Genomic DNA, 66,536 nt, shown 5'->3' with positions numbered 1-66,536 from the left:
GAACAGATCTTGAGGGATTAGGTGACCAGAGTAGTCATTTGCAGATATTTGGGGTTGGGTCCAGTCCATCTGAACAGCAGACAATACATTCCAGTATTGGTGGGGCTGCCCAATGGGAACAAGGGATATAAGCTGCTTCTGAGGGCAGGGCATAAGGTGATGCACTTGGTTTCAAACTGTAGATGTGTTTTCTGGTAGATAAGGCAGTGTTACTTCTAAGTGTGTCCCCCTGAGGATGGCACAGTACCAGCCTGGAGCCCAGACTTCCTTTTCAATGCCAGCCCTCAGTGGGTGCCTATTCTGCAAGGGGGGAAAAGCAAAAGCAGGTGGATCTAAAAGAATGATTAAGCATCTCTGTTTTCCATGAGCCACTAGAAAAATCAGTCTGGCTTCTCAGATAAACATTCATTTTATAAATCAGAGAAAACACTCTCACCTGCATTGCTTCTATCTTCTGACTATCACAGTAATACTATATTTCTTATGCCTTTATGCAAGCCTCTGGCTCACCTTGTTACAGCATCTTTTACTGTGTATTAAGCAGTTTTACAAGCAAGATATATACAAGCAAAAAGTATAGATCCATTATTTACCCTTAATGCAATTAAGAAATAGCTATGACTAGTGTCGTCTACATTCAGCATTAATATACTCACCCCCTCTGAAACATCTGCTGAGTCTTCAGTGACCACAAAGTCACCAGTCAGGCAGACAATTGGACTATTGCTCCTTGGTCTATTGGGCTATTGCTCCTTGGAATAGTTTGTTACCAAGTTGACATCTTCACACTCTGTGGTTTCCTTTCAGGATTGTATACCTTTTCATGTTATTGTTTCTCATCTTGAAATCTTGAGATGCATCCTGTTACTGTCTGTAATTACAGCTTTCCCTTGTTTCTTGGGTCTAATCTTGCTTTTGGCTTACACCATAATTCTCTTCACAGGAGTTATGCGGCTGTGCTATCAAAATTAGACTTTGATCACAGGCATTTGAACCCCAAGGAGAGGTTATATAACTGAGGTTATGCTAGTAAAGTTAATAAGGAGAGTGCAAAAACTTGAAGACATGATTAAGGCAAAGTCCTCATGGTTTCACTGGGATTTTGTGGTAATGTTTAGGCTGTTTCTCATAAACAGTCTATAAGACAGACAGGCATTTGCTATCTGAAGAGGAACTAAGGCACTCAGACCAGAGTTCTGCTGAGAACATGACAGAGGAGATACTTAAACCATTACAAGAGTGAAATTAGTTCACTTCAAGAAGAGAATAAATTGGATAAGCCCTTCACCATCCTTTCAAAGTGCATAATTCTGGATCTCCAGAGAATGTGAAACTACCATGTGGTGTCAGAGCAGGGGATTATCCATGAAATACTGAAAGCAAGTACTTTTTTGTGGTTGTTGCAGAGCAACCCTTCAACCCTGGCAGTTTCCTAATCCATGCTGTTTCCAACATCATCTGCTCCATCGTCTTTGGGGACCGGTTTGACTATGAGGACAAGAAATTTCTAGATTTAGTTGATTGGATAGAGGAAAACAACAGGCTCCAGATCTCTATACAAACACAGGTGTGTGGGGTTTTATTCAACACATTTGTTAGTTATTATAATATTTTATTAAGGAGTAATTATTTGTGTTATTAGTTTTTATTTGCAGTGGGCTTTCCTAAATTTGAAAAAAAAAAAAAATTTGGAAGCAAAAAAGGCAATCAAACAAATTCCTGATGTTTTTTCCTTATCTTATAGAATTGCCATTGTATGTCCAAAGGCTATCATTGTAAAAGTTGCTCAAATCCTTGAATGTAGGGAAACCATAAAGTAAATGGCCATAAAATCCTAAGTAAGAAAGACCTACTGTTCGAAAATATTTTAACTCCCCAATTTTCATAGTTACAATCAGGAGAACATTTTATTTTATCCACATTAATCAGAACATGCTTTTTTATCCCTTTATTTTTACAGCTTTACAATTTCTTCCCAACTGTCATGGATTATGTACCTGGACCACATCAAAAACTGATACAAAATTTTGAAAAAGTTGAAAAATTTACAACAGATATTGTAATGGAACACCAGAAAACCCTGGATCCCACATGTCCTCGAGATTTTATTGATTCTTTTCTTAATAAAATGGAACAGGTACTGTAAGAGTAGAGACTTACTGGATTATATGGAAATCACTGCTTGAATCACTTCTTTTTACTTGCAATGGGGCATTAGGTTTTTGCAAATAGAGAGGGAAACTTGCTCTTCTTGACACATTGACTTTATTTTATCCTCTCAATTTTCTTTTCACGGATTTTTAAACAGAATTAACAGCATGAGCCAAAGTGATGAAAGCTGAAGACCAATCTGGTTAATATAATTCAATGCTCCTTCCATATTAAAAAAGATTCACAATATTATCCAGTAAACCTACCATAAATGCTGGTGTTCTGCAGAGTGTCATATTTTTTAAAGAATATTAGATGTGTTCATAAACCTACATTATGGGTACAGAATTTTTCTTTTTAAGCATACTTCTTTGCTTTGTCATTCAAAACCGTCTGCAAAATCTTCCTGCAGGAGAAAGGGAATCATGATTCAAAATTCACCGTTGAGACCTTGAGCAGGACCACACTCGACTTGTTCCTTGCAGGAACAGGGACCACAAGCACCACATTGAGATTTGCAGTTCTGATTCTGCATAAATACCCAGAGATAGTAGGTAATGGAAATAAATAGTTTAAAACTTTTTAATAGGTTGTGGGATCAGGAAATATGTTTTTGCAGTGTGGAAATGTGTATAAGTCTTAGTTGTCTTCACGGGAAGCAGATGTTACTAGTAAGAATATTCATATCTTCCTGGTGTGCTAAAAGCAAATCTTGTTCTAAATTAGGAAAGAGTTTTAGGCAAACAGGTGGGGGACTTGTTCATTCAACATTTACTGATTTCTTAACAGAGAAAATGCAGAAGGAGATTGATTCTGTGATTGGTCGAGACCGAAGCCCCTGCATGTCGGATCGGAGCCAGATGCCCTTTACAGATGCTGTGATCCATGAAATCCAGAGATACATTGATTTCCTTCCTATTAATGTTCCACATTCTGTAATCAAAGACACCAAGTTCAGAGACTATTTTATCCCCAAGGTTTGTTCCACTGTGTCTGAGAAAGGTCATAATCTCTTGAAAACAATGATGAGTGTTGTTCTTTATATTTTATTTATTTTCAAAAGCATTGAAATGTGATACTGAATTGAATTTTTAAGGGGATTCTGGAAGTTACTGAGTCCAACCCCTTGTGTTAGAAAAAAAAAAAAGAATAAAATGCTTTTTCATCCTCTGTATGAAGAGGGAGATATTTCTATTTTTTTTTTCACATCAATGTAAATTGCAATTTATTTGGAAGCAGTATTAAGTACTCTAAATTCACTACTAAACTTCACTAAAATTCACTAAAAAAATATTTGCCATACCAATGGCATATATTGTCACCCATTAAATGTTAATTTAAAACTTGTTAAACTTTGACTATCCTTCTGTTTAGCTCTGGGAACTTCTTAACTCCCTGCTTTAATGTATCTCCATTGTACCTTTCTTTTTTGTTAATTCAGGACACTCTGATATTCCCTATGCTGAGTTCTGTCCTACATGATAGCAAGGAATTTCCAAATCCAGAAAAATTTGACCCAGGACATTTCTTGAATGCAAATGGTACTTTTAAAAAGAGTGACCACTTCATGCCATTTTCTGCAGGTAAGACCTCTTGCTATTTCAGATCCTAGACCATCCTCTCCTGAAATCTCTCTGAAGATTTCATGGCTCCATCACCACTGTCTGTACAGTGACATCAGGTGACATCTGCTAGAGTCACTTCTGGGCAGCTCTAACTCCTGCTCTATAGTTCTAGTTGACCTCCTTTTTTGGCAAACACAAACCCTCCTCCAATGCCTTCTACAAGATGTGCATGAAGTGAGACTCAGCCATGCAACTTCTCTCAAACCATGAAACAGCAGAACATGAGCAACCAGAGGTTTCAAACTGCCTTCACACACTGAGGGCTCTCATTGTCCTACACCTTTAGTTCCTAGCTTAATCCATGCTTCCCCAAAATATTGCAGTGCTGCCTGTGCATTCTGAGATGCCTGAACTTTCATGGAATTATGGTTGAAATCAGTTACCAACAAAATACTCCACTGTCACCTCTTTTTTTTTGCTTGCAGGAAAACGTATCTGTGCAGGAGAAGGTCTGGCCCGGATGGAGATATTCATATTTTTAACATCCATCCTGCAGAACTTTACTTTGAAGCCAACTATAGATCACAAAGACATTGACATTACCCCAATAATCACCAGTATGGCAAATATTCCCCGATCCTATGATATCTCTTTTGTTCCACGTTAGCCAAGTAAAGAGAGTTTCCAGCTCCCAAACTCATGAGTGCTCTGGTTAAATGACAATCATCCCCTAATCTGTTGAGAATGAAACACTCAGACCATTTGGTACTTCATGGAGAGAAGAATGCTTACAATCACCATAGCCAGCTCTTAACAGAGTAGGCAATCACACAGGGAAGGACGCAGCTCCCTGTGCAAAATTACAGATTCTTCTCTGCATCTACCTCACCCAGCTCAGGTTCCTGTCATGTCAGGCTGGCTTCATTATTTCTCTGAGAGCCCTGCTGCTGTTGTCCCTATCACCTGACAGCTTCCAGCAAGAACAGCTGCTTGTACAAATTCTGCTTGAAGCACCTCTCTTTGTACTTTCACTTTGTTTTTAATCTATTTGTAAAGATAAACATAAAACATGAGGGTTTTTTTTTTGTGTTAGATAATGATTATCTATTTATTCCAGCCCTGTGGTAGGAATAGAGTTTATCAATGACTGGGCAGACAGGTCATCCTCTGTGTGATTATGATGAGGGTATGTGAAATTGCAATTTATACTGCAAAATAAAAAAGTAGTACACTGAATTGCTGTTTTTCTGATATCTCAGAACACCTATAGTGAAAATACAGTGTACACAAAGCTTATAATCTAAAATCTCTTACAAGTACACATCAGACTGCTTCATTTCACTCACTTACATGAACTGTAGTACGGCTTGAAGAACGAGCTGGCTAATGACCTACAAATATGGGATAAAGCTGCACTGACCCCACGGGATCTCTACAGAGATCCCTCAGGCAGGGAGGGTAACAGTTACTCAGAGACACAACTGGAAACATAGCTGTCAGCCTAACCGGGCTGACACTGTCACAGTTCTCCAGCCAGCCAGGAAGTTACTCTCAAAAAGAAAGTCAGTTGTGGGACAAGCCACTTCTCCCATTTTTGCTTCCTGGAGGTGGAATACCCTTGTTTGTGAAGGAACTTACTATTTCTTCCCTGAAAACACTAAGCACTTGGTGACAGTGCATGGCTAGAAGGATTTCCATCTTCCGAATCACTGGTGGTTTCTATCCTCGTAGTTTTAAAATGGTACTGTATTTTGTGCACACAGAAAAGCAACTGTTTCAGCAGGAACGGGACATGGTCCGTACCGTGCCTTTCCCGCGGGATCTGTTTTCCCTGCTGACACAGCGCCTCCCTGTGTCTCCCTGCAGTCTTGCCAGGTAACACTGTGAGCACAGAAATGCTTCTATTTCAAATCCAGGATTTTCAAAGTGATGGTAAAGGCTCTCAAAAGTCATCTACTTCACTATTTTTAAAGAGCACGAGGGAAAAGTGTCCATTCTGACTAATTAGTGGCTGTACACAGCCTGACAGCATCACGATCTTTAACACACTGGTACCTGACTAGACATTCTTTAAAACACTTGAAGTTTGAACTACTTCTTTCCTGCATATCAGTACTTGTACTGTCTTCAACTGCAACTCATTCAAAAGCCAGCTTGAATTAGTTAAGGTGAATAGGAACAGAAAAAAAATATCCCTGGAGCAGGAGGAATACCTGTTCAGAACAAAGGGCTCTGCCAAATTGGCAATCTGGGACATTGTTAGCCTCGTAGAGAAGCAGATTTTTGTACTAGGCATGCCACTTCAAAAACTAGTAGGATCAAAATGCACTGGTAAGTTAACTGAGCATGTGATAAACTAATATGTCTTGAAACTTTACCAGAGCTCCAGACAGTCAAAGAATGTAATTGCAGGACTACTTGATGCAGAGTTTAAAACATGTTCTCTTCTATCATCCCAGTAGCTTGAACAAGTTTGTCTTTATTAACAGACCCCTTTGAAAAAATACAACAGCCTGTGCAATCTTTCCAACAGAATCTGAGATTCCAGAGAAATAAATGCATTAAGTTTATTGCAAATTTGTTATTAGTCTCTCTATTTCAAACAGATAAAAGGGGATACCAAAATGAAGTGCTTCCAATATGCCATCCATTAAGTCCAAAGTTCCAGGTATCTTCCCAAAACAGAGCTCAATGAAGGAAAATTGAAGTTTAGGTCCCACTGCTACTAAGGGAGAATGTCTTTACAGATTAGGGAAGACTTTCCCTAGAGTGAGTATTCCACGTTGAAAACAGGACTAACACACATATAGCCAATATCGACATGATTTAAAGACAAGCTTCTACTTTGCACTGCAGAACTGAGGGAACAGTACCCCTTGAGAAGAGGAAAATATTATTCAGCCTTAAGCCTGAATACAGCCTACTGTATTCAATAGCTGGAAAAAGTTCCCAGTCTCCATGATAGCTGTAACCAAATCCTTGGCAACATACAGGATTGCTGTTGTGCAAAACCAGAGATCAGTCTGATTCACTGCCCAGCTCCAGCTTATAGACTGTTGTACTTTCATCGTTTCTCCAGTTTTTTGTACTTGGCTTCTGCAGAAGGAAAAATAGTATTTTAGTAGTGCGTAGATAAAAGCTTTGAATCCTGTAAGCTAATTTACTGTACCATTCAGGAACTTTTTTTCCTAATGCATTTAGGAAAATATAATTGTACAGTAATTTTTTAAGAACCTGGTGCGCAAGTCAAACAATAATATTAATTTAAGCCAAGAGGCTTACATTGGGTGCCTGGTGGAACATTATGTATCTCTCAATTTGCAAGGTTAAACATCAGTCTTTAAAATATAAGTCAGTGCACACCATAAAAAAATAAATCAAGCCTCACTAATAAGCAATAGTTTAACAACACCTAGTCCACCATAATATAACCCATCACACAAATCTTTTCTTAATGCTTATCACTTCAGACACAACGTTTGTGTTCAAAAGCACCACAGGCAACTCTGTAGCTCAGATTTGTTAAACAAAACAGTTTACCCTCTTTCTTTCTTTTTAAATCCCCTTGCAAGGCACTATGCTGCTAGTTCTTAACAGTGGAGGATGATAGTTACCAAGTTTTTTGGAATATGCATCCAATTTATAAGCTGCCTGCTCCAGAGCTGCAACCTGTTCCTCAATTAGGTTTATCTGTTCCAGATATGGCTGAAGATCAGCATCTTAAAAAAGCATAAAAATGTTACCATCAGTTCTCAGTAATACATTTCCAAAAACAATTCACACTTGAAACACATGGATTTCTTATTACATTCTTCAGCTAGGACAGTTCAAAAGTCCCCTCTCCTGTCCCAAAATTAAGTGGTGACTCTGACAGCCATGTTCCAGGAAAATAGAAAATGTTTAGAAGTACTTTGTAGTCTCTAACACAAGTAACAAGAGAACATGAATTAAAATTGTTATTCCTATCAGATCCAGAATCTGGGGTACACCAGGACACAAATTCAGATGTATTTTCTCTTACAGTAGTCTACAGAATCTAAAGTCATTAAGAAATATACAAGGCTAGCATTGCATAGCAGCACATCTATATCAGTCAGTTTTCTTTCTTTCAGCACTAATGCAGTGTGAACCTTCTGACTCTAGGATGCTTTACTTCCCAAACAAGTGCACCATTCACTACATCCTACCTTTTTTGGTGTACTTACATTTTTGGTTTAAATCCTTCAGATTTCTACTGATGTTTATAGCAATATCTTTCATTTCTAAGTACTTCAAGCTAGTCAGCTTATTCATGTTTTCCAAGAGTTTGTAGTCTTCACTGGTGGCTTAAAAAATAAAGATTATTTTAATTTAAGGTGATGTGGTTTGAATTGTGTGCAGACTCTTCAAGAGGACAAGAGATTTCAAACCAATAGCCCAACAAAGCACAATAGTTTAGATGGCAATACAGATTATATTAATATACACTCTACATAAAGATGCCATTTTGTGAACTGCAAAAATCAACTGAGCTGATGAATTCACTTCTAAACTTTTTTTGAGAAAAATTTACTAAGTCCTCATATTTCTACTCTTATTTCATGTCAGATAATGTCAGACTCTTAATAACGTCAGATAGACACTTATGTTTACAAAGCTGATAGAACAAATCCAGACGCAAATCAGTAGTGCTAGGAAGTGCTTTCAAACTTAGACCATATGCAATGCATTAACTTGGTGAGCAGTTTACTCCAGTTAATTTTGAACAGCAGTTTATTCTAAATCATAAATGTTGGAAAACATGTATGAATCTTGCTCTCAGGAAAAAAAAATAACTCTGCTCTCTGTAGTGCATCCCTCCGACTCTGTCTTAACCCAGATGCTTTTGGTAGATTAATTTTCCATGTACAAACTTCTTCAAGACAAAAAAAGAATTACTTTAAGCTGCTGATATCACACTGAATTGTTTGGAAAAATATTTGTGCTGTTCTGGGACTTTATGAAAATAATATAACTAATCTCAGTGTTGTTAGCAGCCCAGCAATGTGCCAGATTTGGACTGCCAGTCCTACCAGATGTGATCTAAACAGTCACAGTTTAGACAAGCCATGCAACAGACTTCTTTGAAACAAAGTGAAAAGAAAGAAGAACTTGTAGGTCAGTATTGCAATGCCTTACCTGTCAGTTCACCTGTCAAGTAAGTGGCCATTTTGCTGAACATGTCTTTGCAGAGTTCATTGATGTCTGCCTCTGCTGGCTCCTTAGCTTCCTCTGCTGTTTCAATAGCAGGATCCTCTACTCAGGGTAAAGACATTACAGAGTTAAGACAAACTATAGCAAGTCCAGAAACACAACAGAAAAATTTAATGGTCCCACTTTTTACCCCCTTCAAGCTGCCTACAGCTACTTTCCATGTAAGTTGCCTTCTTTACACTATGGGGTAACAAACCACGGTAGCTTCTTTGAAATATCACCAGCATTATTTCCAAATAATACTTTAGAGAACATTCAAGAGACAAGGCCTCGGCCTGACAGCACTGACAAGTATTAGCTCCCTCTTGTGCTTATCCAACAAAGCAATTTGGGGAGAACTTCTGAGTGGCTGTGCACGCTGCTGTTTATTTCTTGTCACTGACTCGGAACAGAAGCATAGCTGCCTCAGTGGGCAGCCACAACACATGGGCTACTATCTGCGGAGAGCGGCAATGGCCGCTTTTCTCCCCAAACCCCTTTCTACCACAACGTGTCCTGGTTCTGCTCCTCCCCGGAGCAGTCGGGCAGCTCTTCCCGACCCGACAGGCCGCTCTTTCTCCCGTCGGCAGCGTTTGCCGGCTCGCACACGAAGGGTGCCCGAGGCCCGCGGCTCCCTCCGACCCCAGCGGCGGCGCGGGCAGGACCCGGCCGGGCCTCGGGCCAGCCGCGGCTGCAGGAGCACGGCCCGGCCCGGCCGGCACACGCCAGGCCGCGGGCTCGCCGGCAGCTCCTGCCCGCGCCGCGGCCCCCCGCACCGCGGCCCCGGCCCGTGCCCCGGCCCTCCGGCCGCTTACGCTTGGCGGGCTGCGCGCCGGCCTCGGGCGGCCCCTCCGCCGCGGCCGCCATGGCACGGAGCCGCTCCCGCAGCGCGGAGCCGCCTCAGCCGCGGGCCCGCCCCGCGCCCGGCGCAGGGAGGAGCCCCCGAGCCTCCGCCCCTGAGGGGCGGGTGAGCGGAGCGCGAGCGCCGCGGGGACGCCGCCGCAGGAGAGACAAAGGGCGAGGCGTAAAACGTGTACGAGGTTACTTCAACCAGCTGTTAAAGGCATGAAGCAGCATCGAGAGCGCCTGGTTGGTGCTCGACGCGACTGCGCCGTCAGTGCGACCATTTCCCCTTCCCTCCGCAGCTGCAAAAGCACCGGAGGAGTCTCACACCGCACGGTTCAGGGGCTGCTGCCGCCCGACCCCCACGGGCACGCTCTTCACTCCTGTGCTTGAGGATCTTTTCCTTCGGCTTTGCTGATCCACTTACATCTGCAGGTCTTAGTGGCATTTAAAAGCATCTCTTCTGTTGCTGATGAAGTACCGGCACGATCGTGTGTCCTGTGGAGACTGTGGTACATGTTGCTGTAGTCACAACATTGTCTATGTAAATTTTTTTCAGTCCACAGTGCAAGTAACACTATATAGAGATAGCGCAGCTAAGAACTGAGTCTATTGTTAAAAACTTGTGCCAGTAGTAAGTATACAAATTTTTATTTAGAAAAAAATAAAGAAAAAGAGCATTCCCTCTCCTCCTTTTAAGTAGTAAATGTATTTCTTGCTGTTCACAGTGCAGAGGGGAAGTTTTTTGGTTTCTTTTTTCTGCAGTACAACAGTATATATTTCTCTTCTTTGGTGAGATGTCTTAACACCACTGCTGTTTAGTTTTTAATGAAGCTAAAGTTGTTTCTGGAAGTAGCTTCCACTGAGAAACTACTAGAAGTACAACTTCTTTCCTGGTCATGAGTGCTTGGTCTCTGTACTGACTTCAAACTCAAATACATCTCTAACACATTGTGAACGGTCTCTGTCTCTCCTCAGATGTGACAGGCACTAACAAGGGGCAACATACCAATACACAAATGCCACCATCACCTTCCACCTTTTGTGATGGAGAAGCTCATATGTTCAATGGAATTTTTGTATATAAGCTGGCCACAGAATAATGGTTTACAATATAAAGTTTGATATGTATCAAGGAATTAAGAGAATTATATTGTCATAGGAAAAATCACTTACACAATGTACATTAATGTATTTCTTCTTAAAACCCACAATCCTGTGGAGGTCATGCTCCAGAAACAGGGGAACAGGTTTCCCATCTGAAGGCCAGCAAAGTCAGCTGAAACATTTTGGCAATCTCCAGTAGGCCCTAACAAACTTTGCAGTTTTAACACCTGAGAAGTTGCAGGGCAATGCAACACAGGAGTCTATGTGAACTTCCTCATAAACCGGAGTTTTGCATAGGCAATGATAAGGAAGATAACAGTCATGCAGAAGAGAGCCACTATGTTTTCCCACATTGCCCAGCTGGTAGGGGCAATTCCTTGGCTGCACAGGTATGCTTCACCAGAACACCTGCAGGAAAGCACAGGGCACAAGTCCATATTACTGTGTGGCACACATCTTCAGGTTATTACTTTTATTCCTGTTCCACAAAGATCCTTCTACCCTCAATTGTGTGAAACAGGTGATAAAAACAGAGAAGCCATCACCAAATAAAACTCAAGGGACAAATCTAGATCTCTAGTTCTCATAATTATTCAGTAGCAACCTAATTGGTCTTTATGTAAAGATATATATATGGAATATATATAAGGAATGTAAGAAAACTGCAGAACCACCTTAAACTGTGGTAAGCATGGAAGCATTAGTTTCCCCTCAATAATCACTGGAAAAGCTGTGGAAATAGTGATCTAGCACTGCTCCCTGAAAAACACTCAGTTTGCATCTCTCTAGTATGTGTCACAAAATAATTGCACTGCTACAGCTCAAGGTACTGACAGCCAACAGTATTTCAAATGGGGCAAAATGGAGCACTGCAAGAGAGGTTCCTTGGCTCTCTCTGTACGTGCAGGGAGATTAATATTTACAAACAAGTTCTATGCTGGAGGCATGTTTTTGATCACAGGTCTACTGCTCTCCAGCAACTCTATAGCTGTCCACACACTGCATTTCCATTAAGTGACCCCGGATTTGTTTAGGAAAACTGATCAGTTTGGGCTAGGTTACCAAATGCAAAACTTAATTTAGCTCATCTGTCTCATCTACTAACAAGCAAAGTTTCATCCCTACTTCACTCTTGGGTAATTGTGGAGTTTTACAGCATAATCCTAAAATACATTACTTAGGGACAAGTTGTTGAGACTGACTTGTAAGTGGTTATTCTGTGAATAGTATAAAAATTTGATACAGTCAGACTTCCCTTTAAGCAAGTCATCATGATTCAGGCCCAGAACCACCATGAGTTACTTACATTTCTTCTGAAATATTGGGAGGACAACTGCCTGTATCTCCCACAAACACTGTAGAATTTGGATTCTTCTCACCACAGAAGTAGAGATCTCTGTACTCATTCACCTGAAGAGCCTAGGGGAAGAGACTTTTGCTGAGTTCATGGTTTGGGTTGTTAAAACTGAAATACTTCAAAGTATTGATTATTGATTATTTCCATTCTTGGAAACATATGTTCATGCTGCTTTTTATTTTCAAGCTCTTAATCACTGCCTTCCTTAGGAATTGCTCCAAGTTCTACAAGCAGGGTGGTTTGGTGTCCCAGGCCTTGGCTTCAAAGTTACTTAGCCACCAGTTTCTGTCTTGCCAGCTACAAGCTCCTGTTCATCCATCCACCTTCACCTGGGTCAATCTACTGATCCAGAAAACCATGAGGCTGCATGCAGACACCCCAGCAATGCCACAAGTGGTGAAGGCATGGCACAATCAGCCAAAGCAAGAGGTGAAAGATTCCCTAGCACTAGCATCCTGCACTCACTGCTATCTCAGAGGACACTTCCACATTGAGTAACATGGATAAAACACCTCAGTATACCCAAACAATGAGGTCTTACACATCTCCCACCCTGCACAAGCTCCAGCATTCATTTCAGTCATTGTTGCTTGAAGCTGGACACTATTCCTTCCAAAGAGGCTTGGCCAGGATGCAAACAGGAGATGAAAACATAACTCCCACCTGTGACCTGCTCTATCTCTTTACTGTGTTTCAAGCAACTGCACCCTTAGATTTCTAGTACTTCTTTAATATTCAGAAAAGTCAAATTTCACTTCAGAGGAAGCCATGCTGAAGACTGAGACACTCATGCACTATAGTAATCCTTTAACCAGCTGGAAAGCCATTGGGCCCAGACTGGCCACACATACACCCATGGTGTCTGCAGAGGCTGTACAATATTTGATTTTATTCTAAACCACAGAGATCAACTACTCACGCTAGGAATTAGTGCCTGATTGGACAGCTTGCTCTGCTGCTGTCCAAGCACCACTGATTCTGTAGCATAAAGTGTTTGTTCTGCCTCTGAGACTTCCAGCTCTCACACAGAGCTCTAACTTTTGCTTCCTTTTTGAGGCTGGCTGGTTTGTTCTTTTGTTTTTTTTTTTTACCATGTTCACGCAATGAACAAACCAAACCTGACTTTTAAGAGAACTTCATACTTCATATTCAAAACCTCTCCAGGAAGCAGAAGTGTGGCCACATTACTCAGAGGACACCAATGGTACTTTCTACTCACAGTGAGGCCATATCGGGGGATGCTGAAGTACTTGAGCCAGTTCAGCCAGCCCATTACTGAAGGGAGGTTCACTAAGAGGCCAGAAAAGATCTGAAAGAGAACAGAAGAAATTGATGAGTCACAAACTCCATTTACTGCAAATAATACCATTCCTGAACAGATGCTGCAGTTCCCAGCAGAGGTGCACTGGGATTGATGGATCTACTACTGCTGTCAAGCCTGTACCCACAGAAACGAGTTGGGAGCCTTGCAGCACTCCCACACTGCTGGCCCAATAGCACACCCAAGTACTTCAGCTGAACTGCTTGCAAAGAGGTCTGAAAGGTTTTTTTCCTACATCTGCATGTGAGCTAAAAAGCATGATCACAACTTCTTACTCAGCAGGACTGTCCATGGTAGAGCCAGCCAAAGCTAAAGGTTGACCAGGAGATGAGAAAGCGGAGAATCAAAATGGAGAAAAATGGGGAGCTTCAAGAGCTGTTATTATTTCAGTCTTCCCCTCTGTCCTACATACTTCATCCATGTTTTCTCTTTCTCTGGAATAAGATTTGCTTTCACTTCTTAGCACAAGTGGTCTTCACAACTAACATGGCAATTCAGCCTCTGCTTCATCACAAGTGATCTTGTGCTTACACCACTGACTTTGAAGACATGCATGTGTCACTCCTTATACACTGTGACTAAACTCAATGCACATCAGCTGCCCTTCACTACACATGCACACTTCTCACCCACAGTGAGCAGCTGAAGCACTATCACTTGGCTTATTGCAACGGCAGGTTAAATTGCAAATTCAAGAATAAGGGATGTACTGTGGCTCAGAGTATGTATACAGACAGGAATCCTCTAACAAGAAATATGTACATTGGGAGGTTTCACAGTCAAGAAGTTTCATTACCAGCATCACGTCTTTGAAAAAGAATTCATAGCTCTCATCTATGAGTAGTCAAAATTCTTTTCTCTCTCTTGTTCTCTTCCTTAAAAAATCCTTGGGGAAGAGTATTGAAGTAATTTCTTGAACCCCAGGGCAATATTGAATTACAAAAAGGAAAGGGTTTCTGCCTTCTAATCCCACTTGGGCAGCAAATATTAATGCAAAGAATCAAAAGATAGAGTTTATTTAATTTTTTCCTTTAAATAATAATTTAGATTTCCAGTATCAAAAATGCAAGATTCCTTTAAAATGAATCTTTGTAAGGACAATTTAATAAAAAAAAACAACACTTGTTTAGGGCACACTGTTTGCAAAGCTCTGGTGGCATCACAACTACTGAACTGCACCCAGCCCTTAGACTACAAGCTGGCAGAAGTATATCTTTGACTACAATGACAGTAAAACCACAAGCATGGGGCTGATGTGCCACTGGACTATGGATATTTTAGCCTGCCTAGGGCTAACTCAATCCAGTCCTCTCAGCTGGTCTCAGCTCTTCCCTCCCCTCCACCACACACCCCCTAATATACTTACAAGCATCAGGACAAAACAAATGGTGATGAGCAGATTGGCCACAGCCACCACATCCATCCCAGCACTGATAGCCAGGGACATGGCTGTGGCAGTGTAGGACACCAGTATCAGGGTCAGCATGAAGAAGAAGAACCGCCCTGCAACAGCTTGGTATCCTGCCAAAAACCAGAAAGGTGAGAGTCCAGTAAACCACATTATGAATTCCAGAGAGGTACCCTTGGATTCCTATACAAGACAGGCAAATCAGGAAGAAAGACCAAGTTTGGAGCTGGCAGGAACTATGCATGCTTCAAAGGCCCAAAGAGCATTACCAAAAGATGTTGTCAGGCAGATCCCTGTGTTAGATGGCTGGTGTCTCTGTCCCTGCCCCAGAGTCCTCCAAAGCTATGATGCCAAGCACTTAAATCAGCTGGAAGTTCAAGCAGCTGTATGTTATAGATTCAGGAATCTGGCTAAGGCAGAAATCTAATGTGTTGGAAGACGACAGGTTCAATGAAAGCATCAATTCTTTACCAATCATCCAGTAACTGATGCATGAGAATATGATGGCTGGAGTAGTTCTCATGGGCAGTAGATCTCCTATCATCAAGGCCAGGAAGTAGGCAGACACACGGTAATATCCACTGGTGTACTGATGGCTGTGAGGACAGGAAGGAGGGGAGGTGTACAGGTTTAGAGGTTCTGTAGGAAGCAGGCTCAGAGTGCACGTTTGGTTTATCCTGATTTGTTTTCTGCTCTTTCTACCACCGACTCCTTTCCATGCAAATTGCTTATATCCTCTGTGCTATCATTGACACTCTATGAAGGAAGGGCTGATCTGTCTCTCAGACCCTGCAATCAAACTGACAGCCCTCCAAGGAAAGTGAATGAAAGACTGTGTGATTGCTAAGTAAAATATCATTAAAAAATCTCCTAAGTCTCTTTTCAAAGAAAAAGATCCTTTATACAAGAGCACAGGGAAGCATTAGACTTCTATAAACTGGAGGAACACTTCATCCACTACTAACTCATACAGCTGCTTCCAGGGAAGAATGGGAACAATGGGAAAACACCTTTGGGATATCAACTCACCTCCAGTTCACAGTGCAATTAAATGTCATTATGATAGTTTTGCTGCTTAATGGAGCTCATGAAAAGATGCTTTAACATATGAGGTGCCTAAATCCCCATTGACACAGATGGTAAACTACACTGGCAAGCAGAGCAGACTAGTAAGAAATAGAAGTGTGGGGGAATTTCACTCCTGGGCAGCTGTTAGAGACAATATCAAGCTGCTCTGAGCAGTCTGTGGGTGGCCATGTACATTCCAGGCATAAATCTCCAGTTTCCTTTTTACTGCATAGGATCTGTCTCTTGCCCTTCTATTGCATGAGCTGAAGGCACCTCCAAACTACACTTTCAACATATATGCATGAATACATGTGTGTATACTGTATCTACATGCATTTATGTACATATACACACATACAAAACCATATATATATATGTATATATATATAAATATAATTATAAAGATATTATACATAAATAATAAATAAAAATAATAAATACAATAAGTATATTTAATTATATATTAATTACTCATAACAACAATGCAATAATCAAGTACGTCCCTCTAAACAGAGAGATGCACTGGATTATTAATGAGCCTTGTAAGCCAGACAGCAGCCCCCTTCATCTGAGCACCCCTTGCAAAGTTTATCCAGGAACTCTCCCTTCATTTTTGCACAGTCTTGACACTTTAAGACCATTGCAAGACTGTGTGTCAGTCCTTGTGAGAAAGAAGGTAGGAAGGATTCACGGCCTGCAGGATTCACACACAGATCTCAAAACCAGCTGTTACCAAAAGTGTATAAAGCAGTAAACTGCCACACAGCAAGCAAGCAAAACCATTTCCTCCTTCCCCCAGCTCTTATTCATTTTAGCTCCCTGCTCTGCAGACTAACTTAGCATTACTACTACAATCTGACATTGCTAGGGAGCGATCAAGTCTTTGGTGGTAATAATTTTGTTCAGCGTGTAAGATACTGCCCCATCCCATTTCAGAGTATGAGACAGTCCAAGTGCCTTACTACTTACACAAATAGTTTCTTGTCTCTGATGAATAGCTCAATGGCAGAGACACTGGAAAAACACTGGTTTGTAGTGACAAAAAACAAGGATCCAACCCTAGAAGGCAAATAAGAACAGTGGAAAAGTGAGGGAACAACCAGATCAAACACTGGCAGCCTCAGACATTATCATACCATCAAGTCAGTGTTTTTCTCTGTCCATAGAATGGAGATACTTAATTGTGTTACTGTAAATCTTAGATGTATCTTTATCTTCCCTTTTACATCCCATTTGTACTTATATACAAGCCTGACAGAACTGTGACCCCTTTAGGACCCCTGGCAATTTCATGCTGCAGTACACTGAGAATCCAACCCTCTTTGTATTTCAGGTGGATCCCAACTTCCCTGTGCCTCAAACCTGACTGCTACAGGTAGAAAAATGAGCAAAGCTGTGGCTTTTCATCTTACCGATTCTGAATGCCACTTCGGTCCAGTTTTACACCGAAAAAGATAGCACCCACAACCAAGGCTAGAATTACAGTCACTGCAATCTGGAAGTGGAAAGAAAGGAAAAAGGAAATTGTTCAGGTAAACAAAAAAATTAAGAACTAACATTGTTAAGTCATATGCAGGGTTTAAGATCCACACCTGCCTAAAGCCTTGCTCTTGTGAGGCAATGTATACCTATGACAGACACAATCCTCATGAGAGTTTTTCAGATTTTATCATCTTCACTTTTCTACTTCATTCTTTGGCTAGGAGAGTTTAGTAGAAACATGCTTATAGAATAATTAAGTTTAAATTTTAAAGTGAGGCACAAAATTTATATCATCCTAGAAGATCCCTATATGACCCAAAGAACATTTTTCCCCCACTCCAATCTTCAGTGCAGTAGTCCTTATGTTAAACTAAATTGGAGATCTTTTCCAAAGGCCACAAAGGTAGCTAAGGATCTCACTCCACTTACGTGGCAGTGGCATAGGACTTTTCTGTTTCCCCAACTGCCTTTGAAAACATGATTCTGTCCTACAAACTGCAGATTATGGGACTGAGAGCAGCAAGAGTCTGAGACTTAGTAACTGTTACCTACTTGTGCAATGGAGGCCTGTGGGTTCCTGATGAGATTTTTCAGGGAGCGCTTGGACACCCAGTACAGCTGAGTGAGGAATCCATTTGCATAGGTAATCTCATGCTCCTTCTTGGATACTCTCTGCTTGCTTCCCCGTCCAAGCTCCACTTTCCCCAGTGCTTCCTTTGTGCTCTGATATAGGCTGGAGCTGAGATATTTCTGGTGCAGCACATCTACCACATTGCTACCCACATTGTCTTCAGCCACTCCATTTTCACTGCTCACTTCTGAGTGAAAAAAACAAGATATGTGTGATTCCCTATAAACCTGACCTTCAGATATGGCCCATCAATAAGGTCAGCAATTCTAAAGGCTGAAGAAAAAGGCAGAAATGCTCAGAGAATTTGAGTTGTTCAAGCCTTAGCTCTGAATTTAAGGGGCTAGCTTGACTGAGAGCTTTTTACTACATTTTTAATCAAACCTAGATAATCTGTCCATTTTTTCTGGAACAAAATGGTCATATTCTTGTAACACAGTATCAGAAATTCTTTGTTTCATTGAATTTGGGAAAAATTAATGTTTGCTTTGATTCACATCACCAAAAACTGTGTTACAAAATCTGTTCCCTTATACTCTTTCAGTCAATGATGTGCTGCTACATGATCCCCAAGCAAGTATTTCCAAATATTTCACTCACTATACTGGTAGAGGATTTGTTCTCTGACAATTCCAATCTCCTTCACTCTACAGTCCAACAGTCTAAATCCAACAGTCCTTGGTTTATCTACCTTGTTTTCTCTGCAGCAGCCTCTTACACGACTGAAAACTTCTTAGCTGCCTCTTGAGACCAAGCAGTTCTAGTTTTTCCAGCCTTTCCTTCACAGGTTATTTTTTTTTTAATTTTTGGTGTTTGTCATTGCTCTACTATATTACTGAAGTGAAAAAATCCATTTTAAAAGTTTCTGATCTCTTTAAAGAAGCCCAAAACAAAGTGTATCTATTAGTAGGAAAAATAAAAAGATAATGAAATGCCTTTAGACTCAAGGAAACCCAGAGATTAAAAGTTGTCATCACACATACAATTTCCCTTCTATACTAGCTAGCAGTGGATTTCTCCTTCACAATTTACCTTTTCCTGTGCCCACAGGTCTGTGATCTTCCTTGCTTGCTGCCACAGCAGTTGAATCACCATTTATGACATCAAGGAAGAAGTCAGCTGGATTATTGAAGGGTTCACACTCATATCCTTAAAAAAAAACAGAACAGAACAAACCAAAACCACATGCAACGTGTTTGCATTGCACAGGACACACCTCCGAAGGTCAGCTCTAATACTGTATTACTTTTCCATAACCCTGATACCAGAAAACTTTCCTGCTTTTCTGAAGTGTTACTTTACAGCAGTAGACAGACAGGATTTAGGAGATGGTATCTCAAGAGCTTCAAAGCTGCTTATTCACTGATTTCAGGTGAGGAGGAATGTCAAACTTGCTTCCACCACAGCTCAGTATGGGCAACTCTTGCCTTCTTCCCAGTGCTGTTCAACCACACTCCACTCTAAAAGACACAAAGCTCCTCAGCAGAGGTTCCTGGATGTCTGCTCTACAGCCTCAGATATTTCTTCTACAGGCACAACTCTTGTTGCTGTTTTCCTGGTCACAAGAATTAGGAAGGGCAGCTCAAGAGCACTTCTTATAATAAAGTTCTAAGTATGGAACAAGGAGGAAATTAAAAACAAACAAACCCAAAGATGCTTCTACAGCTTCCCTGAGAGAAAGGAAGTTGGCTACTAAGAGGAGAAGCAGAAGTACTGACATTGGTTAAGGCACATCCCTTAAAGCCAAGGAAGCTTACAATCTAATGTGTCCACAGTTGCATCAGAAGACTGGAAGTTCACTCCACATCCTCAGTCAAGACACCCTCACCCTGCTTACCTGGAGAGAGGGCAGTGACCTCAACAGTACAACTATTAACCCATCGTAAGACACACCATAATTTTGTTGTCTTGGCTGCCCACCTGCATTCAGTCTAGAGGACATTTTTGGATCAATCTGTACAGATTGCTGCCAATCTGCAGGCTGTGGTTCAAAAACCACTGGATCTGCCACAGAGGCCTGGAACAACTACAAGCATTGTCTTGTCCTCTGGACATTACGCTTACACATGTTCAAGCAATTCTTGGCTTTTGTCCTCATGCAAGGTAAAACAAAATCAAGAGAGCCATGCTCTCTTGTCTGAAAATTTTTGGGCTTCTCATTTTGTCTTTTCCTTGTTCTAACATAACACTGTATGTGTACAATCTCTAACATCCTAGTGATAGAAAAGCATGGGGCTGTTATCCCAGGCTAGGGCAAGAATCTATACACAGGTTTAACTCATGAGCCAGTTGCTTTTGCTCTTGGCATGGAAGACTTACCAATAGAACTGAAGTACTCCAGGGCATGCTTTGCAGGACCATGGTACAGCACCTTTCCCGAAGCCAGTAATGTCAGACTGTCAAACAGCTTGAATATGGAATAACGGGGCTGATGGATGGAAAATATGATGGTCCGCCCTCTTCTTGAGAGCCTGAAATAAAGACAAAACATCTCCTAAGTACACCACACTTTGAATTTCAGGAAGGCAAACCCAAGTATCAAAATCCAAGACAAATACTTGGCAACTTCTCAGAGTCTTGACCCTGAAAAACCTTCTCTGCCTTCTCAGTCACTGTGTCAAGATGTTTGGTGCAAGACCTTCAAGACAGTACCCATCATTACAGGAGACCATCACTGCAGTCCATGTAGCCAAAGTGCAATGTTGTTTGTAGCTAGTAAAGCCTGAGGCCACAGCTGTGTATAAACCCTCCTTACATGTTTTTTATACCAGATGTCAACCAGACTAACTGCACACAATGGCAGTACCAGGTGTTACTTATCAGGCTGTGGAAGTCTGGCCAGCTGAGATTTCTCTTAGCTCTTCTGCTGAAGATTTACTCTGAAGAAAATTCCAAACAAGTTTTCCTTGAGGTTTGTCAGATGCTCTTTCAAGTGCTTTAGCACTGATGCCCACCAAGGACTCTTGATGATCAAAGACCTATATCCACAAACACCAGAGCAAAGCAACCCCCACAAGCAAAACCAGACAACATGCCACAAAACAGGAGTAGGATTAGAAAGTCATTCCCATTAAATAAGCCTCTTCTGTTCTCCTGGCATGTAACTTTGTTCTAATTGTCAGAAGACAGTTCATCTCCAAAACACAGGACACTGAGGGTAAATCTGCAGGCAAAGTTTTATCTAAGTTTAAGATTGTTGTCGAGTAATAGACTCAGAGGGAAGGCCAAGAAATTATGATTACAAGGCCTGACCTCCCAGTCCACCCTTCGTTGTGGCAAAGGGAAGCTGTCCAAGCTACATCTGCTTTTTGGGCTCCAATCCAATGCTTGCTGTGGAAAGATTCCCATAAACTTAAAAAGGCTTTGGAAGAGACTCAAACAAATAATTACCACTACATCTCAGTATATTTGTCTAGTTGGTTTTTTTGTGGGTTTTTTTTTTTTGTTTCGGTTTGGTGTTTTTTTTGTTTTTGATTTTTTTAAAGGGGCACTATAACTACTCAGTCATAAGAACATACTTTTGTTTACTAATGAGTTGACAACCAAATTGCAACACAGCCCTGAAGAACTGACTCTTACTTCTTCAGAAGGATGAGGACTGCATTGGCTGTGCTGGCATCAAGACCAGTTGTTGGTTCATCTAGAAAAAGGACTGGTGGCTCTGTGATGAGCTCCATCCCAATGTTGGTTCTCTTCCGCTCCCCTCCAGACACTCCCCGGATCAATTCAGTTCCCACCTGCAAGCAGAAAAAAATAGATATTTGCAACAAGACCCAGTCAGTACATGCTCTGGAGTTGTGGGCTTTCCACACTCAGCAGCTGTTCTAATTTTCAGAGTCCCTTTAATGAACTCTGGGGCCAGCAGCAGGTGAATTTGACAGTGAGGGACTGTGTCACAATGTGCTGAGCCTGATTTTCAGAGGTATCAGGTGCCTTATAACTTCAGGGAACAAGGGTGACACTGACAAGGAAGAGACAGAGTGAGGCCACAGCATTCACAGGAGGCACTGGTGTGTGGGGATGCCTTTTTTTGGTAGCTTGCCTGTTAATACAAGCTCTGCACAGAACTTTTCCATCAAAGAACAATTTTCCATCTCTCAGAGCTTTTAGAAATGAGAAAACAATTTTCTTGTCTTGTTCCACAAAGCCAGGAAGTGACTGAACAACTTTCTCAGATGCAATGACTAAGTGACTCTTCCCCTTCTGAATTTATACAACATGCTGGACATGGTCCAAAATCTTCCCCTTTTAGTAGCAAATACAAATATCTCTCTTCAAGCTCCCTCCTGAGCCAGAGACTGATTTCTTGCATGCAGTGGTTTAGTCAGGTTCCTGTTTAGATTCCTGTAACTGCACTACATACCATACTACAGTATACTGCCCAGAGACAAGTTCTTCCAGAGGTAGAGTGTTTTCTGAGAAAGGTGTTCTCACTGCTCACCTTAGCATCAGCCACTTTGCTTAATCCCAGCTCATTGATTATCTGGGTGACTCGCTCTTCCTTCTCTCTAATGCTGATGGAGCTGGGGAGTCGCAGCGCAGCAGAGAATTGCAGGTTCTCCCTCACTGTCATTGTGCCCATAACAACATCATCCTGAAAGTACAAATGGACAGTTGGAAAGACTCCTCAGCTGCTGAGTGGGCACCAGAGTCCCTTAGTGGCAATTACTGGATAAGCTGTTTGCAGACCACAGTGGAACCCAGGCTGAAAGACAACTCCTCAAATTTTACATGAGTTCAGCTGCCAACAAGGAGCTTTCCCCAGCTCCTCACTGGCAGCAGTTTCTTAGAGAAGCAAGAATACAGCACCAAGATGCTCCTGCCATGTGTCACCTATGTACAACTGTTGGACCTAAGACTTTATTCTAAGGCTTACAAAAGCTTCAACAGTCATGTGCACTTTGAGGGAGAATCAAATCTATCCAGCAGACTGACCTGGGCAGCCTACAGTAACCTGCAACAGCCACGAGCCAAATAAGAGAAGGTCATCAGGTCCATTCAGAACTCCATGCACCTTCCATCACCCCCACTTTGATATTTGTACCAATTCTGTATCCTACTATACGATGAGAAAAGGGCTGCAACACTGGGTAGTTGCTGAGAAACATGCCTGTTACATCAGTCATCTTTGGAAGACATACCCTAAACTGGAGAGCAGCAGATTATTGCCTGCTTTGGGGCTCTGCCCACATCAGATGTACATCTGTGCATCACAGGCACACATGATATACCAGTCAACCATGTTTGGCACAGGAGTTAACAGAGGAAGACAAGAATGTGCTGCTTTGCTTCCAAAGATAGTTTAGGCATTTCATCCCTTCCCTTCCCTTCCCTTCCCTTCCCTTCCCTTCCCTTCCCTTCCCTTCCCTTCCCTTCCCTTCCCTTCCCTTCCCTTCCCTTCCCTTCCCTTCCCTTCCCTTCCCTTCCCTTCCCTTCCCTTCCCTTCCCTTCCCTTCCCTTCCCTTCCCTTCCCTTCCCTTCCCTTCCCTTCCCTTCCCTTCCCCTTCCCCTTCCCCTTCCCCTTCCCCTTCCCTCAACCTCTCAGTCTCTGACCCCAGCCTCCCATTCTCCACTCCCAGATCCACCAATATAACTGCTGGATCACTACACTGGAAACTAAACTGTGAATTTAAGCTTAATACCAAACATAACCAAGAGTAGCATGACACCTTCACTGTCACAGCATGAATGGAGAGATCACCAGCAGTTTCATAGGGATAACATATGATTTAGCATGTCTATATGCTTATCTGCATTACAAATGTAATTGTGTATTTAGGACTTCAGTGTTGTTTGTAGTTTTTAGTCCATCTTTGTTGATCCAGGGAGTCAGAGATGGGGTGGGAAGAGGGAGAGACCATTTAATGTTTCACCAAGTTGCTTATCATTTTAGATTATGTTTGGTTGTTTTGGACATTTAAAAGACAAATGTCTCAAACTGGGACCACTTGAGAGAAACTTACTGGCTATTCATCAGCCACTGAGGATTTGAGGATCTCTAACCTGCAGGATCAAGATTTAGCACCAGTCTCATCCCATGGATCCTAGCAGAGCCCCCCAGCTGGCAGCTTTCAGCTGCTTGTGTCACAGCTGCCTGCATCAGAACCCTGGATGATTTCCAGATTTGGCTGCTCATTGGCTGCCAAGAATCCCCTTCTCCCCAGGTTCCCCAGGGCTTTGAGGGTCTATTATTGGTCCAGGCCTCCACCCACTTCCGCAGATTCAGCTGGCTTTTCCTGTCTCCGAGTGGAATGAACCTCTGTCACAGCCAGCTAGAATCAGAGGAAGAACAGCAGGGATCTATTTATTTCCTAGAATTATTGTCTGATAGTTTGAAGGTACTTCTGCCAGCTAGAACTGCTTCTGAGTTTAACAACAAGAGATTTTGGGTGTCATGTTTTTTTTTCCTCCCTTTTTCAGATCTTTGCTAGCAGCTCAGGGCAGAGCCCAAAGGACAAGTCACAGTAACCCAGCAGTTTGGGCATTCATGTGGCTGTGGAATGACACACCTCTGTGTTTGACAAGGTTGGAGTTAGGAATTTGATATTACTGTCTTCCATATCCCAGATAAAAACTAAAAACTGTAACATCTGGGTTATCAAATTAGGCTCTGTGGGGATCACTGAAAATTACCTAAACAGGTCATTTGTGTTTACTCATCTTATGTGGTCTCCCGGGCTTCCAGGAAGGCAGTTACTCACCTGCACAACATATCCTGAGATGCACTTGAAATTTGAAGGTTGTGGAATACCATCTATAAGCACTTCTCCAGACAGACCTGCTGGGTCCTTTCTGGCAGCCAGCACATCTAGGAGACTTCAGACAAACACCAGGCATTAGGTTTTGCAATAACTGCTGTTTTTACCCTTGACTGGGTTAAGTACCACCAGCCAGGACTGAGTTACAGCCTGCTCACAGTGTGCTGCTAACCAAAGGGCACAGGAAGGGGGTTCCCCTACTCAGCAGGCTTTAGCTCTTTGTACAGAAAGTCTGGTGTACATCCAGGATTTTCCAGCACACGGTGTGCCACAGCAGTATGGCAGTGTACAGACGCTCATAATTCACAACAGTCAGCCCCCCACAGACATAAACTTGGTCTGTGTATTTACAGATAACCTTAAATGCACAGAGACAAAAGCACCCTGCTGAGTTGTTGCAGGCTGCTATCCAGCCAGGGGAGCACTGAACCAACTCCTTTGATCCCAAGGAAATTAATCCATATGGGTGTAAACAAGACAAGAGTTAAGATTAATTCTAGAAAGTGATTTTTTTTTTTTAATGTATCACTGGATTTTCCTTACTGCCAGTGCAGAGGCCAGCCTGTCTGCCAGATAAGTAAACTGCCCTGATGAAGTGCTGTTCTTGAAAGCATCCTGATTAACCAGTAGTCTCCTCAGAAAAGAAGATCAATGGTCACCACAAGGACACACCTGTGTGAATCCTGGCCATATTTGCGAGTGTCTGAAATTCTTAAAGTCAGAGAATGACAAAGAGCTGTCTTACCACAGGAGAGAAAACAGCATTAGCACTGGATGGAGATAGTCTACAATGTATTTCTTTGTGCCTCCATCCAAACAACTCAAGCATGTGTGCACCCCCAGGAGCAGGTGACAGCCAAGCTAGGGTAAGGATCCAGAGCATCTTACAGACTGCATTACACTGTATTTCTGTCAGTTGTCAGAAAGGGGTCTGGCCTAACAATTTCGAGGAAATCTTGTTGCAGACAATTCAGAGGGGGTGACATCTTCCATGCCCCAGGGGAGCTTATACCCCATCCCTACCCCATTACCAGTCAGAACAGAGTCTACATCTGAGCTCCAGTCACCCCAGTTCTGCCTGATATCTTAACTCAGGCCACCACCAAAGACAACTGCATTAATAGAGAGCACCAGCTGGGGCAGATGAGGGGTGTGACACAGTCACAGTGCAAGAACTTCAGCAAAGCTGACAGAGGGGCAGGAGGTCAAACTGCATCACCAGATTTCTCAAAGGCATGCAAAAATCTAAGCATGCAGATACCCCACATCTACCCTAACCCTCAGAATCCCAAATATACTTTGAACAGCTGACTGTCCATTTAAAGGAGTAGAAGGTACTCACGAAGATTTCCCACTCCCTGTTGGCCCCAGGATAGCATTCAAGCCTGGTTTCATAATGCCACTGGAAGAAGGAAAGAGTTGTTTACAAATAGGGACATTTACAAGGACCACACATATGCACATTTTAGTAGATATGGAATGTGAACAAAATGCTGTTGAAAGAAAAACTTCAGAGATTAAAAACTTCTTAAATCTGAAATCAATACGCATTTTTCCTTTCTGTCTCAGACTGCCAGACAGAACAGAACCAGAAGTAGACATAAAAAGCAATCTACAAAAGATAGAAATTAAGTGTCTTCCCTGCTAAACAGGGTCTTGAAAAGAAGCAACAACTGCTCTCTGTTGCTCATTTCCTGACAGCACCTTGAACCATACTTAAGGGAACCATTAGATCTTCTGGCAGAAGAGTTCACACAAATTTGGTCCTAATTTGCTCAGATCAATAACTAAAACTGCTTCAGCTATATCCCAGCTATTTTGCCTAAAAGCAAATCAAAGTGCTTACATGAACTGCTGACTGGCAGGAGGGCAGTAATTTCTGTACCAGCACAGCTGGATCTGGAACGTGACACGAGGTCACTGGTTCACAGCAGCAGATTAATTCCTTCCCTCTAGTATTTCATTTAAGCAAACACTTACTTAACATTGTGAAGGATCTTCTTTTCCACAATTTTCCGTTTGCAAAGGAATCCACTGGACTGCTTAACGGAGTACTGGATGTTATGGAAACTCACAACGGAGCCACGAGGAGATCGGAGGGACTCTTGTGTTGGAACAGAACGTTGGAAGTTGCCCGCTCCTTCCTCTTCTCCAACAGAAACAATGCTGTGATCAAATGTGTCTGATGTCATGGCCTTGTTGCACAGGCCAAGCTCCACTGCATGCAGACTTCTGAGGTCACTGTCGTTTTGAGCAGTTCCCATCTGTTGAGACAAAGAACACAGGGAAGGAGATATGTGAGCAAAGATTTCTCCAGAAAGCGTTTTGGAAGAGCAAGTTCATGCACACCACACCATTGGGTGCACATGCCAAGTTTCCAAAAGGATGGACATCCGCACAGGAAGACATCCAGTAATCCCCGAAGGCACGGAAAACCACAGATTTAGAACTAACCTTTAAGAACAAGAAGTATGTTCTTGAAATAAATGATGCTTGTTCAAAGGACATCTCATGAGGCCAAATCAAGCCTACCTATGATGGTCACCTTGTTTTGCAACACAGTCAGTACTACTAATGGAAGCTGTTACCACTTAAGAGACTCAAGCACACCTTCTTCAGTCACAACATGCTTACCCTCCAGAAAAGCCAGCAGAGAAAGCCTATTAATGAATCCATATAAAGAACCACAGCAAGAAAAATGTTTGTGTTTATGAAAATGAAGGCCAGTCACATGCATCTTGTTTGCTGCACAAGTCTCTTCCAGAGATATCAGTGTGATTAAAATAACAATTACACATGCTAAAACTTACTGTGATGCTGGGGAAAGCCAAGGCGCTCATCAGGTAAAAAGAATAAGGAGAAATACCTGTCCACACACACATCCATTGCTAGTTCCTTGAATTTTGTGTGAAGGTAAAAGTATCCCACCAACCACCCCTTTCTCACCATCTGCACTTCATTCCTCCCAGGACTGAGGGTGGTAACTAGTAGGATCACCACTACAGTAGTAGTAGATTTTTCAGGGAGAGATGCTCACCCTATTAGGAAACTGCAGCTACAAAAGCCAGGTTTAAAGAAACTGGAATTGTCCTTTCCTATCTGCCTCTTCCTATCACTGAAAGCTCAACAAGTTGCAGAAGTTTTTTTCTGTATAAGTAAAATAAAAATAAGGGGCAAAGGAAAGACTATTTACTTTGGACCCAAACTGAACTCTAAGGCTACACCCCCCCGGGAAAGACTTGCCTATGAGAGACAACACAGGATATGCTCGTTACATCAGCAAGAGATGGCTTATATACTTGAAAGGTTGCACAACAGATGATGAGGAAAAAAACTCAATAGGATAACAGTGACACTAGGGACAAAGACCTTGTTTGACTTTTGAACATTTTTCTTGTATCTGTCCTGACTAGGTTGTGTGGTTTAGCTCACCGTACACCCTTCTATGTAGGTTTTTGTAAAGCTACCGATTAGCGCCGGTAAGCTACACACACTGGGTGTGTGCCCGGACGGCAGGAGGGCGAGACAAGCCCAGCAGAGGCTACAGGTAGGCTCGGGCAGCAGCAGCAGCAGCAGCAGCACCGCACGGCAGCGCCCCTCTGTCTCCCACCCACGCCCCCGGGCCGGTTTCGCCACAGAGCCGGAGCCACGGCCCGCGCCATCCGAGCCCGCTCCGCTCTCCTCCCTCAGCCCGCGCAGCCCCGGCCCCGCCGGGAGCGCTGCCCGGCCGCCCCCGCCCCGGTCCGGCCCGGCCCGCGCCGTTACCTCGCGGCTGCCGCGGCGCTCCGAGTGGCGGCGGCTCTGCCCCGGCGGCGTTTTATAAGCGGGTCCGAGCGCGGGTTACATAAAGCGGCGGCGGGGAGTGCCGGCGGTGTCACGCAAGCCCCGCCGGTGGCGGTCGGTGATGGACCCCGCCGCGCCCGGCTGCGTGAGGGCCGCGCTGGGCCCGGGGCGCGGCGCGGAGCAGCCCCCGGGTCCGGGTGCCGCGGGCTGCCGGCGCTGCCCGCCCGCCTTCCCGGGGCGGGGAGAGCAGCGGGCAAAGCCGCGGGGTTCCTCGCTGCGAGCCCCCGGCGCGGGCAGCGGGCGGCGGACACGAGGAGCGCGGACAAACGGCCCAGCGCGCCCGGCACCGGAGGGACGGACGGGGAGTGGGAGGCAGCGCCCTGTGCCTGCTGCCCTCCCACCGCCCGCAGAGGTCATCACCCCCGGGCACGGGTGCAGTCCAGCGGGTCGGCTGGGGCCGTCGGCAGCCCTGGCAGCGCTTCCCGGGGTGACACTGCCACCCGCTCTCACCTCTGCCGTGGCACCGTGCTCCTTGCTGGGCGCCGTGGGGTCAGCACAGCCTGCCGGGTGACCCGGTGTCCATCAGGGCGCCTCTCTGTCCTGCCGTGTGTTCCCAGCAAGGAGAACGTGTGAAATCAGGAATATCGGATTTCCTTCAGTTTGTGGTCAAACCTTCTCTTTGTTTTCCCATTCCCAAGCGCTATTGTCTTTATAAATAAGCTCTATCTCCCCATGTTCCTTGTTGTTGTGAATGCAGGAAAAGCCCAATTTTATGGTTTATAAATATGATTTATGGCAAACCTGTCAAGTCGTCATATTAATTGCTTCTGGTTTGACTGCCCTCTGCAGCTCTGTACAGCATTGCTTTTTTTCTAACTACACCTTTTGCTAGATTAATTTAAGACTCAGCTAGGGTAGAATATACCTCTATCTATCCAATCAATAACAATAATAAAACACGTTTCCAACATGTGCCTCCTCTGGGTATATTGATACACTCAATGCCATTGGTGCATCAGGCAGAAGACAGCCACAGCCTATGAAGCTGCATTGTTCTGCAGGGCTGACAGCAGGTGGGTTTATGGGGATATTGAAATAGCCCTAGAGATCTCTTAGAAGAGCAGGTTTTGCCATAGGCTTGCTCAATATTATCTTCAGTCACTCTGTGGGTCAGAAGTGGATTTGAGTTCATCTTTCCTACATGATTTAACTTCCTCTTTCGAGGAAAATCTGCCTACATCGAAGACTTTTGCCCTAGTGTTTCACCAAGCATGCACATCTCTGTCTCAAAAAATATTTCAGTCCTAAATACTGTCCCTCAACAAGCTGCAGAGGCAATCTTCTCTTGTCATGTGCCTGGAACAGTGAGACAAACAGAGCCCGTGTGCTTGGGAACAAAGGTGAGCGTTTTCTGAGTCATGAACTTGCTGCTCCACATAGTGCCTGCACAGTGGTGCAGGAGAACATCTCACTTGAGCACAAGTAAAAGTTTAGGTTATTCTTGACAGCTTGAGTTGCACATCTGCTCCTCAGACAAAGGTGGTAGGTGCCTTCATGCAGGTAATATGGGAAACACTACTGCTCCTCCCACACTTCATGGAATGGAAAATCCACTTCTGTGTCCTCTGTGCCTAAACTCATCCCAATGACAAAGAAATAAGCAGAGACTCCAGATATGGGGAGGAACTAAATCTGACAAATACAGGATCTGGCTGGAGGCTCTGGTTTTTCTCTAGCCCATTCTTCAAGCAGCAGTATTCTAGGCATCTTCAAGAAGAGCCTGTTTCATCTCCAACCCCAATTAGGACAATTTTTCAACTGTATCATGTTACTAATCCAGTTGACCTAGCTCATACTGTTGCTGAGGGAAGTTTCTGCCACTACAAGGATAAAAAATAGTGGCCAGGCTTTTAAGACAAATACAACAAGCCTGATGACAGCCAGATGTTACTGTACTTTTCTCTCACCCACTGTGTAGGCTGGTGGGTGTGCCAGCACTGCTTTGTACTCCTTATCCAGTGAGAGGGGCATTTGCTCTGTAAACTGTCAGGTTTTACTGCAGATGAAAAGATGTGGTCTTCACAGAAAGACACCGAAAGCATTAGCCTAGTGTAAAACCCTAGAAAGCACCAGGCTACAGTGTCCTGGTGCATTTACTGACTGACATTAAACAAATAATGTTACAGGCTTTGAATTGATACGTTGTGATAGCAAGGAAAGAATAGCCTGGGTCACGTTTCAGATCTCATGCAGGTTTTACCACAGGTTTGAGATCTTTGCTTTTGCTATTTAGCTCCTGCTGCCTTGAGCCTCTGATTTAGCTGCCACTGTAGGGCTGCAGAGCAGGAGGGACCATGATACCAAGCTGGGCATGGGGGAAGGGGTCTAGCAGAAAGTGAGGCTTTGCTGTTTCTCCACTACTTTCTTTAGAAAGCTGCTATCATTGACCTGAGGATCCAGGCTGTTTTTTAATCCTACCTAATGCTGAATTTCATAACGTTCATTAAATATTTCAGGGACTTGAACTAGCAAGAGAGTGCTTAAGAAATATGTCCAGGAGGAAATGTACGATGATTAGTACTACTGCCTTCTCTAATGAATACATCAATAAGCAGATCTCAATGCTTACTGTATAAAAGCAGCTCTGAGATCAATGCAGGAGATAGCAATATCTGACATGGTGTTTGAGTGATACTTCCTGGGCTCTTCTTTTCCAAAAGCTCCATAAACCATTCCAAAAGACACACCCTGTACAGATGTGTACACATGTACTGAATCTGGCGCATCTACAAATTTACCACCCTAGGCACAAAAAAACTCACTGTGCTTTTTCCACCCTCATTGCTCATCATGTCAAAGCTAGTGCTGACTGGCCTCCCTTACTTGGTTAAAGTGCTGCTTGCCTTGGGGAAGTTGACTTTTGCAAGACTTGCAGATTATGTAGAAGAAATCTGACTCTGTCAAGTTTTGTTAATCATTTCGTCCATTATCTGAATCCATAGTAGCACTAAATCCTTAATTGGTTAAAGATAAGAAAGGGTTCAAGCAAATCTAAGAGTAAAGGAAAGCAGTATTTAACTAGTACCACTACACTGAGATATCATGGTCTTCATTCTGACAGAAATTGTGAATAACATAATTATAGGAACAATAGAATTACACAGAGGTATTATCTGCTAAAGCAAGTAATCAGCCAAGGATGTCATAGATAAATTGCCTAATGCATCTAAACCACCAAGTTCTTCAGGAGTTAAAAAGATGACATCATAAATGTGCTCAGATTTTTATCGCTCCTATGTTGCTGTTAGTAATGTGTTCAGGAGCCTGCTATGGAGAAAGAAAGTTCCCATGTCCTCTCCAGCCAAGCAGGTCTGGGAGAGATGACAGTCACAACTGCCCTATAGTGTTCTCAAGCCTTTAGGACAAAACCTAGGACTTCAGACCAAGAAGTGCACCAAGCACTAAGGTCAAACACACAATCCCCAGTACAATTTTCTCCCCCACTCAACCCAAGCTCCTGTGCGGGACTCCTTCAAGTACAGTTTGTCTTGCTATTTGTGAGTCAGGAATGGGCACTCCATCCTCCTGCTTCCCTTTTGAGGGCCTCAGTGCCTGCAGGAGGCTAACAGGATTAAAGTGTGTTTTATCTGTCCCAACTCAGCTCTGCAGAGGTCAGTTCCCTTGCTAGACATGAATGTTGACATACACATTGTTACGTAGGCATTTCACCTCCTTCCTCAGGACCAAAGTCCAGGCTGACCTATGAGACATTCCTAAAAACTGTTTAACTTTTATCTACTCCCAAGGCCTGAGCTGCTGCCATTAGGAATTTTGGGGCAGCCCTGAACACATTCAGACTTTTTTTTTCAATAGGTGCTGTACACCCAGAGTTGCAGAGTGTTCTTCCCCCAAGAGACCGTACACAACAGTAAGAATGTGAGATACCATTATAGCAAACAGTTTGCATTCTGGAGAAGGAGAGATAGGAAAGTAGCTCTGTCTCATCCATAACTCTTCCCTTCTTTTGTGCCTTCCTAGAGGCCCACCAGTGCTACATGACTTTGACAAAGAACTACTGTGCCATGACACAGGGCAGAGCATCACAGTAGGTGAGAGAAAAAGTGCAAAGGCTCAGAAATCTCAGCTGTCCGCTACTCTGATTCAGACTGCTGGAAAATAACATTTATAAACAAGTAAACTGAGGAAGAAAAGCAGGGAATCACCAGGTAGCAAGTGTTATCAATCATGACCCAAAACAGAAAGCCAACTAAACGTTTGGATTTTTGTCTTGAAGATGAAGGCAGTAACAAAGATGAGAACAAAGAGAAGGAAGCACTTAGTTGCACAACTCACCCAGTAATGCCACAGGAAAAAGCAGAACATTCCTAAGCAACTTATGCCAGAGTTTTTTGTACTCACCTTCCATCTGGCCTCACTGGTTATGTTCCACTATGTGCCATCACTGTATTTGGCTTTTTCAATAAAGCTGCTGCCAGGAGTTTGTCTTGGCCAGAGCATCTCAGGTTTTCTGATTTTGTTGCTCTGCTCTTCTCCAGACTTAGTTTTTCTCTCCAACATTGGAAATGGCTGTGTAAGTAGAGATAACAAGTGCATGCAAATGGGGCAGAGGGAGCCCAGAGTCACCCAGGAGCCACTGAAGGCCAGTGATGTGTCCTGGGGCTGGAGACAGTTCTCAGTAATCAGGAAAGGCAGAGGCAGTAGAGAGTCAGAACAAAAATGCCAAGGTAGGTCTGAATGGGGAGTAAATGAGAGTCTGGTTGTAGGACACCAGGAATGGCAAGTGTTGATGACACAGAACTTAGCTTCTCACCAGGACAGCAGCACATCTAGGGGTAGCTCCTCCAGGCAATCAGCTGGGGGAGAAGGGACAATGTGTAAATTTTAATGACTCACAGAGGAGGGACAGGACAAGAAACTGAACACTGTCATCTCCCAAAGCATGTGAAAAGACTCATTCGTAAATAACCCATGGTCACCAGGCCAAGGATGGAGGAGACATGAGAGGTCTCTAGCTGGTTCCTTGTTCTGTGTCATGACGAGGACCCTGACCACAGCATCTGGACAGAGGTCCTGGTGCTCACATGCTGAACAGTTTATTTGAGCACATCTCTCCTTCCTCAAGAGTATTTGGTAAAAGAACAGAAGCAAATACAATCTGTCCTGTTTTACAATAAGGTTACCCTATTCTCTTTTTGGTAAAGGATGCCTGCTGGTGGCATGGCCTCTCCTGGGCCTGAACAGAATAAAACTCTTTGAAGTAGAAAAGGCAGTTGTTCCTGAAAGGATTCAGAAAGCCTACCATCTTTTAATGTATAGGAAACTGAGAAGAAGCTCTGCCCTTTAGTCTGTCCCAAAAGTCTTTGCATGTGTTTTCAAAGTCTGCTCTCTGTGAACTTCAAACATGTCTGAACAACCTGGGTGGTTTGCAACATTACAGCAATATGTCTGCAGGTGTGTGTGAGCACAGAGATGGAGTTTTTCTCTCTGAGCTCACCCTTTACTATTACTTTTGATGCCTTTTTGCAGAAGGGGGACCCTACAGACACTCACAGCTGATGGAAATGGTCATTTGGGATGGCTTCTCAGTCCCTTGTCAGGCAGCACAAGCAAAGCCAGCTTGAAGTTCCTGCTTTACATGTTGCTCTGAGTGGCTGTTTCTTAGGCTGCTGTGCCTTCTGGCACCCAGAGATGAATTTACTATCAGAGTAACGATTAATATTTTCTGGGGATGGCAGTGGCCAGGAAACAGCACCATCCAGAGCTGTTTGGGACATCCTGTGCTGTAGAGCCCTGTTACTGCCATGCACACAGGCTCCCTTGGTAACTTGCTGTGGCACACCTCAGCAAAGCTGGCTGATTCAGGCTGGAGACCCATCGCTGAACAGACATTGTTTTGTCAGCTGAACTTTTGCACTCCTCCTTCAGCACTCTTCAGCTAGAGCTGGGCTTTATCTCACCGCACCCCGTGGGGCTGGCACCCTTTTGTCACCTGCCTGAGTGCCTGGCATGTGTACAGCGTGGCTGGCTGGCAAAGAGCTATGCCTGGCATTTGCCACCTCTGAAAACGGGCCATAAGCTTTGAACTGTGCCATGTCTCAGGTTATCCCTTAACCTCTGAGCCCAGAATGAGGACTGGACCTGACATTCACTGAAATTCCTCCTACTTTTACTGCTCTCACACTCCCAGGCTCCTTGCTTTTATGTTTGGAGACCTGGATTAGGGTTTCTGTGACCAGCAAAAGGATGGCACAGCATCTGGGCTTGTAATCAGCTAGATCATCAGGTGCTGGCTACTCCCCTCCCTTTTTCACTAGTTGCTGATAAACTCTGAATACTGATAATTGTTCCCTGATGTTGCTCTTTTCTTTGTAAGGGATTCCTGCTAGGGCGTGTTTGCAAAACAGACTGGGGCAGGGCAGCCTCCAGCTAACAGCCTTCTGTGCTAAAGGCTGGCCAGTTAGCAGCAGCTCCAGGCTAATAATAGCACTCATTAGGAACTTTTCACAAGACTGAAAAAAATGAGCAAAACCTCAGTAGAAATCCTTTTTACAGGTTGTAGGGAGAATTATAACCTGCCTGAGATAAGTTTGCAACAAATACTCAAGTGTGAGAATCTAGTATTATAAAGTACCTATTGGAAGCCATGGATTCTGCTTCTGTCTTTGCCACCACGAAGAGAATGTTTCTGTATCTTAATTTCTCTCAGTAAAACAAATGTCAGATTTGTTTCTGTCCACTGAAAACAGAAGGGAAGGGAGTGTAGGTGCCAGGGGTTGTGAGTAGTGCTGACATCTACTGGTAAACCAAAACAGGCTGGTAAGGTAACTAAAAGCTTGGCTGTATTTGTGGAAGGGTCAGGGGATTTATGTGTTCCTTTTAAACAGGGAAAGTTAGGCTTGCTCATTGTTAAGACTGTGGCATCATGTTTTTGGAGAGACACAGCAAAGCCACACAACCAGGAGCTTTCCACGCTCATGGCTATGGCTGGTTGGGGCTGCTTATTGCCAGATGCCTGAGCCTGCTCTCAGACATCACTGCCATGCCCTTCCCTGCACACATCCATGAATTTCTCTCTGCCTCACTTGTACTTTGAAATCATGGCCAGGACACTGCTTCCTTCTCCCGTGGCTCTAAATCAGGAGTGTACACAGCACCTGCCAGAGTGGGCCTCAGACCACATCCACTGCTAGTGCCAACATAAATAACAGTGATAACCACTGATATCTCTTCAAAGCACTTCATACTTTCCCAAACCTCTTCCCAAAGATTTTAACCACTTCAAGGCACAGCTGGCACAGTGCAGTTTGGAAGACTATCCTCTGCAGATTAAAACAAAACACAGTCATGCACCTTTTTTTCGAGGAACAAATACTTTACTCATCAGACATGTATCATCTAAGTAATATCAGCTTCTGATGGGAGTCCCAACAACATGTATTTGAAAAGAAAAGCTGTATGGGCTTACCATTTGGTATATTGATATTATTTCTCAACAAGTTTGAAATCACAGTTCACAATTGCACAAAAGCAAATGCTGGGGACAAGTAATTTCCGTGCCTGCTCTAGGACACATCACATACATGACAGCATGGACAAAGAACAGACAAGGCACAGTGGCATGAAGATGCACAAGAAATACAAGATTAATCCAGGCATGGGCACATACCAGTAACAGAAGTTGTTTTACACTGAGAAACACTAGCACTACTAAAATCACAGCACAGGGGAAGGGGTCTTTCTGCCAAGAAGGGGGGAAAGAGCTGACCTGGGAGACTACTACAGCCTGCAGTTCCTATCTCATCACAGCCAGAGCTGGTTTAGGGCTTCTCAGCATGGCAGGCTGATTGCTGTCCCCCAAGTCCAAGGGAGAAGCAGCTGCCAGGCTGTTCTTGCCAGAGAGAAAGGGAGAGCCCTGGCAAGCTGGGCTAGAGTCTCCTGCATTTACCAGAGACAGGCAGAGTGAGAGTCAGACATCTCTCCCAGCTGCAGTGGCCCTGTGGAGACTCCCATGCTCTCCCTTTGCAGGGGAAAACTAGCTTCCCAAGTTTCAGGCATGAGCAAACACTGCACATTACCATCTTGCTCCTCCTGCTGTCCTCAAGAGCAGACTCAGTGCCTGGGAGCTGGTTGCCTGATGCTGTTGGTCACTGTCCCATGGATCTGAGTTCAGCTGTGATACCTCACCTGCCTTCCCTGATAGTTATGGGAGTCCCTGTGCAGAAAGGAGCAGGGGATTGAATGTTATCTTCTGCTGTGTAGTGACAGGCAGGGCTCTTACACTGTGCTGCTGTGGCTGCAACATCCCTGCCTCAGTGGGAGGTTATCTGTGGGGCTGGTCTTGAGGTCTGGCACAGCTCAGAAGAAAAGAAACACTGGGCAATGCAGAGAGGGAGGTTCTGAATCACCTCTTTGAACAGAGCAGCTAAACAACACTCTCCCTTATGAGAAATCTGAGGCTTTGTAAAACCAGGCTTTACAACTAAGACGTTTTACCTTTATTTTCTTGGCAGAACCTGATTTCAGGATCCTGTTACTCTCACAGTAGTTATTTTTAGGTTAAGGAGATCAGCCTCAGCCAGCCACGTGTCTTATACTGGCTACTAGCACAGGTTCAACCACCTGAAGCAGACAACTGCTGCTTGGATCTCTCCCAAAATGCCAGACTTAATGCCTAAAAGATCTGCATCCTGTGCATTTGACATCTGTGCAGTAATACAGACTCAAAATCTCATCCAGTAATTTGAGTCCATGGAAAAGGCAGACACTCTTTAGAGACCTCAAAAAAAACCAACTTTTTCTTACTTTGCAATTATGCCTTGTACTCATAGTCTGCTCTTGAGCCAGGATCTGCAACAAGGTCTTACAAATTCATATGTAAGAACTTTCCTCTGTGCCCTTCAACACACAGAAGACCTGATGAATTTGCTACAAAGGGCTGTGTGCACTATTTGAGCTCATTATAGAGCATGTAACTCCTCTGCTGAATTACAATTTAGCATATGAAGTTTCTGTTTCATTAAAATTTGGAAGGAGGGGTGAAAAAGCCTATTTCAGGAAGCTTTCCTGACAGGCTGTTTTCTGATTAAGATAATAGCTTCAATGTAGGGAGGGAGGAGGAGGAAGTATGCAACACCATTATTCTGTTTTCAGCTAGAAATGCTGAAGGTAAGAAGTTTTGCTGAATTCTAAATTCAGTAGATTTGGGAGTCAATATCTCACAGATAAGTCTTGTCCCCAATAGCAGGACCAGCTGATGCTGGGAATTGAGTCATGAGACCCCACAGTTCCTGCCTCCACAGCTCCTGTCTGAAATCTAAGCTCCCTGTGGGCTGCACAAGAAGCTCCTTCTCACAGCTCCTGCTGGGCCCTTGTTGAATGACACTGCTTCAATTTACCAAGACTATCTTGTGGCTGTGGCAGCCCTGAAACCTGGGCCATCTGAGGACAGGGCTCATCCTGAGGTCCTTCAGACACTGCCAGGGAGGCTTTCCCCAGAATGCAGTGACACATCCATCTTAAAAAAGGTGCAATGCAAGCTGCCCCACTAAACCTATCACTGCACTGCACAGCACACTTAAGAGTGTAGCACTAATGAGAGCTGCTAGCATGGTCTGGTACAGCTCACATTGCTATTGGCTTTAAGCCTACAGAGCCTATTTGATGTTAACTATTGCAGAATATCAGTGATAAAGGTATTTGAAATATATTTACAATGGCCCTGTAATACCAGCTGTAGTCTGCACCAATTACAAGGAAAGGGAAGCCTCAGCAAAAAGAAAAATGCCTGGAAAAGAAATATTTTGCATGTGGTAAAGAAACTGACACATATCAATTTTACAATATTCTTCAAGGCAAATGGTGTCAGCATTCACAACTGCAAATTTGTTTCCTTGACAAAAACAAGCATCAGGGTGCTAGTTTGCAAGGGACAAGAATCTTGAGATGCAATGTAAGGATTGTGAAAGTAAATGACAAAAATTTATTAGTGTCAACAGCTATATCAGAAACCATATAAACAGAAGTTTGTTCCCTAACACTCAGACCTAGTACTCCACCAAATGCTTCTCATTTTAGAATATTTCAAACCTTCTCCCAGTTACACTTGTGTTATCTAGAGTTAAGCACTAGTAATCTCTTTCCTCAAGACCTGAATCTAAGGCACAGAGAGGGTTACCAAGGTAATCTGGAAACAAACTACAACAGAACAAAACTGACTGTAATCAGGTAGAAACAATTACATTTCTTCTTCCCATTTCACACTGGTGATTATATTCTGCTTTCTTGACATAACAACCATATATTTCTCCTGCAGACCATCGTGTATTGGGAACAAGTTGCAATATGCCACTCTGGACACAAATGTTCAGAGTTCTGGGGTCCCTATTTTTTGGGGAAGGCTACATAAACAATGTTGTGCCAGCCTGTTCAGAGACAGAAATCTAATATATCACCTAGTGCCAAATGTCACCTCCTCTTGAGACATGGGTACAGGGGAGAAGGTGAAGGGGGGCAGAAGTTCTACCTCTGTGACATGATACATCATTACACTGGAGAAGAGCATCCCTGATTTTTCACAGTAAGAGTTCCTGGCAACAGTGATGTCTGTGTCCAGCTGTCTGGATTATCCTAACAGTGGGAGAACAACTGACAGTGACTTGGTACCATAGCAGCCAGACTGGGAGCACTGGGCTGTTAAGCACTGCTGTAGAAGAGCACATCAGACTGGCTAGAGGTTCTTGGGCACCTGAAACCCCAGAACACTTGACTTGGGCAAGATGTGATAGACCCCATTGTGGGAAGAGTTGACACTCAGGTTGTTTCTCTGTATGTCTTCCACCCCCCAGCTTTCTGCTTCTTCTTTCCCCAGCTGGTCTAGGCTCTGGGGGTGCAGCTCTTCCTGACTGGCTTCTTCCTCCTGTGAACAAGAAGAAAGTGTGACCTGCAATGTCAAGCAAGCTACCAAAAAGTCTAGCAACACTCCAGGAAAGAGGCAAGGTGTGTGTGATACTAAAGTATCTTCCCACATTCTCTCAGAAATTAGAACAAGCCTGCCTGTCCATTAAGGATGCAATACACTGCTGCAATGCACTGCTGAATGCACATTCAAGCTTTAGACAAACAAGGAGCAATTCATCCCTTTTCATCCTTTGTGAACACATTCACAGAAATGCTGTGACAAAGCAAATCTGCAAACAAACACTAGCAGAAGATTTTGGGCATGTTCACATGAGAAGTAGCACCTCCTAAAACACTCTTTCAGATGGGAAGGGATCACAAGACTACTCTGCAAACGGGAGGCCTCTTTCTGACTCTACTAGATCACTTTGTGCTGTTTGGCTATTCTCCTTATTGAAGCCACAAAACCGTGAAGTAGTGACATGGCTCCCACATGCCTTGCTGCCTTTGACTTTAAAGCTGAAGATCCAAAATACACTGATTGACTCAATATGGGCACTCTTTGGCAAAAGTCACAATTCTGCAGTGATATAAGATTCTGTGTGATAAATAATCCACAGGCAAGATGTTAAGATCACTGTTCATGACAGCCATGAGATGCTCTTGCTGGAAAGAACAGTTTGATCATTTTAATGTTTGAGGAAGAACAGTTAGAAAGCAACTGAAGACAGGCAAATTTCATCCACTGCCACAGGGCTGAGGTTGGCCTCAAAGGAGCCAGAAGGTGTGTTTAAAGGTACTAGGGTTAACTGTAGGGACTTGAAAGCAAGAGGTTTTGTGTCATTTTGCTTAAACAGAAAAGGATTGATCATATAAAATGATGACCCTTGCCCAAGCCTTTTTGTCTTAAGTCAATGAAGATTGGAAAAGCAAAGATGGGACCAGGCCCTTTCTCCCAGCAGAGCTGGTCATCTGATGTGAAAAGCTGGTTCCAGTCATGGTGGAGGGCTACCAACCTTGCTAACATCACCCAATGGTTTGCCCAACAGATCCTTCCTCTTCAGCTCTTTTCTTTCTGGCACATCAAGCTTGTTCACCACTGCATCAATCTTGGAGCCAATGCTGTTTATGGACTGTTCCAGCTGCAGCACACGATGCAGAAGGCTGAGGGAGACATGGAGAACATTTGTAAGCTTTTTCTTATGATGAATAAAGGGATTTGCTGCAAACTTCTCCCAGAGACCTCAAATAGAAGTGAATGCTCCCATATCACTGATGCACACCTGCTGGTGACATAACTCTCTGCTACACTGTGTTTTCACCTGTAATTAGTGGTTCTGTTTTGGATGGATCCCAGCCGAGACACAGTATAATTCCATTATTAAATATTGCACCTGTCTCTCCTTTGATGTGGCCCTATATGGTTTGCTCAGTGTTTCTCAGTAGCAGAATCAAGATACACTAATTCTCTGTGCTGTGTTTATCCCGTGCTCTGCCTATGGAAGAAACAGCCAAATGTTATTCTTGGACCTGGAGGATAAAGGCCAACTAGGCTATAAATCAAGGATATTTATTGCTACAGGACCTTCTGTAAGGGTATCAACTTTCCCTGGCCCAGTTATTTGGGCCACTTTCTGACCTAAAACATGACAGTATAATGCCTGTGGCTAGATGCAAAGGTTATTCAAGAGGCAGAAAGCAAAATTTCTCAACACAGTCTTTTACAGGAACAAGCAAGTTACATTACTAGAACATTTTCACTTATATCCTGACATGCTTATTTACACAGGTGCAAGATAAAAGGGACAAGATCTTACTGAAACTGCTCAGCACCACTGTAAAGTGTTACATCAGGGACAAAAGCAGCAGAAATTGGACCCTCATTTGCAGGGTGTTTAAACTACTGACAGCACAAACATACACTTGGAACTCTTCTTTGGAGACCCAGGTGGCCTTATTGGTTTGGTTATTCCTTGCTTCCACGTAGGTCAGATTCTCATCCAGGTTGTTGTCACCATAGGATTTCCCCAAATTTTCAATCTCTGTATTCAGAGCAACCTGGAAAACAAAGAAACTCCTGCAAAATACTAACTCTGTGGTCAGCTTTACTGTCAATAACACAGAGCTTCACAGGCAGCAACATGCTCAGCTGCATCCAGGTGGAGTTGGAACTATATTTTAGTTATCTGCTTAGTTTATACCATAAACCCAAAGATTCCTGAGACCACTTTGTAGTGACATCTACCAAAGAGAAGATCTTTTTCCCTGCCCTTTTCCTTTTTTACCCTTTTTGCCTCTAGGTCATGCTTCATCTGCTGTTGCTCTTCTTCATCAAGGATGTGGTTGCCATCTCTGTCAAATCTGGAGAAAGCTGCTGTGATCTCCTGGTCTGCATGGCCCAGTCTGCAGAAGAATAAAAAGAGAAAACTCAAAGCATAGAATTATACTGTTAAGCTCTAACAGAGTGGAAATTTTGACATCAGTGTGTTGTTTCCTCCTGCTGGTGACAAACCTAATAATCCCAAATGGGCAAGAGATAGTTATACAAACCTATTTATAACAGGAAATTAAACATTTGAGGAAAGATTTTTTTTCTTTCTGTCTTAACTTGCCCAGATCTGAGCTAACTGCTCTCCTTGTCTTGAAAAGCAGAAAATTAAAATCACCTGTATTACTAAGAGAAAGGACTAAGTGGGCATCCCTCAAACTGACTCACTCCTTCAAGCTGTTCTTGAAGTCTTCAAAGTCTAATTGTTTTGTTCCATTCTGCAGGGCTTTCTGCACATCAGAAATCTGCTCCTTCTTCAGCTTCAGCCTCATGAGTGTCCGATTGTAGCTCTGTTAGCAAAGACAGAGACACAGAATCACACACCCACAACAGTGAAAAGTAGAGCAGGGTGGGCAATATGATACAAGTGAGTAATAATACCAGGAGTTTTCAAACAAATAAAGCAATGCTGTATGAACCTCATCTCTGAGCTGGAATCATGCCTTCAGGGTGACACTAACATGCTAACCCCTCTGCTTTTCTCATCTCAGATCTTCCCCTATCTGATCTCCCAACACATCAGCTGTTTAAGATAAGGTCTCAAATACTATTCCTTGCAGAATATTGATCCCACAACAGAATTGTGAGCTTCCAGAAACTTTTCTGGAATTTACCCATGGGAAAGCCAGATGTAACCTGCTAGATTTGTGCCACTGTAACAGGCTCAGCTTAGCACAGCAGGGCTTGCCATATTATTGATCAAAGTACATTTTATTAAGGACTGAAAGAGCTTTGTCTAGACACCATCCTGGGAAGAAGTTTCTCAGAAACACTGTATCAAGTAACAGGATTCCCTCAACACCTGCTTTCTCATCTTCTTATTGCCAAAGGGTCTGGGAGCTTGATTTATCCCAGAAAGGAATTGTGACTCTTGTGCACACAAAGAAGGGGGACCTGGAGTTGGCATCCACTGTTTCTCACTAGTAAACTCCACTTAGGTCAGGGACTTACAAAAAATGCTTCATGATTTAGCTAGAAAGTAGCACAGGTTTAACTATTCATCACCTGCTTCAAGATGTCAGAGAGCTGCAGCTCATCCTTCTGACTTGAAAGCTCCTCCTTGACTTCTGAGTAGGTGTCATTGATGATGGCCAGAAACATATTCTAGGAAAAGGGAAAGAAGTGAGATGAATATGCCTGAGACATCTTGCCTGCTCCAGCAGCTGAAGCAGCAAGAAACAGGCACAGATGTACAAGACTTAGTTAAAAAAGGAGTTGTTTCCCTGTGGGGTATCTCTTGGGCAAATGAAAGGTGGTGAAGAAAAAGCCCATTTCAGCCACACCATGTTTTCTTAAGTTTTTGCAGTTAAAGCAGTGGCTGAAAGTACACTTGTTCCCACCTCAAATACTACCTTTGTTATCTTCTCTTGCAAAATCTTAGGTTACATATGGACTCCTGACACTGTTTAACCTGGTTATTATGAACATCCCTCTGCATCCATTGCCTAGGAAGCCAGTCAGTTTCAGTCTTCACCTTCACAGATGCTGGCCTTTAATCACTCTAATCATCAAATCCCCAATTGTAGTAACACACTCTTTGCCTACTGTGGTCTATTTGCACTGCAAAGCTGTTGTAACGAAACTCCTTTTCTAAGCATTTGCACCTAACCCAAACACTGCTTTCAGCACCGGGACAAGGAGGACTTTGTTGCTTACCAGAAGAACAAAGAAAACAAAGAACACATAGGTGACAAAGTAAATGGGCCCGAGGACCCTGTTGGCATTGTCAATGGAATTGTAGTCAAAATCACCAAGAATGATCCGAAACTGGGTGAAACTGGGGGAAAGAAAGAGCACAGGGTCACACAAAGGCACATGCAAACAGTTCTGAAGTGAACCTGAACCTGCCTGCAGCCCAGATGGGCACAGGCACAAACTAGAGCAGGGTCTAAGTTGCTCCAGATTGGCAAATTAAATGCATCCATAGTATTTCAGGGGTCAAGCAAGATGATCTGGTTAGAGCAAGTAGAAAATAAAATAAGTTTCCACACAAATTCAGTTTGTCCAAAGAATGCTTTGGTATTAATAGGAGTAAAAAAAAAACTTCCCTGATTAAAGGCATTTGACTCAACAAAGCCATCTCTTGCAAGAGAGTTTGTGAGACTCTGGAGGGATGTTAGAACTGGACAGTGCTCTTCAACTTTTTGTATTTCATAGCCCCTATAATGAAGGAAGTTTAAGTGTATTGATCCTAAGTCTCCTTATCTGAGTTTTCTCTTGCAGACCCCCCAAAGGCAGGACCTGAACACCCAGAGGTCTGTGGAACACGAGCTGAAAAACACTGCTGTAGCAGATCCCTCCCTTAACATCACACATTACTTGAGCAGGCCCATGGACTGCAGGATTGTCTGAGACAGGATTTTAACTCACTTCTGAAACACTCCCTTCTGTGTGTGTGCTCATCCACCCACTGGTCATCCTCCATCTCAGATATATTGACCAATATATGTGGGATTTCTATGGAAATAGATATCCTTAGCAATTTCCACCATATCCCTTGTTCCTTACTGATAAACACCAGAGAGGGAGAAATCTGCCCTCAGTTTTCTCATTGCATTCTTTTGTCCAGAAGGCTGTCAGCATTTATTATTAATAATAAAAATATATTTTTAATATTAATTATTATTAATAACCATTGTGGCTTTAGTACTATGAGATACAGCAGGAGTCTGACACTGAGATTTGCAACTGGGGGAGAAGAGTGGAAAGCAGTTAAAATTATTTTGATAAAACTACAGAAACATGGTACTAACTTACACACTTACATGCATTTAACAAAGGTACTGAAGTTTTCCACTTGTGTCCCAAAAAGAAGATAACCCAGCTGGGCATAGGCAAAGAAGACAATGAAGAACATAATGGCAAAGCCCAGGATGTCCTTGGCACAACGTGCCAGCGTGGAGGAGAGCTGGGTCATTGTTTTATTAAAGCTAATGTACTTGAATATCTGCAGGATGGAAGAATGGGGACAAAGTTAGGCCAAACCATCAGCTAGGTCAGTCCCTCTCATGTATGCACATGCTTGTAAGACAAGAGGTTCATTACAGAACAAAGTACTGAGGAGAAAATTGGCTAGGGAATGGTGGCTTAGTCTTTAGGACATTTATCCCAGGTGTGCCACCATCCTTCTCTGGGTTCACAAACATATGACTTTGTTCCCTCTGTCAAAGGAAAATATAAACAGGGACTGCTAGAAGGACAAATCTCTTAAGGCTGATGTGGACTCCCTTAGTGGCTTTCTGCCACACCAAGATGCTTTAGTTGAAATGCAAAGTCTGTGTCAACAGATGAGTCATTTCCAGCTCTTGAGTGACCATTATGAAAAAAAAAAAACAAACTATGGTTTGCAAGATTATCCTCAAAAATACGAAAATAGTACAGGATGGACAAAGTTACATGGTACTCAGCATTTTTGAAAACCACTTTTAAACCACAGTGTCTGAGCTCATATCCCTGACTGTTATCTCCAAATAATTCACCTCAGGATGCAGGGTGAAAAGTTGCCCAGATTTACTGCAAAACAGAGCATATGAGTTTGAGGAAAATGCTCTGTTCTATAGCTGTTACACTCATTTACTCAGAGGCATGGAAGAGACAACCCTCAAGCTATCTAGAAGGAGAGGCCTGACTGGAGACCTGGCACCTCCCAGACCCTCTACAATACCTTGATCCAGGCAAAAAATAAGTTGACTGCGTTCATATTGTTATACTGTGTCTGCCAGAATGCCAGGAATTCAAAGTCTGCGTAGGTGTTGGGGCGTTTCAGCAACTCTCCCAGCAGCCTGTTCACCTCAGTGGTGCGAAAGATGTGAAACCCAATAGCAACAATGGAGAGCTGCAAAGAGAACGAGGAATAGTCTGCAGTGACCACTGTGTCTATGCTTTCCATGCAAATTGAAATGTCACAGAACTCATTGGAATCCCACTTCAGAGCTGTAGTCTAGTGGTGGACTATGGAAATACGGTTGTGATGTGCTGAATGATGCCCTGACTTCACAGTCTCTTCAGCATCCCTAAGAAAGAATTTTCTCCTAGCAGATTTTCCAGACACAAGAGTGTCTGTCCATTTATTCTGCAGTGCATTTTAGCATAAAAAAAAAACACTTCTTGTCTTATCTAGATTAAATTCCACATGCCTTCATTTATTTTGGCTCTTATACATCTCTGCCACTGCTCCCCCCAAAAAAGCGTGCAAGGATACTCACCAGAATGACAACTACATCCAGAATGTTCCAGATGCTGGTGAAGTACTGAAGTTTGTGGATACGGAGCTCCAAAGCCTCTTCCACCACATAGTAGAAGATAAAGACACAGAATACAATTTCACAGGCAACAATGAAGAAGTCCCACGTGCTGACGTACCGTATAAGCTTCACTGTCCGGATTTGCCAGGACGGAATGGCACCACCAGTGGCTGGAAACTCAACCACTAACCTTGGAGGGGAGAAGGAAACAATTTCAAACTAGGGGATGGAGGCTCAGAGGCAATTTTAGAGGCATCAAACTTTAGCATGAGCTCTTCACCAGACCATGAGTGGAAGTGTTGTGTATGTGTTGATGCAGCCATATCTCTGCTGTTTCACTGCCTGAGATAGGAAAGGGTGAAAGGTGGCAAGAAGTGTGTCTGGTTATTTCAAGTAAGACCAAGACTTCTCAATAATCCATATGATTTCTACTGATATGACTCAGACACCCCACTGGTAGACCATAATAAAATATTTGCATTTTAAGAAACAGATTGATGCATTGAGGAAGATGCAAGAGGCTGAAGAATTTTCATCAGGACTCTGCTTACCTCAAAACACAGAACAGATTGATATTTGCATTATACACAGAGAAATCAATAAAGACAACTCGTGTCCCCCGATCCAGCCACAGATTCTCCTTTAAGACTTGCAGGGCTTCAGCACTCTCTTCTCTGGTCATCTTGAGGTCTATGTAGTATCCTCCCCCACTGTAACTGGTTAGTCTTCCCCAGTGAGATGAACCACCCAGCTCCTCCTCAGAATGGTATCTCCACCTGCAACAGACACGGCACAAAAACTTCACCTGCCCAGGCTTGAATATGACCTTGTACCCAGGAAAAAAATATATCTTCAAGGGGCAGAGCAATTTTCAATTGATGAATTGGCTCCTACTCCTACTCCTGGTCTAACCCTATATAGTACTGGTAACCGCTGTGGTTAGTTTTCTATGGTTAGTTTTTAGTGCTTCCCAGCAGTGACACAACATGATTTGCAACACTAGGAAGGGAAAATTCTGAGGTTTGTTGGCTATATCAATCTTGTTTTCATGGAGGTCATTCTCAGGATCTGCTCTATTGCCTTCTACCACCATCTGCTTAGAATGCTCTTGTACTCGTATTTCCTAATGAATTATAGCTTCTCACTCATGGATCAAGATTCATGCAGTGAGCAGAGTTGTTAAACTGCAGCTACCTAACACTATTATAGGGAAACAGGTTGTCAAGATAAAAGGGATGTACTCCCTTTTCTCTGGATCCTGAAATCACAGAGGAAAGCAAATAGTAACAAGCCAGCTGAGTGCCAGCTTGCCATTTGATGGATCTGGCCCCAAAGGTCTTTGTTTATCCTCACTCTCTTAAAAATAGGCAACAATTTATTCCTGTATTCCCACTGGATTTTTCATGGCTTTTCCAATTTGAAAACTCATTCTGTTGTGCTTCTCCACACTAGATCTTCTTGATAGACAAAAAGGACTTTTTGTCTCTGACTGCAAGGGGAATTCCAGCCTTATGTGAGAAACTCACTCCCAGCATCCTGCAGCTCAGCAGTTCTTATTTGGTCTAGAAGAGACTAATTTGGATTAGATGAACTTACGCCGTTCCATTGATGAGCCCAAAGGAGACCCTCTCCTCCTTGTCCTCAGAGTACACATCATAGCAGCCCAAGATTTCCTCTTTGAAGTCATCATGGACCACACAGGAGTTGTTCTTCACCTTCAGCTGTCTCATGCGTGGCACCCCCAGCAGCAGGTTCTCATAATAGATGTACGACTGGGTGCTGTGCGCTGCCAGGGACTCGTTGTTGTACCACTTTGTCCAGTAAAGATTGTCCAGCAGGGGACCTTGTGCATACTGCAAAGGAGGCAGAGGAGAACTCCTTCATAGCTCGTGCTTCAGAGGAATTTTCTTAGTCTAGGATTGAGGTAGTAAGAGCTGACCCACCCCTCTATGGTCCCCAAGATGGAAAGTAGTAGTGGTTTGTGTTGCATGTATGTTAAGGAGAGGAAAGACCAGGGCTGGTGGTAGAGGAGGGATGCTGGGCAGCAGGGTCATTGTTGGTTTCTCACAGGCCTGTGATGTGGCACCTTCTATACCTGATGAAGAAATGAGAACCCTACAAGTCTCATTGCCTCTTCTACTTCAGTCAGCACAATTCTCAAGGAACTGCTGTGGCACAAGTTGCGAATGATGAAAAGTGCGTGTGCCAGTGTCCTGGAAACAGGGGTGGGGAAACAATAGTGCCATTGTTTGCTGGAGTGTTTTAATATGACAGAAAAAGACAACTCTAATTGACAATTTCTGGCTGTCAGAGATAAGTAGTGGCAATAACTCAATGGCCTTCACTGAGAATCTCATTATTCTTTCACTTATCTTCACAGAAATGTTAGACCTGAGATGTTTTTCCCCTTCTTTATTCTCTTTGATAAAAGTCACTGCAAATTTTAATCCAGTTTCTTCCTAAATAATCTATAGATTAGACAAGCCCAGGCATGAATTACAGGCAAGTTAATTTTGATGTTTCTCAAAACGCTATAAAAAGTCTGTTACTAAGACACCAGCTTGAAGACATTGAACTCTAGGATTCAAAGCCACTTGTGCCACAAGTAAACCTGAAGTAAATTTCTTGGCTTCCCTAGGCAGTACTTCCTATCTGTGCAATGAGCTGACGCTTATATCACCAAAACTATTTTGTTATGTCCTGCTTGTTTTACTGGGAAACGAACTCTTCTGGGCACACACAAAACTTAGCCTAGCCAGTATTCTGGACACAGTGCTCAGAGATAAATTATACTTTAATTCAATAAACATTTTACATGCAAATTTTACTGCAACTATGGCTAGTAGCTGGCAAAAACTTGTGGCAGCAATGTCTTGCTGAAATCACTAGACTGTACTTCAGAGGGAACTGAGTATCCCAGTCTAGCTGAGTTTCAGGGCTGCCCTGGCCCGATCCGTACTCACCACCCAGAAGTCAGCCATGCTGCCAATGGACTGGAAGGAGACACGGCCATCTGTAGAGGTCTGCAGGAAGAGCTCAGACATCACTTTGGTGTAGTAATAGGCATTGGAACTTGTCATTCCATATGTCACTAAGAGAACAAGAGGAGGGTACTTCCTTATACCTGAATATTGGAGCCTGATATAAACGTATTTATATATCTACTTTCTATGTACCTTGCATTTTCACAGGTAAACTGAACAAGGCACAGGAGAATAAATCTTAAGGCTTTTTGCTTTTTTAGGGATTTACAAAGTTATTTGCTCTGTGTTACAGAGTTTAAACTGTCAGACTGACCAACTACAACAGTTAAGTAGTGAGAGAAGACCATTGGAGGATAAAACTGAACATTCTGGGTAACAGTTTTTGTTCCCAGACAAAATTTCTAAGGGCAATTTTATTTCTCAGAACAAAGTCCACAATCTATATTTTGAATTTCTGATGTGAAGCCATGAAGACCACCCTATTTTCCCAAGTGAAAAACTCCAGGTAAGTTTTCATCTACCAAGAAACTCCAAGAGGAGCAGGCTCTAACTTCCACAAACATGTTGTTTCAACTCTCCAGTGTTCCTTCCTTCAGGAAAACATCCATCATGGTGTTCGCTAAGAACATGTCCTACTCTTGAAAGGACACCAGGAAAACAAAGTACCTGACATTGAAGACATAACCCCCCACACCTCCTGGATGCGTCAGCGTGTGACAACAAGTACGTCTGTGTGCGTGTCTTGGTTCTTTAGAAAGAGTGACTGAAGCACTGTCTCCCTGGACCAGCATGATAGTAACTTAGGGTGGTATTGTCTGTCCATCTCTCCTGCCATGGGGTACATGAAATATAACCCTCTTCACTGTCCCATGCCACAGGTGCTCACTTGTGATAGCAAATGAACCTTTGCAAAACCAAACAGCCATTGTCCTACTGACACAAAGTCTCTATTAGCATTAGCATTCAGTACAGGGACACATTGCATTCAAGAACAACAGGGTGAGCTGCCATCTGCTTTATCATCTCAGCCACCCATCCAGTCTCAGAGGGGAAAATATCCCTGAACTGTGTCTTTGATACCAGAAAGTTTCTACAGCTGCTCTCTGGGTGCTGAGTGTTTGCTTTGAATCTGAGAAAAGACCTTAGGCAGATTCTCCTAGGACTGAGGAGCCAATGGCTGAAACTGATAATAACAGTCAGAAAATACTGCTCAAGTCTACCCAAAATCAGTTAGCATTGGTCAGTAATTTTACTTCTCAGCATCAGTTCTGTAGGTTTGTGACAGCTTTTTGCTGCTGTGAGTGCCCATACAGTAAATGTAACATTTACAGCAGAGCAAGGAAGACTAGCAAAAAAAAAAAATAAAAATCTCACATTATTCCCCTCACTATGCACACAGAAATGGTGCCTATGAGATATGACAGCTACTTACATAGACAGATGTCCACCAAGAACATAACATAGACCAGCAGCTCTCGCAGGGTGGTCTTCACATAAAGCTCCCTGTTTTCAGCTGTGTTCTCAGTCAGCGTAGTGCCCCACAGACCTGTTGGGTATAAAGAAGGGACTGGGAGTTTTCATGGCCATTCTCAAGGGCCATGTGAGGAGCTGTAGTCCTGTTCCAAAAGAAACACTGTTGGAAGCTGAAGTTTTGTCACTTTTCAAGGCCAAGCCACTTTTAATTTCAAAACTAGACCTATAAAAATGTGCTAAATACCCCCAAGAAGAACGATTCCAGCATGAATAAAAGATCTGTGGCTAACCAACCCCGAAATATATTGGCTTTTTATTTTGTTAAATCACTATTTAGTTTTATGTTTTTTCTGTTTTCTGTTCATTATAGCTAGATATTTTCCTGACTGTTTTTCAGCTTACTCTTTGCAGAAATTCAGCCTTTGTCACAAATGTTCTTGAAACCATAATATTTCATCTCAGTCACCCACGTGCCAACAGCTGACCTTCTGAGAGGTCTTCCATTGCAGAACTGGTGTAGCTTTATAGCTCTTACTTCTTTTAGGCCCCAAATATATGTCTCTTGCTTAGCTAAAAACTCTTGTAGTTTTCATGTTTATCATAAAACTCAATCAAATAACCCAACTCAATATTTTCAGTGTAACATTTAGAGCCCAATTATCTTCAGGACATCTAACAAAGGAGCTTAGCTGAAAATCCAATACACCAATTGCACCCAGCTAAAGATCCTATTTCTTCACACAACTCATTAAATGTCACTAGAGTTGTCAATAAGAGACAAATGCTTCCATTAAAAGGAGCCTTGATATCTTGGGTTTGATGAACCACCTAATACCATTAGTGTATTTGTTTGTTCTTTCTGTAATGGCTTTCTGTTGTGATTTCTGGAATGCTCCTGAAGTTGAAAGGCATAAGAACTTTTAATTGAAAGCCTAGTGATGAAAGCCATGTCAATAATTGCCATAGTCTTGCTGCTTTCTGCAGCTCCTAGAGAGCTCAGCCCCAATTCCTATCCCCAGTAGGATGCAACAACCATCTTCCTGCAAACCAGGATCAAAGCTGATCAAAGGGCCCACATTTGAAGTCATCTCTGGCAGATGACAAACTTCTTTTTTGTCTGGAGTGTTCTAGTGGTCTGTGTGCATTTATCCTGTCATTTCGATAGCTCTTTGGCATCCTGAGAGATCAGAGACTTTTTTTGCACCATTAACTACCATAGTGACTGTGGCAGCATCTGCCATCACTTCTGGGCAAGCAAACCAGGCTCTTCTGGACAATCCAGACCAGCAATAGAAATGACAGGGTGGAGATGATCTGGATTAACTCCTGTAGAGGAGAAAGTATTGAGATCTACAGGAATCTTCACAATGGAGAAAAACATGGGGAAACAATTTGCCCATCTCTTCAAGTTGCTTTTAAATTACTAGCTTCATCCACAGACGTGACTACATCACAATCTTTAAACCAGTTTGGTGATTTTTCATGAGCAGGGAACCCCTACTATCCATATGTTTGGAGCAAATACACTCCTTTACTTTGAGAAGTGTACTCGGGTACACCTAAATTTAAGCACACTCAAATATCCTTGAGAACTTGGGTTCAGAGACTTGGCCAAAATAATATCTGAAGGACCACGAGGCTGCTCCACTCCTTTCAGATTGCATGCTGTAGTTGTAATACTGTATCAGCTGAGGTTTACTTTCAGCTGTGTCTTTAGGAAACATGCCAAGAAAATCTATCACCTCATACATGAAGCATGTTCCCATCTCTGTCTCCTTTGGCACCACCTACCCCCTTGGTGATGCAGCTACTTTGGACATGACATTTGGAGTAGAAGGACTCAAGGCTAGAAGCCTTCCTTATGGCACCTTGAATGACCATCCAGCACTCACACAGCTGAGCAAAGAAAAAATAACAGAATCTAGAAAATAGGCTATGAGTGCAATTCATTTATATGTCTCACTTTCCTGATAGTAACAATTGACTGATAAGAATTACTGGTAACACCTACGTTATCTTCTGAGGGTGCTTTTAAACCAGACTTGTGACCCAGGTGAGTGACTAGCTCACAGTCTCAGGTACAGCTGGAGATTCTCTTCCAAAGGCAGTGGGAAGCTGGGTATCCCTCATCAACCACCATGCACCCATGCCCAGCAAGTCTTTCCATGATGAAACAGCAGAGGTGGCAGGAGGCAGGCAGGAACCAGGACACAGAGCTGCTTGGACACCTCTTAGAGAGGAATGGTCCTGAGCAGTGGCACTAGGAGCAGCAGCTACTCACTAGTAACCCAGCACAGTAACTGATGATAACAAAAAATAGCTTAATAATCCAACTATTACCACTAGCTATGGACATGTAATCCCAGGAAATGGTTTTTAAGCAAAAAATCAACCTCTCAAACTCTCATTGTCTAACTGACTTACATGTACTACTTCTATTTTCCATGTGAGAGACCAAGGTGACTAAATGGAAAGGGGAAAGCCAGCAATGGAGAGGCAATGAAAAATGATGAGCACCTAGTAAAGATGCAAAGGAAGGAAGCAAATTCTTTTGGGGAAATATCTCCACTTCAGTGAGGCTCAAAGAGGCCTTTGAATTCCCAGCTTTGGTATTTTCTACAGCTCCATTTAGCCCCCTTAGTGTCAGGACACACTGCTGCAACAGTCAGAAGAAGAATATGATATAGTATCTTGACAGTCATCATCATTTACATGCTGCAAATTCAACTCTGGCAGCTCACAAATGGAAATTTGTTGTTCAAGTATGGATATGTTTTTCCACTTTAAGCCTCAAACAATGCCTAGAGGAAAACATTTCAGAATAAACTAGGTAAATTATACACTGCCTAAGAGTAATCTACCAAACCCACTCAGCACTGTTCCTTGGCGAGGAGAAATCTCCAAAGCCTCTGCTCTGAATTCCATGTGAATTAGTAGTGTTAGACTGTAATGGCAATGACAAAAGTATTGATCACAGAGGGGCTGTGCAATTCAGGACCAGCTATACTGTTATTCACCCACTCATACTGTTAGAGGGTACAGCTCTGAGAAAGGTTCTTGCCTTCCAAGAGAGGGAAAAAAAGACACATTGGCAAGAATTTATTCTTCTTTGCTTTATCTTTCCTGTTTTTAAAATATTAGGATTTTTATGCCTTCTATAAGAAACTTTAAATAATGCTTCTACCCAGGATTGTATTGTGACAGAAAACTTATCTTGCCCCCAGGGTTTTGTTTGCCTCTGAATAAGCCTACATAATATTTCATTTCCTTTTGTCTTCTAAAGTGGAAAACAGCACCTCTTTCATTCAGCTGTCTTCAAGCAAAGCATTACTTGATACATTGCTGTAATCCTCTACATTTCAGTCCTGACAGTGCTAGATTTTCTCTGGTAGGTACGTCTATCAGTTCTTATGTTACTGTAGCACAGGAGCCAGTACCTCTATCTAGAAAATGCACACAAAGACAGAATAGTCTCACCACCACAGTGATGGCTCCTGGGGCTTCAGAGCACATAAGCTCTGCCAGCAGATTCACTGCATGACTTTGAGCACACCACTAAGTCCCTTACCTTGTAGTAAAGGTAATAGGACAGACCATGAACCCATAGCAAGGCACACAGAGTCAGGATGCTCCTTTCAGATCAGCCAAAGATGATCTCTGGAGTAATGCTGCTGCATGTTGAACAGGTCCCTGGGCTACACACACTCATGAGGCTTTTACCTTCTGCAACCCTTCTCTTCCTCCCCTTCCTCCCATACCATTGCTCTGAGGGCTAATAAGTCCCTTCTAATGAGATATCAGAGATTTACCTCGGATGCCTCTGAAGATGTAGAAGCAGCACTTGAGGAAAGGACTTGTCTTCACCTTCACAGCTTTGCTCCCTTCTTCCTGGTAGGGCAGTGGATCCCCAGCCTCTTCAAAATTCTCATAGGGATTCTCCAGCATAGACTTGGGGTTGTAGATGGTTTGAATTTTCAAGGAGGTTGAGGGAGAGCCATTGTAAGCAGGATTGTCCCAAGCTTTCTTTCCCACTGTCTCCAGTTCATGCACCTCTGGTGCTTTAAAGTGGCTTTCAGCTTTGTTGTTCAGGTGAGACAAATTCATGCCTACCCACTGCCAGAGGAAGTACTTTCTAACTGGAATTGTGAGGATTGCCTGCCCAGGCTGGAATTAAAAGTTAGCAGAGAAATAATCAATGGCAAACAGCTTGTCTGCCTCAGCAGCCAGGAGAGGGCACACCAGCAGCTCCCCACAGAGAGTAAGCATCCTCTCTCTTTTATATTAGCTCAGCTGGTGACACTGATCAGAGGGGTGGCACTACCCTCTGTCAGGATCCACTGCCAGCCCTGTTATCCCAGTCGCCCTGGGAACACTGACACGTCCAGAGGAGCCTTCTCTGCTTCTCACCAGCAGCAACAGAGCGAGATGCTGTCGTGGGAAGAGGAGGCTGCAGGTGGGGAGTGACCAGACCCCTCGGGTGCTGCAGCCAGGTCAGTTCCAGGGGCGACCCTGTGAGAGGGGCTGGGGGCTCCCACTTTCATAAAGGGCCAAAGAGCAGGAGCATCCTTCCTCCTCCTTAGCTGGGGGTAAAAGCAGGGGTGAAACACTGAGTAAATGCAGTGGTCGTTTTGGAAACCAGGGCGTGGAATCTCCTGCTTTCACAGTATTTCCACAAACCCTGCAGTGCCCTGAGGCAAGCCTGATTGAAAAGAAACCCTACCAACCAAACAAAAAACCCACCAAACAACAAAACAAAAACCAAGCAACCCACAAAACACACCAAAATAACAAACAGGCAAAAACTGGCAAGAACAGTGGCTGGGAGTTGCCTGCATCCACCTTGCCACTGGCTACCAGCACGTAGTTGTGCCAGGCACCACAGGTCCTGTGACTGTACCCTGAGGGGTGCCAGGGCATAACCCTGGGACACACACTTGTCTTGGTGATGAGACTGCAAAAGAATGTGTGGCCTGAGCCTGGTCCTTCCTCAGCTCTGAATACATAACTTAGAAGAGGTGCCTCTCCTTGGGTGCTGAGGGTTGCTATTTTTCTGGTATTACCCAAGGAAGCAACATGACTCTCACACCTGTAGGCTCAAGTCAGGATGTTTTCTTTGGACTCTAATGTTCAAACAGGTGATGTTGCCAATCCAGTGGGGATATGCAGAGATGCCCCCTAAGATCGTGGCACTAAGCAGCTGCTTGAACAACAGTGAGACAAGGTCACTAAGAAGGCAGCCTTAGTGGCTGGAAAGTCACTGGAGGTCTAGGTTGGATCCTTTGATTGAATTTGTTATTACTAGGGCCTGTTGTGTTTTATTACTCCCTAGCAAGATGAAAGCAGTGGCATGGAATCATTGGGTTCAACAGATGGGAAGCATTTGCAGAGCTCCCAAGCAGCAGCAGCAGCAGCAATGCTAAGGAATGAGGCCCCAGTGAAAGGCCACGTGCCAGAGCCAGACATTCATGGCACTCCTGGGACCATACAGCAGATACCCCTGCCCATGCACAAGGAGCATGGCTTACATGCAGGGCTGCTGCTCTGGGGGAACATGAGGATTTTTTCCACAGTGCAGCTCTTGCTGCCTGTGGCACCACCACACATCCCATCCCATCTTTCAGGGCCCAGGTACAGTGCAGATCTGCTGTCTCAGTGGCTGGGGCACAGAGCAGATGGTGAAAGGAGGGGAGTTGTCCTGTATTGAAAGAGCAGGCCACCTACCTAGCCCAGAATACAGGTCATGGCTGTGTCGCCTGATTCTGAAGAGCCTAACACAAGGCAGAACCAAGGGCACTCTGTAATTAAGAAAATACATGCAACGCTTTACAGGCAGCATGAGGTGACTCAATTTATGTGGGTCTAGAAAGCTCCTTTTCAGCCAGTAAACTTGAATGATGGGAGATGTGTCAGCTGGGGAATAATATGATCCATACTTTAGGACCTCATAGATCACTCTGCTCTGCCCTCTGTGGTGTTTGATGTGAGCCCATGTGGAGCAGCAGTATTTCCTGGCCAATGAACAGTGTATGTCTGGTAGCATCTGTGAGCACTTACATCTCTTTTCCTTAGAGTGCCTTGGGCCTTAATCACCAAACTTTCATTCTTGTGAAAACCAGCCCACCAGAATTTCTCTTCTCCATTCTTCTTTATCCCTTCTTTGTTGAGATCCATTTTTCAGCAGGCCTAGATGAAACCTTTCAGAGATACCCAGGGAAGACTGTTTCCAAAACCAGAAACTACTATCACAATGGGATTCAGCACGTTAGGATAAGACACAGGACCACAGCCACAGAAGTTTTTCTGTCAGTGTGTCAAGCACACAGACCTTTAAACGATATCTCACACTTAATTCCTTTGTGTAAAGAGAGTGCCAAAGAGTTCATAAATTCCTCCCCCTCAAAAGCACTGTCAAACATTGAATTAGAACTGCAAAGCATTTAGATTTCATGGTTAGAAAAAGATTAATGAAGAGCAGTCACTTGCTGGGACTGAAGGTGACTCTGCTCACCAGACCCAAGAGGACAGGCTCTCCAGGAGCTCACCAGCCACTGCTGAAGCAGCCCTGGCAGAAATGTTTTCTCCAGCTAGAGGTGATGCTGGGACACCAGTTACAGACCAACTTTCTGTGCTGAATAGAGCTAGTAGAGGACCAGGACAAAAATATCCAGCTTTATAACAGAATCAGTTTCAGCACAGATTTTGAACAATACTTTTAGTTTTCTTCCAGGAGCTTAATCATTGTCACTGAGGTTTAAAGTTTTACAGATGCCTTGTTCTTGAGAAATTTTGTATATAAGTTTAGCAGTACACAGTATTCTATAGTCACTCTTCACTGCAATTAAAACAAAGAGAGAAAGAGACATAACCAAGTTCCTGTTTTCTTACTTAGGGTGCTATGTTAATTCTCTTGGCAATAATCCACTTTCAGCAGGTTCTCATCAACACAAGCATTTGGTTCCCACTTCCAGGCAACATAAACAGAGCTAGAGATAGTTGTTATCTCTATGGATTGCATCAGGAATAGAGAAAGTGGTGGTGACAGCACTAATCAACTGTTAAACATCAGAAATGAAAAAACAGACTTTCAAGCACAGTACCTTGGTGTTGAGTAAACTGTTTATGACACATTTTGAACATTTTCCCAGCACAGTGTATTAACATTCATGTTTTCATTTAAATGAAGTCTTCTCTGCTGATCTCTTTTTTTTGCATCAAACAGGTGGATTTTATCTACATTTAAATAATACCATTCCTATGCTAGTTATGTTGAGAGATTAAAGAATTCAACCACCTGATGAGAGGCTTGATGAGGAGCCAGCACAAAAGGTGCTTTTGCAGACCAAGATGTGAGAACTGTTTCAGTAAGCAGCCCACCATGTCTCCAATCTGTCAAGGTAGATTTGCCTGAGGAGGAGAAGGTGAAGAGTGAGTGAAGCACATTTTAGCTAAAGACAGACTTACAAAAGCTTGTTACCATGATGTACAACTTAGCAATAAGTTTTCGTAAACATCTGTACAAAGACACATTTACTAACACTTACATATTTCCTAACACATTGGAGAGCTCTCTTACACTCATGTACACATGCAGTGGCCTTCAGTGGGGACACTGGCTGGCTGCAAATTCACAGGGACCCTGCATGTACAACTCCCCCTGAGCAGAAAGAAGCAAGTATAGGATGAAGTTATCAGGTCCTTTACAAGATAATGTTGATCTTTCCTCATTTTTGAATATAGAACTAAATTTTCTTGATCTCAAATACAGTGTTGATTACAAAGAACCTTTACTGCATGGTGTTGTTTTCTTAAGGCTTCATTGCACTACATGCAGCTATGCAGATCCATGTGTGGGCATGTTAACACATGCACACATGCAGCAAACACACTCTGTGCTCCTAGGAACTGTCTGGGCCAACTGGCATTGCTGGGAGAAAGTCTGTCTTTGACACACTGTGGGCAGTGATGAACACCCAGGTGAGAACCACACCTTAAAAAACACAAGTGCCTGAGGAGGATCAGCTTCAAAACAAAAGTTATTTCCTCCTGTGCAATGAAGCCAGCTCTTGGGTGGCAACCAACCCACAGTTTACTCCCAGAGGTGACCCACGCTTGTCACAAGTCAGGGAGCTTCCAACAAGGGGCTCAAGGAGACATTTCTCATAGACTGGGCTACTGTCAGTGACAGGTTGTTTGGATACAGGCTGCTCCTTTGACCCAGATTTATCACAGCCAGCAGCAGAGGGACACACATAGTCTGTGTCCTATGGCATATCACAAGCAAACACCTACCACTGTCCCTACAAAGACAAAGCAGGACTCAGACCAGAGTTCTTCCCCAATCCAGCTATCTGCCCCGATGCAAGTGAGTCCCTGTATAAAACCCCTGAGAACACAGCAGGCAGCAAGCTTGTGTTGAGTAAGTGTGATGAGAAGGAGGAATGCTGATCCCTCTTGGTTTTTGAAGAATGTTGCATTGCTACATGGGCTAACACAGAGCAGAAAAAAATAGCAAGACGCATCAGATACGAGAGATGAGATTGTAGTTTCCCTTAGCTTTTTTAACAGAGGCAAGCATGATAGAGAATTACAGTGCTACTACATCCAGCTTTCTGAAGGAATAGCATAATTCCTATAATGGGAGACCAGTAAAAAGAAAGTCTGTGGAATTGTTTCCTTCCTCCAGAACTTATGTGCCTGCTGGTGTTCCCACATTCAGATGCACCAGCGCTTTTTGAAGCATTTGATCTCTGAAATGTAAGTAACGTCTATGAGCTTTCTCTTTATTCACAGTAAATCTTGCATTGAAACATTGTTTGGTTTCATTAGCTATTATTTATACTTCAGTGCTTTCAATCTACTCCCCAGGTACATGATTATGAGTTTAGTAAAGCACTTAAACTTGTTATTGTTACCACCACTGCCAGGTTTGCTGGGCAGTTCTGTGCATATGACTACAAACCGGCACATGGTTGCCGTGATTGGGAAGCTCACTTGGAGCATCATTGATCATTTCTCCTTTTTGGAAGAATCCCACGAGGATGGTGTTCAAATCTCTCAGTGATGGCAGTCCAGCCCACTTCAGACACGTGCACCCCTCTCAGCTGGGGTGAGATTTTTCAGCTGAGCCCCGCGGGATGCTCCGAGGGGGCTCCCGCTGCCCCCCGGCCATTGGAGCCCCGCGGGATGCTCCGAGGGGGCTCCCGCTGCCCCGCGGCCAGTGGAGCCCCGCGGGATGCTCCGAGGGGGCTCCCGCTGCCCCGCGGCCAGTGGAGCCCCGCGGGATGCTCCGAGGGGGCTCCCGCTGCCCCCCGGCCAGTGGAGCCCCGCGGGACCCGACAGGCCGGGCCGCCCCGCCCGGCCCCGGCCGCCAGGTGGCGGCGGCGCTCCGCCCGCGCTGTCCCGGGGCGCCGCCAGCCCCGACGGGCCGGGCCCGTCCGCCTCACGGCCTCCTCCAGCGGCCCCGCTTCGCTCCCTCTCCGAGCCCGTGGTGGCCGCTGCTGAGCGCTTGTCCCAGCGGGTCCCCCCCGGTGTGGCGGTGGCCGCACGCAGCTGGTGCCGCAGGGCCCGGACTCGCCCGCCTGGTCCCGCTGTGCAGCCGGGCCTTGTACCCTCCACGGTCCCCTCGCTGCGCTGCCCTCTGCTCAGCTCTGCCTGGAAATACCTTCCCCGGCAGCCACAAGCACTGGAAACCCCAACAGCACCAGCGCTCACCTTCCATACCACACCAGGCTTGTCCTTTATCAGGCTCAGTCAATTACTGCCTGTCACCCCGGCTAACAGGGACGATACGGGCAGAGCCAGCACAGCCTCAACAAGACCCAGCCTGCCCCTGCCAGGACAGAGCCACAGCAATGTTTTGCAGCCGGGCTTCTCTCAGCAGAGCACTCAGCTATCAACCAAACCCACCTGAGGAGCAGTGCAGGTGTTCAGGATGAAGGGAGTGTGATTTATTCCACTTGGGAAAACTTTTTCTGGCTGGTTACTGATCCTTGCACAAGCTACAACACGAGTGGCAGACATGCTATGGGGGACATAGCGTGGCCATCTGCTGAGAGCTGCCAGGCTCTTTGCAGTGTAATCGTTGCATTTTGACTTTAGGAATACTTCCACCTCTCAGGGCCTCTAGCAAGACCAGGCAGTGCAGATATCCCATGCAGAATAATTTAGGGAAAGTCCAAAGGGTGGGGCATGGGGTATAAAACTGGATTAGCAGTTCAAACTTAAATCCTCAGCACTGGTTAACTGTCATGTAACTCATTCCTGGACAGGGAACTCACCCTGCCTGTTCCTGTCATGCCTGGAGCAAACTTTAGCAATGAGAGACACTGAAATCAGGGTCATCCAGGACAAAACATCAGGTATTTCTGATACCTGCTGCAGGAGTATCCCTCTCCCCCTCCTCCAGCAGGTGTCAAGTGTCAGCAGTTGACATTTTGGCTGTTTTTCCCATAATCTATGGCTAAGGTTCACATTAACACATGCTGAAGAGGATATAACCTGTTCCTAGGGATGGAAGAAATGTTTGGGATACATCCAGCAGCACCAGAAGAAGGGCAGGGTTCCTGCATCTAAAGGGCTGGCACCTCCTGAGATCCAGCTGCCAGCCCCAGGGAGGAAATGTGAAAGAAGGAATCCTGACATCTTTGGAAACCCAGGCAGGAGCCCTCTGGACACTGAAGAGCTGCTCTAGTTTTACCTCAGCACATCCTGAGCTCACTCCACTGTTGTTTTGGGGGAGGGTGCTGGCCAAGTCCTGGCTAGAGACCAGAGAGGCAGATTCCTCAGGAGCTGCACCACATTCACCGCATTTCTATTTTTGTTCACTGGTTCTCTGTAACCAAATCATTGTTTAGATGGAAATCATTTGTCTGCAGCACAATTACATCCACTCAACCTGCACAGTCCCATGCTGCACAGTACTTACTTTACTTATTCCTCACTCTATAATTCCAAATAATCCATTAAGTTTATATTTTATAGGTAAAGGTTTAGGTAGACATTTGAACACCCAGGGTCTGTCATCAGTTTTAGGATTAGGTGCTGCATGTGATTGATATTAAGGGATGATCCAATCACCTGATTGAACTAGTTGTTTGAGGATATATTTGACTGATTGAGAAAGAAGTGGTGAAGAAGGAGTTGGGGGCCAGAGCAGTCTCTGGCAACATTGTGTGTTTGCACACCAGTTAGCTCCTATCTGTGTTCCAGTACTTTCCAGACTCATTCTATCTCAGCATTCAGGTGTGTTAGCTGGGATCCTGGAGTACCTATGGGGTGCTCTCAGCGTATTTCAGAAGCTGTGATCAGGTGGGGACATCACTGAGTGGGAGACGTTGCAGGAAGGGTGTAAGAGGTGCCACCCTGACAAGCATTTATCCCCCAAAGCTGTGCAGCTGAGTATCACACATGAAACCAAAACTTTGCTGCTGCAGGACAGGTAGCAAAGGATTCTACCTGGATTCTCCCTGTGTGATATTTTTGCTGTTCAGGGAGGCTCTTCAAGTTTTAGGGTTGCTAATCTTTACATGCAAATCCTTTTTCAGAGTTGTTATTCCCAAGGCACACCACAGAGCCAGCAGGCTATTTAAAAAGCAAAATGGCACAGTGGACGAACAGAGAAAACCCTCCGACCCTGGGTGTCCCCAGTGCCAAGCAGAACCAGACAGTCACTCCCTGTGTCTATCATAGCCACTGTTTGTACACCTACAGTTTGCTCTGCTTGTAGTGTGGCATTTGTGAGCACATGTCCACTGTTGCCCCCAGACTCTTATCTGCAGAACTGATATCTCACCAAGTTACTCCCCCAGGTCAGGTTCAGATAGTTGACTCCACCTCAAACTAGACTTTGTACTTGTCTAGTGAATTGCATCCTATTATTTAGTTCATTCCATGTATCCCATTTGCCAAGATCTAACTGGAAATCTAAGCAGGGTGACCTCCAATACATTTTCTACTCTTCCTAGACCAGCACAGTCTACAGAAGGAAGAAGTTTGGTCTGTCTTTCTTCACGTGTATCAGTAGGGAAATTAAAGTAGCTGTTCTGCAGCTATGGATCCCAGAGTTGTTCCAGGAACCCTCAGACTGAAAGTGGGGGCTCTTAGCCCAGTTTCCCAACACCTTCACAACTATCTTCATCTAGGTAAAATTAGGAGGATAAGAACATTTGTGATAATGTCATATAACACTATACCAAAAGCCATAAAATTCTGCTACCTCACCCTTACCTTACTTTATTTTCTCAAAGAATCAGTAATAAAATCACCTGTCGTTATCAATTAGAGAAGGTAGAAGTAATTTCTGTACCAACATTCTTGAAGTTTATTCCTGAATCCTCTGCAAACATGATCCTCTCAAACACAGCTCTGACAAAGGAAAACATTTACCTTCCAAAACACACCAAATGCCTGCTGTGTGAATGTGTGAATGCATGTGGTGGTTCAGTCATCTCCGCACCTCTCCAGTGCCATGAGGACCAGACTGTAAGAAAAACTTAGTAGACTAACATTTTGAATGAGACTGCTGCTTTAGTACCATCACAAGACTTTAGAGACAAAATGAAGACACTTTAACAAAGTAACAGAAGTAGCCAAGAGCAAATGATATCAGGCTGCAGGGTCCCCTCAGTGTTACCTGCTCAGGTTATTTTTTTACACTTGCAACAGAACTTTCCTTCTATTAACACTCCAAACACAAACACCAGGTTATCATGGGACATTTTTACCCACCGAAATTAACAGGAACCCGTAAGTCTGCAGCCCTTTACTTTAAGTGAGGAGGTAGACATGGAAAGGCAAGAGTGTTTTCAGCTCCATTCTTTAGAGGAGACAGGGTAAACAAGTTCTTTAAAGACCTGAAAAGGCAGCAAAACCAGGCAGGCAGGTAAGGGAGCAAGCAAGGAAACTTAAAAATGTTCCTGGCCAGAAACCTAACAGCTTGTAGGACCTTTTTGCTGGGCAGAAACATAACAGCCTGTAGGACATTTCTCCTTAAGCACTCAAAATGTCCCTTACTGGGTCAACCATGCATACTGCTGCAGCCCATACACCATGGTGGGGGGCACTCTGCTCAGGGGGGAATCCTGAAGGATTTTCAGTTGCAAATGGAGTTAGACAAAGACGCAAGCACCATCTTTGTAGGCAAAAAAAAATATCCCCAAACCAATAAAATGCTGCTGACAATATATAGCTCTTCACTGGGATAGGCAGAGAGCGAAAAGAGGAAAAGCAATGCTGGCTTCTGGAGTAGTACAAAGCTCTCTGCTCTTGTCCTGTTGTCCAAGAGGAAAGAAAACATTCACTTTAAAAGCAACTGAGGTATGGATGCAGCCAAAGTCAGGGGCAGCAGACAGGGAGAGGCAGATCCCATCTTTGAGGTTTCTGTCTGTGTGCCACTGATAAGCCTAGAGCAGGGATGATTGGTTTGAGGGTCCAGCAAGTTTCTCCTTTGTGCTTCCTGCTTCTCATCCCAGCAGCATGAATGCATTCTCAGGGCCACCAGTGTCTCCCTGTCAGGGTATGCCTGCTTCCCCTAACAGAAGTCTATCAGAAACATCTCCAGGATAAAAATTAATATCTGAGATTTGGTTAGCAAGTATGTAAGGGAGACGTCTCTCAAATCTTTAGACCCCAGGTTATTTTTAACTTTGATAAACTGTTTTTGTTCTCCTGAATGTTGGGGCAGTCATCAAATGGTCAGACTGCTGTTACAGCAAGTAGACAGTGTAGAAAGCAATGATGCAGAGCACGCACACAAACAGGATAAACAGGGGCATGGGACACTGTGCTCTGCCCAAGAGACAGCTGTGAGCTGACCTTGGACGTGTCCTCACTGTTCCCCCGTGTGCTGACTATGTGGCAATGTGTCCCCAGGGTTCACGCTCACAGCCACGCAGCATCACCTCTCTCCCACACAGATCCAGACACAGCGGGTCTGGTGGGTGTGTTAGCTGCGGCTAAGCCGGGCTGACACCGTGGAGAACGGGACACAGTGGCACTGCCACGTCGCCTGAGCTGGGTCAGATCCGTCACCATGAGCTGCATCTCTGCAGCTCCCTGCTCGGCACTCGGCGGCGCTGGCAGCGGGCGATGGGGTACCGGGGAGGACGGTGGCAGCCTGAAGAGAGGGCAGGAGATGTAGGCTGCAGATGTGGGAAGGAAGGCACGGAAGGGCTGGAGGAGGAGAGAGGCCAGCCGGGATGAGAGGAGCCCGGAGAAGGGAGGTGCGGGAGCGCAGAGGTGCCGCTGCCCAGCGAGGGCAGGGCGGCGATGGGCGCTGGCGTGCGGCTCCTTGGCACCTGGCCTGCCACATCTGATGTGGGTAGGACACCAGAGAGCACCAGTGCTGGAGAGAGGGTGGCGACACAAAGACCGCTGTGTTCCTCTGGTCCCCATCCCTTTCTCCCCCTCCTCTCCCAATTTATTTACCCGAGTTCAAAAGACAGCCTCACAGTCCCGAGGGGCTGGCTGAAGTGGCCAAGGGGTGGGCTGTGAGGTCATCTTCAATGAGGGCAAAAATCCAGTATCAACAATGCTGCCCATTGTATGGCCCTGTTTAGACAATACCGGCTGGGTTCTTGCTGCTGGCAGCCCGAGGACTGGGAGAAAAGCCCGTTTGGGGTAACAGGAGGGGAAGAGGGTGGGCAGGGTGTCTGGCAATGAGTCAGACTGAGAGGGATGGAGCAAAGTGCAGAGATAAGCACCTCATCCCAGCCATCAGCATGTTACCAGCCTAATTCTTGACGCTGATAAGATTATCTTGGCACTTATTCTTTCATCAATGACAGGGAATTTTGCCATCCTGATCATAGCCTGGAGCCACGGCCCTCACCCCATTTACATTTGCATTCCCTTGGCAGTAAGACAGAGTGATTTCAGCCACTTTACTGACTGCCTTTAATCCCACATTTCCCACTCAGCAGCAAGCTGAGGTGGCAAGGTAAGCATCAGCTTCTTCCAGCCCTTGCCCTTCCAAAGACAGTTGGGGTATTGGCCATTGCTATTCTGGGTCCTCCCAGTGAGGAGCCCAGGTAATCCATACTGAGCTTAGACGTGCTTGAAGAGTGAGGATGGAGCAGTGGATCTTCAATAATTTATGGGAACCATTGAATTTATAGAGCAACAAGATGTTTTAAGGTGGGTGTGTGTGTGGTTGGGGGAACATGATAGAAAGCAAGCAAGTGACCAGGATGCTGCCAGTTCTTGTAAACATAAATAACACTTTTGGTAAGTGCCATGATACCAGGCTCCTCAAGTCACTCTTGTCTGGAGCCAGGTGACTAAACAATTCTTAACTTTCCATTTCAAATATGAAAGCCATTTGCTACCTCTCCTGGACAAGGAAGAGCGTGTGAAAATATAACACAGGATCATCAGCTTCCTAAAGAAAGCATGGGGAGAAAAAACATCAAACAAGGGTGGTGATCCCACAAGCTGGCATCTGATCCCTGGCACCTGAACTGCTGAAACAGACAACCCCAAAAGATCTGCAGTTGCCATCATATTTCACTAACTCTGAAGTCTTGTAGTCTGAGCCAGACCCTGTGCCCATTCATTCTGTAGCCATGGTCCTCTACTCTGTTTTTCTGCAACACATAACTGTGCCCAAAAGTCAACTTGTCAAAACCAGGGACACCTAAGGGACTGCTGGCAGCAGTGGTGAGTGATGGCAGTGTTCATCTGCTCTGCAGAG

General features: G+C 44.1%; 4 protein-coding genes across 5 annotated transcripts in view; 1 reads left to right on the top strand and 3 right to left on the bottom strand.

The window, feature by feature from the left end:
- Nucleotides 1-4,510, top strand: part of LOC306805458 (cytochrome P450 2H1-like) — a 7,094-nt gene extending 2,584 nt beyond the window's left edge. Inside the window, exons 4-9 of the mRNA XM_079313219.1 lie at nucleotides 1,407-1,567; nucleotides 1,961-2,137; nucleotides 2,564-2,705; nucleotides 2,941-3,128; nucleotides 3,593-3,734; nucleotides 4,202-4,510. Coding sequence (XP_079169345.1) covers nucleotides 1,407-1,567; nucleotides 1,961-2,137; nucleotides 2,564-2,705; nucleotides 2,941-3,128; nucleotides 3,593-3,734; nucleotides 4,202-4,383 — 992 coding nt within the window. The 3' untranslated portion in view covers nucleotides 4,384-4,510. The remainder of the gene's footprint in view (nucleotides 1-1,406; nucleotides 1,568-1,960; nucleotides 2,138-2,563; nucleotides 2,706-2,940; nucleotides 3,129-3,592; nucleotides 3,735-4,201) is intronic.
- A 1,759-nt stretch (nucleotides 4,511-6,269) lies between these two features.
- BLOC1S2 (biogenesis of lysosomal organelles complex 1 subunit 2) lies at nucleotides 6,270-9,901 on the bottom strand. 2 transcript variants are annotated; one of them, XM_079313132.1, is made up of 5 exons: nucleotides 9,743-9,901; nucleotides 8,874-8,990; nucleotides 7,922-8,041; nucleotides 7,257-7,435; nucleotides 6,270-6,812 (listed from the first exon to the last, which is right to left on the bottom strand). In XM_079313132.1, the coding sequence occupies exons 1-4, from the start codon at nucleotides 9,792-9,794 to the stop codon at nucleotides 7,272-7,274; spliced, it is 453 nt and encodes a 150-aa protein (XP_079169258.1). In that variant the 5' UTR covers nucleotides 9,795-9,901; the 3' UTR covers nucleotides 6,270-6,812; nucleotides 7,257-7,271. The 2 variants fall into 2 exon arrangements, with proteins under 2 accessions (XP_079169258.1, XP_079169259.1); XM_079313133.1 differs by having other exon boundaries at nucleotides 7,331-7,435.
- A 492-nt stretch (nucleotides 9,902-10,393) lies between these two features.
- Nucleotides 10,394-29,082, bottom strand: LOC306805402 (broad substrate specificity ATP-binding cassette transporter ABCG2-like). Its single transcript, XM_079313131.1, has 16 exons — nucleotides 28,665-29,082; nucleotides 26,880-27,163; nucleotides 26,242-26,301; nucleotides 24,843-24,957; nucleotides 22,583-22,735; nucleotides 21,721-21,878; nucleotides 20,461-20,612; nucleotides 19,174-19,290; nucleotides 18,066-18,331; nucleotides 17,444-17,526; nucleotides 17,001-17,090; nucleotides 15,435-15,559; nucleotides 14,922-15,076; nucleotides 13,454-13,543; nucleotides 12,184-12,296; nucleotides 10,394-11,285 (listed from the first exon to the last, which is right to left on the bottom strand). Exons 2-16 carry the CDS (start codon nucleotides 27,161-27,163, stop codon nucleotides 11,138-11,140), a joined length of 2,109 nt encoding a protein of 702 aa, XP_079169257.1. The 5' UTR covers nucleotides 28,665-29,082; the 3' UTR covers nucleotides 10,394-11,137.
- A 9,837-nt stretch (nucleotides 29,083-38,919) lies between these two features.
- PKD2L1 (polycystin 2 like 1, transient receptor potential cation channel) lies at nucleotides 38,920-54,952 on the bottom strand (the record flags this gene model as incomplete). Its single annotated transcript, XM_079313130.1, has 15 exons — nucleotides 38,920-39,618; nucleotides 40,616-40,763; nucleotides 41,521-41,657; nucleotides 41,885-42,002; nucleotides 42,316-42,437; nucleotides 43,153-43,251; nucleotides 43,804-43,924; nucleotides 44,913-45,094; nucleotides 45,812-45,982; nucleotides 46,353-46,581; nucleotides 46,943-47,167; nucleotides 47,988-48,244; nucleotides 49,355-49,482; nucleotides 50,808-50,921; nucleotides 54,658-54,952. 15 exons carry the CDS (start codon nucleotides 54,950-54,952, stop codon nucleotides 39,430-39,432), a joined length of 2,535 nt encoding a protein of 844 aa, XP_079169256.1. The 3' UTR covers nucleotides 38,920-39,429.
- Nucleotides 54,953-66,536: the final 11,584 nt, after the last annotated feature.

The sequence above is a fragment of the Erithacus rubecula genome, assembly GCF_903797595.1.
Source record: "Erithacus rubecula genome assembly, chromosome: 9".
NCBI classification, from domain to species: domain Eukaryota; kingdom Metazoa; phylum Chordata; class Aves; order Passeriformes; family Muscicapidae; genus Erithacus; species Erithacus rubecula.
This window is presented reverse-complemented; position numbering and strand designations above follow the sequence as displayed.

What these genes read in the sequence shown, in the direction of transcription:
- BLOC1S2 (XM_079313132.1), bottom strand. Translation starts at nt 9,794, where the DNA reads ATGGCGGCCGCGGCGGAGGGGCCGCCCGAGGCCGGCGCGCAGCCCGCC. An exon ending in CGGCGCGCAGCCCGCCAAGC is followed by an intron (nt 8,991 to 9,742) that starts GTAAGCGGCCGG and finishes TACCCTGAGTAG; the next exon opens with AGGATCCTGCTATTGAAACA. An exon ending in CTTGACAGGTGAACTGACAG is followed by an intron (nt 8,042 to 8,873) that starts GTAAGGCATTGC and finishes TTATTTTTTAAG; the next exon opens with CCACCAGTGAAGACTACAAA.
- LOC306805402 (XM_079313131.1), bottom strand. Translation starts at nt 27,163, where the DNA reads ATGGGAACTGCTCAAAACGACAGTGACCTCAGAAGTCTGCATGCAGTG. An exon ending in CATCAGTTACTGGATGATTG is followed by an intron (nt 15,077 to 15,434) that starts GTAAAGAATTGA and finishes GGTTTTTGGCAG; the next exon opens with GATACCAAGCTGTTGCAGGG. An exon ending in TTTGTTTTGTCCTGATGCTT is followed by an intron (nt 13,544 to 14,921) that starts GTAAGTATATTA and finishes GTTCTCTTTCAG; the next exon opens with ATCTTTTCTGGCCTCTTAGT.